Source organism: Xiphias gladius, chromosome 15, assembly GCF_016859285.1.
Source record: "Xiphias gladius isolate SHS-SW01 ecotype Sanya breed wild chromosome 15, ASM1685928v1, whole genome shotgun sequence".
Taxonomy (NCBI): domain Eukaryota; kingdom Metazoa; phylum Chordata; class Actinopteri; order Istiophoriformes; family Xiphiidae; genus Xiphias; species Xiphias gladius.
The window spans coordinates 7,413,433-7,474,380 of NC_053414.1; the positions used below are offsets into that span (position 1 = coordinate 7,413,433).

At 42.7% G+C, this 60,948-nt stretch overlaps 3 protein-coding genes across 8 annotated transcripts; all 3 read right to left on the bottom strand.

The window, feature by feature from the left end:
- Window positions 1-3,460: 3,460 nt before the first annotated feature.
- LOC120799838 (beta-1,3-galactosyltransferase 2-like) lies at window positions 3,461-10,136 on the bottom strand. 5 transcript variants are annotated; one of them, XM_040145256.1, is made up of 4 exons: window positions 10,073-10,136; window positions 10,001-10,036; window positions 5,900-6,703; window positions 3,461-4,120 (listed from the first exon to the last, which is right to left on the bottom strand). In XM_040145256.1, exons 3-4 carry the CDS (start codon window positions 6,696-6,698, stop codon window positions 3,927-3,929), a joined length of 993 nt encoding a protein of 330 aa, XP_040001190.1. In that variant the 5' UTR covers window positions 6,699-6,703; window positions 10,001-10,036; window positions 10,073-10,136; the 3' UTR covers window positions 3,461-3,926. The 5 variants fall into 5 exon arrangements, with proteins under 5 accessions (XP_040001190.1, XP_040001189.1, XP_040001186.1 ...); XM_040145255.1 differs by lacking the exons at window positions 10,001-10,036; window positions 10,073-10,136 and adding an exon at window positions 9,817-9,919; XM_040145252.1 differs by lacking the exons at window positions 10,001-10,036; window positions 10,073-10,136 and adding an exon at window positions 8,215-8,312.
- A 3,447-nt stretch (window positions 10,137-13,583) lies between these two features.
- On the bottom strand, window positions 13,584-22,934 carry LOC120799837 (beta-1,3-galactosyltransferase 2-like). Of its 2 annotated transcripts, none has more exons than XM_040145251.1 (2): window positions 22,635-22,934; window positions 13,584-14,969 (listed from the first exon to the last, which is right to left on the bottom strand). In XM_040145251.1, the coding sequence occupies exons 1-2, from the start codon at window positions 22,676-22,678 to the stop codon at window positions 13,838-13,840; spliced, it is 1,176 nt and encodes a 391-aa protein (XP_040001185.1). In that variant the 5' UTR covers window positions 22,679-22,934; the 3' UTR covers window positions 13,584-13,837. The 2 variants fall into 2 exon arrangements, with proteins under 2 accessions (XP_040001185.1, XP_040001184.1); XM_040145250.1 differs by lacking the exon at window positions 22,635-22,934 and adding an exon at window positions 18,446-18,671.
- A 5,923-nt stretch (window positions 22,935-28,857) lies between these two features.
- On the bottom strand, window positions 28,858-58,653 carry LOC120799835 (zinc finger protein GLIS2-like). The gene is made up of 7 exons (XM_040145249.1): window positions 58,160-58,653; window positions 40,714-40,902; window positions 39,862-40,052; window positions 36,446-36,631; window positions 35,611-35,744; window positions 33,864-33,982; window positions 28,858-31,995 (listed from the first exon to the last, which is right to left on the bottom strand). Exons 2-7 carry the CDS (start codon window positions 40,877-40,879, stop codon window positions 31,322-31,324), a joined length of 1,470 nt encoding a protein of 489 aa, XP_040001183.1. The 5' UTR covers window positions 40,880-40,902; window positions 58,160-58,653; the 3' UTR covers window positions 28,858-31,321.
- Between the last annotated feature and the right edge of the window lie 2,295 nt (window positions 58,654-60,948).

Below are 60,948 nucleotides of genomic sequence, written 5' to 3' on the forward strand. Positions count from 1 at the left end.
TTATAAACACAAGGAGCTATGAGCCAATTCCAACCTCCAAAGGCAGTTATTGTGGGATCGCCACAGGCTGCGATGCACGAGCATAAATCCACCTTTACCACTGCTGCCATTACTCTCACTGCTACTACCTCCCATTCCGGATCCTCCTGCTACTACTATTAGAGTTACTACTACCACTACAATGACTGTTAATACTGCTGTTAACACTGCCAGTGCTCGACACTCAACGCCAATTCTGATCACATGTGATGATTGCTATGATCGGCACAGAGCGCAGTCAGACTTGATGCTTACGCTTTCCTTTAGCATCTAAAGCGGAGGAGCCTGAGCAGCTGTGTTTGTTTTAAGAGAGAAAGGGAGGATACAGTGTGTTTGAGAGAGTGGCCATGCGTGCCATTATCTACGCTTGTTTGAACCAGTGCATATACAACATACGTCGACTTGTGACATGTTTGTGTGTGTGTTTTTGTGTGCGTCTGTGGGCTCGCGTCGAGGGAGCGGACCACGGCGCGGGGCCTCCGGCAGCCGGGGCCGCCGTTGGTTCTCACAGGCCACAGAGTGACTCTCTGACAGGGATCGTGAGAACCTGAGTGGCGGGGTTCCTTGTGGTTAAGAGGAATTCGACAAAATGTAAAGAGAAGAAAAACAGCAGTGTTCATAGATGTCAGCGTCATAACACTGTGGGAGAGAAGACATTTGACAAGGCAGAACTTCAACAACACTGATGCATATATAACCTACAAGTGGGTCAAGTATCCACTTTGATAGTGCTGAAATTCAGAGTTGATTGATTAATTCATTAGCTATTAAACAAAATAATAATATTTAGCATCAGTTTTTTAGATTATTTACATTATTTATCAAGCAAATATGCCAAATGTTTTCTAGTTCCAGCTTCTTAAATGCAATTAATTGCCGCCTTTCTCTGTTTTATATCACTGTTAATTGAATATCATTGGGTTTAGGACTGTCGGTCAGACAGGATTAGGATTTTAGCTCCAAGAAATAGCGGTGGGCATTTATTTTCACAGACAAAGGGATTCATTTATTAACAGAAACGTGGATGAATTGGTCGATAATGAAGTAAAATAATCAAAGCTTCTATACTTTTTAACTTTTGAGACCTGAAAGTAAAGGTGAATGGATTCTTTTGAGATTTTTGTCCACAACACGTAAAAGGTCTCATTGCCGTCAGTCGTTCTGTTTGTAGCGCAAATCGATCCAACTGTTTTCCAAAAGGAAAAGTGTTTGACCCAGAACTGGAACCAGCAGGATTTCTGTATTTCTCTCTTCCCCCACACCTGTCTTCTTTCTCTCATCTCTCTGCCTTCTTGCTCCTTCTCTCAGTTCATCGAAAGGCATCATCTCCTCTCCCCCTTTCTCCTTCCATCCTTCGTGCCAGACTGCAGCTTCCCTCACGTCACTCTGTGGCTGTGTGATTATTTATGGGCTGGTGAATGGAGAGAGATAGCATGAGACCCAGAGCTTGGCCTCTACCCTCTCACTGTCTGCTACCCTTAAATCACCACTGAGTCTGGCTCACTTTCACATTAATGGTTTGTTCATGGTGTGTGTGACAGAGAGAGATTTCAAAAAGACATAACGACACATGATAAAAGAGGACTTCACCGATTTAGCGCTGGATAGTTATTTTTTTTGTTTATGTGCTTGTGTTTAAAGGATCAAAGTTGATGCAGCAGAACCAGACAGTGTTTTTTTTTTTTTTTTGCCAACACATTTGCCTTCCTTGTTAAAACTACATTACCCACAATGCAACTCGACTGACAACAGTTCAGTCGGCGATTCAGGTGTGTTAAGCTAGTGGTGGCTAATGTAGTTTCAAGCTGGTGGCCTCAAGCAAAGATGAAGAACTAGGCCACAGAGGTCTGGTAAAACCCACTTCACACCCCCAGATATTTTTCATTTTTAAACTTGTAGTCTTGGTCTGTAGACCCTACTTGAAGTAACTTCTCAAACTTCACGCAGTTCCAATGCCTACAATCAGTGGAGATCCCCTTTAAGTCTTATGTTATGACTTCCAATCGGCTTTACTGCTGTTAAAATATTTGCTGTCAAAGTGATCGCACCAAATAACAGATTACAACCCAATGCAGCCACTAAAACGGAAAATGTTTTCATCCATTTCTAAATCAATACAGATTTTCTTTCAGTGTTACTATACATTTTATACACGTTTGTTTTAGGTCTGAGAGAAGTTTCATTGAACTTCAACCTTGTGTCATCAAGATCCAGGAGTCTGCTGGTCTAGACCATGGTGGTTGACTAATAGAGGGCACACATGTGGTACCCTACCCTACCGGGTCACAAGCTTTGTTCCAAGTCAACGAGTTTACTAACTGGAAGTGGAGCAAACTATAAACCCAACAGTGACATAATATCAATCTGAAACTTGTTGTGGTGATCATGCAAGCAAACAGCTGTCCATTTACACATCCAGCGGAGACAGGGCCACCTGACGAATGTAAGACCAATACTCACTTTCCTTTTAGTTCTGTTTTAGGTTTCAACAGACTCCCGAGGAACCCCTGCAGGAAATATCTCGCTCTTGCGCTACTAAAAGCTCTCTTGTGTTCTCTACCGGCTGACTTGCGTTGGCATTTATCTGAGCTTTTCCGCTAAAAAAAAAAAACGCTGCCAGCCGCATTCTGGAAACAAGGCTGATGAGAGCGGGGAGAGTGAAACCCAAACAATGAGATGAAGGGTGCCAAAAAGCTCCACCAAACTGCAGAGTCAGGCGATAATTCTCAGTGGGTCTGTCACAACGAGTGAATCCACATTACAGATGGTAGCTTCATAAAAAAAAAAATGTATTATTGATATTACACCTTCAAAAGGTACTTAGACAAACAAATGATTTCTACCTTCAAAGGAGCCAGTGTTCATATAGTAAATCTTATTTCGTTAATTATAAAGGTGCACTCATCAGTAAAATGAACTGTTGTAGTGTTTAGTTCACATAGAAACCTGCATCCTTTTAGGCACTGGTCTAGTTAAAGATCACTATTCCCGTCTTCAGGGTACGTACGGGGATGGATTTTCGAGGCGGTGGTGTGTGTGTCCCGTGCCCATGACCAAAACAGGACCAGCGTAAGTGCTCTGATTTCTCAGGGAGAGAGAGAGAGAGGATAGCAGGTTTGCAGGTGGGAAGAAATAGGGGTGAGCTGGGGGTCCAGGTCTGCCTTCTGATTTCTTGTCTTTCTGCAGAAATCTGTCTTTTGTACATTGGACTCGTTCTTATTAACATCCTACTCTGACTTCTAATACAGACTTCTGCTCCAAATCAGTATTAAAAGCCATTGTTTTAAGATAAGGAAAGGAACATAAGTGGCCCATCCTCAACCTGCCACACACACACACCCACCCACCCACCCACCCACACACACACACACACACACACACACAGATATTACTTACACTAAATAACAGAGGAATCCTTCGACTCAATCCTGTCTGAGAGCATCAAAAGAGGAGAAGATGAGCAATTTCCTCCACAGTTGTGTGTGTGTGTGTGTGTGTGTGTGTGTGTGCGTGCGCACAAATTTGAGCGTTTATGTAATCTCAGAGTTTTGTGTTTATACTTTAAACAGCGAGACAATGCATGGCTTTGTAACAGACGCAGCAGACACACACCCAAACAAATTGTCAAATGGGCGCAGACAGGAAGTAGAGGAAGAATGATATGTCTGAAAATTAAAGAAAAAGTCGAGGCGATGTGTAATCCTACTCTGACCTGGCGGTTCAGTGGCGGAAATAATTTTAAATCTTTAGAATTGTGGAATGAACAATCAGAAGTGCATAAAACAAGGCACTAAACTCTAAGCTGTGCATGAAATACACTCTGTACTGCATCATTAACAGGATTCACACAAATAGACATTTATTTCCCAGGTGCAACCTTGTACTTCTTACAGCGGGTAGAGACAGCAGTGATTTACGCCATACTGCCAGCCACTGAGCTGGATCTTTGATTTTAGAAGGCAGCAAAACAAGGAATGTGTGGATCCGGGGTTTGGGTTTTCAGCATCTGTGTGATTTATGCAGGCTGCGGTCGGCAGGAAAAGGGGGAGCAGGGCCTTTGACTCTAGGGATCCTCCCTTATCTGACAGAGGGAGAACAGATCATAGACAGCTGTAGATGAATGACAACAAATGGGAGAGAAAAAGACTGTTCATGCCAGAGAGCAAGAGACCAAGGTGAGGTCCTTGTGCTCTTTCTGCTTTGCTTTTCTTTAAGTTGAAACATAAATGTAAGAGGAGAATGATCCTATGTCTGACCATGGTTTAAGAACAGTCAGCTTCAGTCACTTGCTCACACTTATTCTCATTCTCTGCCGTGACCGGCAGGCCCAGTCCATGGCCAGGTCCCGTCTCAGTACAGTGTGCTCTCCTCATAATCACTGCCTAATTTTATCACACGTTTTCTATCTGCTTGGTGGCGCTTTGCCTGCTATGCAAAATCAGGCTATGATGGGAAATGGAAACTGTGGTGCAGATCGATGAGTAAAGATCACAGAAAACAGTCTTCGTTGTCTTAAGGAAAAGTCATAAAGGGCTTTTTTTTTCTAAAGCAGCTTTGACCGATTCTGAAGAATTATCAACTGAATGGAAGAAAAAACTGAAATGTACAGTAAAGTTGTTAATATAGCTATGCCAGTATGATCCACATAATCCAAACATGATCTAGTGCTGTTCATAAACATCATAGCAAAGTGTAAACATTTTTTAAAATCACGGTTATTTCCTGAGTCACCCAGAAAACTGGACTCACTGCAGGCACAGGCTGCAGTGGATTCTTGTAGTTTATCTGACGCTAGTCTGTCCCCTTGTGGACTAAGGACCAACTTCAACTGTGCAGAGGGTTTAAGAAGGCAACTGAATTACACTGGAGTGTTCTGTCTTCCAAAGTACAAAGTACAAAGTGTAATTTTACAAATCGAGGCAAATTTCTTTACATTGTAACATTGATTTTCGAAAACGTCATTTTTTTTAAACAATGCCCATAATGTTGGACCTTCAACTCTTTACGGTGAAATAGAAGGTACCATCATATGACGGCATGTTTTGTAATATTCTGTCCCTAAAACACTGTTTATTTTTCCCAAGGATAACATGATTGAAGCCTTGAGGGGTTTTTTTTTTTTTTAATACTGAGCTGTATAGAATTTGAAATATCAAAATTTTGTGCGAGATTTTTCACCACGTAGAGCCGTAGAATCAATTTTCAGCCACAAGCAAACTACAGAACTCATTACAGGAGCATGATACCTCTGAGGTGAAGCCAGTGTAATTTAAGACATATTTCTTGTCGTTGTTGGCAACAATACAACAGCACTGTGGAAAGAAAACTCCGAAAATGTCAGACTTTGAAAACCCCTGACGTAGCTGCATGTTTATAATCAAAATGTATCCGTCCGATGTATCTGTGACAGAGCTCATACAGCTTAGAAGGTCCTACTAGTTCAGCCGTTTGAGAACAACACTCGATAACAAAGAGGTTGTGGGTTCAAAGCCTTATATCTATGGTTTGTTTTTTGTACAAAGAGATTTTTTGTCAAACAATGTGCTTTCACATTGTCTGCAAACATTTAATAAATATGCTCCATTTTAATTTTTGGAAAATATTGAACTGAATAGAAGTGAAGGAGTCACGAATACGAAAAAGTCCCAACTCAGTCTGGGTAAAAATGATTAAGTTCAGCAATTAGCTTCTGACGACCTGATCTTCCTGTAGTAATACTTCATTTGTGAGATGCTTGTCGTTGTCATGGCGATCACTTTCGAAAGGCTGCAGCTGCTCAGAGGGTGCCTGGGGTTGACAATAAACATAGTCTTTTCAGCAGGGTCGGTGGGGGAAATGCCCAGGTGTTTCAGACACATACCCAGGTAGGCGTCTTCGATATAGATGGGTTCAATCTGAGGAGAGACACTCAGAATCTTCCCGGGCAGGTCCAGGGACATAATGTAGGCCATGCCCAGAGGATATGGGGGGTACTCTGGCTCAGCAAACACGTATCTCGGCATGTAGAACTTCCTGTATGGGTTTCTTAAAACCGGGCTGTGCCACCACACCAGACCTGTCATGTAGTTTTGTTTGGCTGTGCTGGGATTCAGCAAAAGTTTAATCAAATTCTGGACATTGAGTAACATATCTGAGTCAATCTTCATGGCATAAGAAGCACCGGTACAGTGCTCGGACAGCCACTCCAGCATGACCATAGTCTTGATGGTCAGATTGTGGTAGCTGTCCTGGAAGTTACTCTGGATCAAGTCGTGGTGCTGCCGATTCTCCTCTTTGAGCATCTCTTGCTCCTGCTCAGCGTTAGCGCCTCCGGGCATGCCCAGTATGAAGAGGGTCTCGACCAGCTGACCCAGAACCACTGTCTCGTTTCCCCATGTCGTTCGAATGACGTCCCGAGCTGCCACATTACTGGGTGCCACTGGAACCATCAGGACCAGAAAAGGAGTCCTGTTCTTACATGTCTCTGTGTCATCCATGATGAATTTGTAGTCTTCTGGATAGGCCACATGATAAGGTCTTGATGGAGATGGTATTCCTGAGTGAGTTACAGGATGCCAGCTATCCAATTTCCCATCAAGGCTGAGATAGATGAAGAAGACTGTCACCACTCCCAGGATGCTGATTAAATTGCATTTAGAAAATCTCTTCCTGGTCTCCATTAAACCTACAAAGAAAAGACACTCGTGTTGTTACAGGACAGCAGCACTTTCTCAGAAAATATGATTCAGATAAGACAGCAACACACACTGCAGAAATCTACAGTGTAGAAATCTACATTTAAGAAGGCGTGCGCTTACGGTAACGCTCCTGGAGAAAGCACTCAACCCAGGGTAACTGGTATCGCCAGCAAACATACAGGCTACTTCCAAAGCACACCAAGTGAGCTGGTCCGACAATCTGTTGTAGTTTGTTGTAGTTTATGACACACTATATGATGTCAATGAGCTTTCTAATCTTACAAAGAGTGTCAGGCCGTGCATCATGCCGTGAGCTCCTCCCGCCTGACGGCAATCACCGAATCCACTTGCTTTTATTCACAAGACCAAATGCCCCATACAGTACTGTGGAAAACATCAAATTTAAATAGGTAACGCTGACCTGCAGAGTGAGGTAAACAATATCCAGTCAGCTGCATTTTAGTGAAAAAACAAAACGAAATCAAATCTTCCTCACTAGCAAAAAGTCTGTGTATTCATATTACTGTCTATGTTTACTGTGGTTGATGCAGTAGACGAAATTCTCTGCGGCATTACACTTTCAATATTTGCGGCCGGTTGAATGTCGGTGTATATTTGAAATGTAGTTACTCAAATGTAAAACATTCAAGTTCTACCGAAGCAGAGCTGAAATAACTTCTGATCTGGCGACACCCGTTTTTTCCGGTGGTAACAGCCAATGCGGTTTAACACTACAGGTCACCGGGTCCCGGGAGCAGGAAAGGAAACCACTTTCTAAGTTAGGCAATAACTGGCCATTTTCCCAGCATTCCGTGAGCGACCGTGATCTCATTTCGCTCTGCAGAGTCTGCGAGCGGCAGAGTGAAATGAGTCGGTCACCTCCCCTGACAAGTCGGAGGTGTGACCTCCCTCTTGTTCCGTTACTTCCTGCTATGTCTCAACCCGATCCGCTGTTCCAGGAACGTCGAAAATCAGGGTCGTTCTCTTTTTTTTTTTTTTCCTTTTTTTTTGTAGACACCAGTTTTGATGAGCGACAAACATTTCCTATCACGACCTCATAATAAAAGTTCGCTCCTGATTCGCCCGTTGAATGCTTTTAATGTGCAGCCGCGGCAGTAGGAAATGTTCGGTTTGCATCAGCAGTAACTTAATAAAGCTTTTTTTTTTTTTTTTTCCCCTTACAGGCACGTTGCCAAAGAAGCCTAGTTAGTAATACTGCGGGTATATAAATATTGCGACACTTTCATCATTGGGCTACAAGGCTCATACACCATCGGGTCACCGCATTAGGGAATAGATAGTGACTTAAAATTACATAAATTAAATTACAAATTGACGTGTGGTGGACTGTGTATCTAGATACGTATCAAGTCACCCACGAGGGAGAGATACCCCATCCTAAACAACAAAAACAACAACAGCAGCAACCCATTTTTAACACATATCACCTTCATTGAACTTTCTGAGAGTAATTACATTTCAAAACAGCAACACTTACAGTAGGGAATGAAAAGGGTCGCCATACTGCGGACTTTATAGAAGCAGTGACAGTCGCTCCGCGTTGTTTTTTATTTTTTATTTTTTATTTCCAGTCTCTTATTTCATTCTTCCTACCCTTTTCTCAGGGCACAGACACACTGGGCAACTTTGATTCTGTCAGTGCTATAAGGCAGCCTCAGTTCCGCCTCGTTGTATAACGTTTCTCAGCTTCCGTGTAACGTTGTAATATCTTCCCAAAAAAAAAAAAAAAAAATGATAAACTAAAATAAACTAGCCACTATTTTAAACACCAACTCATCTTAATAATCTCTACAGGGTTGGAAAGAGTACTGCCGAAGTTGTACTCAAGTCAAGTTACTGTTGCTTAAAAGAAATTTTACCCGAGTAGAGGTAAAATTAAATGCATAACAATGTACTCGGATGAAAGTGCAAAGTAAGTCAATTAAAACGTACTCTGAGTAAAAATTAACAGCGTTACATTTTTAAAATTAGTTAAGGGTAAAAAAAAAAATAAATAAATAAAAAAGTTATATGGTGATAATAATGTATGATAAAACTATTATGCAGGCATATACGCAGCTCCCATGCGAGAACCGCACTGAAAGCAGCCAATTAATTCCGGTCAGGCACTTTGCAGTCTGTGAATACAACTGATAAGTTAGAAGTATGCTCTCGGTTGGCGGTTTACTGTGCACACCCCTGCAATACAGCCTCCCTTCACGAAGTTAATGATGAGTTAATGTTTCAGAGAGGTGTTGGTTCAACTGTACGATCGATTCGGAGGGTTATAGGGACGTGTTGGGTTATAGGGTGGGGATGTTTCTGTTAGTGAGCCTACTATCATTGGCATAAATGGGGTGGGAAAAAAAAAAAAAAAAAACACAGACACGCGAATGCCGCGGCGGGGGTCCGTAGACTTTATGCAGCGATATCAAGCTACAAAAATAAAAAATAAAATAGCCAGACGCTTCTCCTAGAATCAAAAGCAGGATAAAGCAGCAGCGGATAACGGACACCGACGCAGCGCCGGCACTGCTCCCAGATTTGCTACTCGAATTTGGGGGGGAAACTTCAAATGTAACCTACTCTTGCCAATTTTTCCTTTTACCTGTTATCCAGCAGTGGGACGCAGCTCCAAAGACATTTAACTCACCCCACAAATACCTACCCTAGAAAGACTGCGCCAGCTGGGTTTAAGTAGCGTTAAGCAATGGTGACCCGACGATAGGTTACGAACTAGCTACTAACCAAGTAGCTAGCTGACGAGATTAAGCGCAGTCTACGGAAGTAACTAATGTATTGAAATGTTGGGTACACGGTACTAGCATTCCGGGCAGACGGTACGTTTGGAGTCGTAAAACAACACACACACACACACACACACACACACACACACACACACACACACACACACACACTTGAACATTCAACCCTCTGTCGAAGTTAATCCGGTTTTGACTTTTCCCCCCCACGGTTTGCCTGCCTACCGTTAGTGGAAGGCTACCTTATCGAATCATGGAGAAACATACGGGGTGCGGAGGTCGCCTTTGGGCTACAAACACACGTAGCTCACAATGTTTTTCCCAATACGCTAACTTACCTTTGATTTGTTCGCGTACCTCTTCTTCTTCCCCTTTTTTTTTTTTTTTTTTTTAAAAAGCCCCTATTTTCTCCGTTGTCTTTTTCTCTCCTACAGGTAAACTCCCGGCGGGCCAGTGACTAGGTAATTGCAGCGAGCATGGGAGCCGGGACGCACGAAAGTCGGCAGACATTGTACAGCTCACCTGAGGCTGAGCGACGCCCACAATGGCCACCTGGTCTTCACTTCCCCGTTTCCGGCCAGGTAGAGCCTAAGCAAAACCCGCCTGTTGCTTTCCTCGGAGACAAGAACAATCATCACTCAATGGAAAGACGGTCAGTAGGCAGGTGTTTTGATAATGACGGGATATCAAAAAGTATATTTATATATATATATTAGTTATAGAAAATAGTAGTGATTTTGCAGATCTGAATTACTAATTTTCATCTATTCACACAAAATGGAGACAGTTTTTAGTTAGTTGTGTTGTTGTAAAGCACTTATGATAAATTAATTAAATTGGATTTTTTTAAAATCTGAAATACCAAGACATCTTTCTCCCAAATGCAAACAAAGTTAATTTTAGGCCTTAAACTACGCAGCTTAATTATGCAACTATTTTCTTAGATGGCTGTAAATATACACCAGAGGAATCTGTCAAAGAATATCATCTGCTAATGTACACAAATCCGATCTTTTACCATATAGTTATAGTATTCAGTAATGTTTTATTTTACACGTCCGTAATTTCCTGATAATTTCCTAGAAAGTTGCCAGGAAATAACTATTGAATGTGGCTCTAATTATAGGGAAGTTGAGACATAGTCCTGTTTTTTTTCTTTTGTTGTTTTTCAGTTTAAAGTAGTATATAGAAGAACATTAGAATATTTACTTTTAAACTCCATTTAAAGTAAATATTTAGTCCTTATGGACATTGTATTTGTTAGTATAGTTTGCCAATAAAGTCTATTCTAATTCTGATTCTGATTCTGCATTAATTATTAGGAACTTTATTTTTCATAGATATTGAATTGTATTCTTTCATGTAGACAAATTTCACATTTTTGCATGTACCTTGCACTGACTAAAATACTCTCCAAATTACACTGAAAATCACTTGGAAGTAAGAAATCGGAAGTGCACGAACTGAACGCAATCTATGTATAATTAGGGCAAAATTGCATAGTTTTTCGCAGGATACTTCAAAACAAAGCGTTACCACATGCCATAGCTTTAGGCATGGTTATATTTCATTCGTGGGTGACTCATCTGGGGCACTTCAGTTATGGGATTTGTCTGCCTTTTGATAGTGATTTACATTTGAGATTAGAGTTTACAAGTGCTTTTTGGCTGTCTGCCTCTTACACTGAGTTATAAAGAATTTTGGGACATGTTTTTACTGTAATCAGCTTTTTCCACCACTAGATGTCATACTGTGTTCAATGTTAACAAATTCCTTAATATTATCACATGATATTACAGTCCTATTTTCATGGTGTAGCCCACCTTTGTCCAACATTATACAACTCAGACTGTTTGTTTGTTTTGCATTTTTGCACCTAAACGAGTTTTGAAATTTAATTGAAACTATGACTAATCAGATCCACACACAAAAAACTTAAATTTGAGTTTCAGCTACTCATATTCTGAGTTCAAATTTAAATTCAAATTGCAAAACTAAATTGATACCCTTAAACGTAGTTTCTATACCAGTTATTGCCAAAAGTAACAGTCAGTTTTACTCTTCATATAATTTAATTAGGGATATCTTAAATTGGACTGTTGATTAGTTCCAACATAGTTAGAGGTACCGTAAGTTTTAACCTGTCATGAATAAATTGCGGATTTCATATGAATCCTATCAGGTCCATAAATCTTAAAACAATTTGCTGTACAAATCCTAATCGAAAACACATTAGTCCAAAGATTAGACTAAGGATCCTCCGGATACTAAATCCCTTTAAAAGAAAAAAAAAAAGAAAAAAAAACAGCAAAAACATTCCTATTACTAAAAACCAATCTTATTTTTTCCTAACCACATCATACTCAGCGGCCCGCAAACTTTGTAGTGTGATTCAAAGTACATGGTCCAATGAGATATAAAGACAACGTTATCTAGCAAGAGCTGTGATACCGTCTGAATGTCAACAATCAAGACACTTAAGATCTTGAATGAAACTTGATATCCTTTCCATGAACGTCACAAACAGCTGAGTTGAAACAGCATACGCTAATGACTATACAGTATAAACCTAATTAAAAAGTAATGGCAAAACATTGCAGCTATGCTTTATAAACACTTGTAGACTACCTCTATTGCCCAATCCAATTCAAGACCATAGACTTCCATAGAGGAACATTCTCTCCTTGAGGTCATTATTTGGGGCCTGTTATTTTCCTTCCTCTTTGGTAGGGGAGTTCAGAAAACTTTATCAAATTCTTGATTCTTCATGCAGCCAGAGAGGAGGGAGTGGATGGCCTAAACACAACAAATGCTACCTCTACAAAGATCAGGAACTTTTCTTCAGTGATTATGTGACGTCTTGTTCCACAATGATTTAAGTGCTCTCAAAAAAATAAATAAAGTAAATAAACTACAGGTTAGACCTACCACCCAAGTAATGTGGGTGTTGATTCTCAGGAAACATAATTTGTACAGTGTATATAAAAGTGTATATACAGTACATAATGCAGAAACACAAACAGTGTACATGCAGTCATACAGTATAGTGCCACCAGGGTCCATGAAACCAAAACAGTGAAAAGCTTCACTGCTAACCTCTATGGAGTAAAACTAGTGACACATTTTGACAAGTAGAATTCCCTAAGGATAGATTCGGATTTTTTCCTACTCCATACTCACTACACTTTCATCCCCTTAAAAGAGACACTCCTCGATGTAAGCATTCCTCCTCTCCATAGAGGCCATGAAAAAAATCCTTACCTATGAAATGGAGGACAAACTCCTCATCCTGTGCAAAAATTTATTTTTAAGTTCAGCTGAGGCTAATGTGAGGCTTTGGCGGTTGGAGTTAGAAAAAACAAAATGGATATCTTCAAAGTTACAGTCTTCTTAGTGCGAAAATTCCTCTTTATGTTTTCCTGATGAGCTGCATTGAAAGAATAGTAAAAAAAGAAAGGAAACTGCGTAACAAAACCTCTGGAGAATACCTACCTATTTTGGCTAAACTGAACTCAGCCTTTTTTTTGTACAGAACAAACACTGCTGAGCATACTTACATTTTGGACATATCCAGGTTTTGATCATATTTCAGATATGGCGTTTACATGGAACATGAGAAACCTAGTTATTCATTTCCCTGAATACCTTATTCTAACACTATTCAGGTTTCTGAAACCAGGATATGGTGTTTACATACGCAACACATAACTGGGATACTGCAAAAACCGGATCTTAACCTGGATACTAGTGTGCATCTGAACACTCTCAATGTAGTGATGTTAAGAAGTGATAACTTCCCTGCCACTATGTAGAAAAGAATAACTGCAACAAACAGTAACTCACCGTACATATATTGTTCTGAGTCATTTTATTAAGACTCAAAAAAATCTGAACATATCCCTTAAGGAACTCAAGGGGCTGCTGAAATCCAAAGACAATGTAGTACATTTACTAAAAGTGTTATTTTCCTGTTTATGCAAAATAAACAGGAAAATAGTAACTTTTACACCTTTCTGCCAGTGGGCAATGGCTCCCTGTACCTGGGGGAACCTTTAATTCCACTCATTCACATGTCCACTCTACCTGAGTCAGAACAAATAAACACTTCCTTTATGATTTTCTTTATTGGCAACCAATAATTAAATTTAAATACGTAAGATTCAAGTACACCAAATTCCAAAAGTGCTTTTTTTTTCAGAAACCATCGTAATCTTCCCAAATTGGTAATATTAATTCTCATTTCTGAAATGAAGATGTATGAGAATAATATGTCAGTATAGTAGCGATCTATAAATAAATAAACTTCACAGTACCCTGCCACCCCAGTGACTTCTTTGTGCATCTGTAGTAGTCATTGTCCTAACAAGTTGGTCCAGGCTTTTTCAAGTCTGTCCAGTATTTTGCCAACTCTTGCGAAGAGCCAAGAATGTAGGTGATGACCTCGGAGTATTCACAACGATCGTATCCTGTGCTGTAGGCCTTGAACTGGGAGGGATTTGGCGGTGAGCTGGGTGCGAGTCCTAGCTTTTTCATGCACATTCCAATATAAGCGTCCTCTATGTTAAAGGGCTTGATTGATTTTGAGGCTTCCACAAATTTCTCTGGCAGATCGTTGGAGAAGATATATCCCATGCCCAGAGTGTAGGTCGGGTACTGGGGATCTGGGTACAGTTCCTCAGGGACATACCACTTTGAGTTCTTTGAACGGATGACCGGCCTGTTCCACATAAGCATCCCTGTCAGGTAGTTCAGCTTTGGGATGCCCGGCTTCTGCAGCATAATCACCAGATTGTCAATGTTCAAGAACATGTCCGAGTCAATCTTCATGGCGTATGCTGCTGTGGGGCAGCGGGTGGCCAGCCACTCCATGATCACCATGGTTTTGATGGTTAGATTGAGGTAAGTGTCCATGAAGTCACTCTGGATCAGGTCGTGGTGCTGAAGATTCTCCTGTTTGAGTTTCTCCTGCTGTTGCCCATCATCAGCTCCTCCAGAGAGGCCCAGCAGGAACATGGTGAGCACCACATCGCCCCTTACCAGACTTTCATTGCCCCATGTCTTCCGGATGGCATCCCGAGCTGCCACGTTATTTGGTGCTACGGGAACCATCAGTACCAGAAATGGAGTCTTAGTTTTGCACACCTCTGTGTTATCCATAATGAAGCGGTAGTTGCGTGGGTAGGCTTGGTGGTATTGAGTACCTGTAGGTACCACAGTAGGTAGTATGGTGGGTGGTTGTTTGGTTTCATGGATTTCATTAAGTACAGCTTGGTGCTTTTGATGGATATAATAAGGAGGAGATAGATTAACACTATCTGTCCAGTTGAAAAGCCTGTGGTAATGCTCATTGAGTGCAAAGCTCCTCCACCATGATGCAGAGCTGCTAGAGAGAGTATAACACAAGGTGAAAAGAAATAGACAAAGCAGGAGCAGGAACTGGAAGCAGCAGGGAAACGAAGACTTCCTCTGATGGGACGAGCTCTCAAGTTGTCTAAAAAGACAAGAAATACAAAGTTAAAAGTTGAAAGTATACCACTCCAAAATAAGACAGGCTTGTCTATATTTGGTCATATTTGTGTCAACCAAGAAAACAGCTGTACAGTAACTGTATTAGAGCTGGGCAATATAGCTGCAATCAATATCACAATGTTAAATCAAATTTTTTCCAGTATCGACATATTTCATACAATGGACGTTCAGTGCAATAAACTGTGTTCCACTGTTAAACATCCCATCAAACGAAACTCCCCAAACATACGAAACAGAAACCTTAATAACTGACTTTAGTTTTTAAGTACAATTTGCTCGGAACAATGTGGACAACAGAATTTTGTAACAATTAGATGATATAATCATATCACCATGATGCAGGTAGTACTGGTATGGGTAGATATTTTACCTTTAAAAAAGATAAGAACAAAATCCTTAATAATATAGTGGCCAATATTTTTTTTTTCTATCCCAAATAACCACATTTTTGATAAGGGTCCCTTAATCTTGTTTATTTATCTCTTTCTTTCAGTTTTTTTTTAAGAATTATGGCTGAGATATGTGCCGAGGGGGACATTTTACAGTTGAAAAACAAACGTGTCAGTGCGCTCTACGATGATCAACTATGTAACGGTGACACCCTTTCAAAATAACCACAAATAAATCTTTGGCATTTCAACTGTGTCTATCATACTTTCATTTGGACATTACTGCTAAACTAAAATAAGTTAAGGTGGTGAAGGCACATGGCAGAGAGGACTTGGACTGTTAGTGTTGTGTCTAGATTCAAAAAAAAAAAAAAAAAATCATTGAGCAGCTTTTGGACCACCAGAGCAATCAGGTAAAGGCGCAGGAGTCAGACAACTGACAAAACTGGGCTTCTAGAGAGTGCACAATCAATTATTCTTTTAGCTGTTAATACCAAGCTGTGGTATAACAGCTGTCACCTCAACAGCAACACCTGCGCCTAACAAAAAAAAAAGGAGAATAACAGGAAACAAGAGCCTGAAACACTTTGTGTTTATTTATTCATTCAACTGTCAGCGCCATGATTCTGGGATGCAGTAGCTTAAACTGTAGAAGGCACACAGGTTATTCGGGTTGCTTTCATTTGTTTTGGCAAAATGATAAGTGCCTTTGGTGTTGAACTATGGTTTATAAGCCTGCTTAATGGGCTGTGGCTTAATTTGATTGTGTAATTACCAATATCAGTTCTGGTTTGGTTTCAATACACTGAATTGCCTGCCGATTGCTTAACGTAGCAGTAAAGTGATTATTCCTCCTTGCTCAGCAGTCTCTGAGCACATCTCTGAACACCGTTGCTTGTGTAGTGTCTTTTATGCACGCTCCAGATGGAGACCTGTTGCATTTGTTTTGGCACCAAAACTTTACTGACACTGAAACACCTTGGCACCCTTTGCAACAAATGCACCTCAAACCATTTAGGGGGACTTTATGGTCTCGTAAATGAAATATAAACCCAGCAGAACATCAACTGATTAATACAGGGCAGCTGATTATGGCTTATGCACATTAAAAGGATAAGTCTAGTGATATTCTATTTTTGTATTATCATCAACAAATGACATGTAAATTGATTTACAGAGACAGCTCAGGAACAAGAAGGGCACTCAAGAGAGTGCCGAACTTGGCCGAGGCCAATGTCAAACAACATACACCAGACTGCAAAGGAAAATATTCAAATTCATTGTAAATGATCTGAATCTTAATGGGCTCTTGGCTGGGCCATGCCCCATCCCTCCACCAAGTGCAATGCAAATTGGTTCCATAAATTTTGCATAATCCTGCTGACAAACAAACCAACAAAGAGACGCGGGGGAAAACATAACCTCCTCGGCGGAGGCAACTAAAACAGCATCCTACAATGGCAAAATAAGATTTGTCAAGTGACTCACTCTTACTCACATGGAGTTGTAGGAGTAACTATAAAGATCTCATGTGACAGCAAACCAAAAAAATAACAACCTGTGACGGAATTGGCTATTTTTCAGACACAAAATGACCTATGTCTATAATTTTCTTAAAATCATTTTTGTTTTTCAAAAATCTTTACATTTTCTCAGTGATATACTGTTCTGCAAAGCCTGTATGATTTTTTAAAAATCTTTTATATTTTCAGGAGCAACAAACAGGTAAAGTCCAACCTCTGACAATGTAAGATGGGATAGATTTATAGCAAGTAGAGCAAAGCATAAGGGAATTTAGTACGACATTGTCACCTGCAGACCAAAAAGTTGAAGCTAATCAATTAGTCAGTTTGACAGGGAAGTAAATTACTTTGATTTTTGATTAAATTGTTTATGTAATTTTTCTTTTAGCAAAAATGCTTGGCGCTTCTCGATTGTGAGGATATAATTTATATCATCGTTAACTGCTCATATTTGTTTTTTTGTTTTTCTTAAACTGTGGGTCAGACAAAGAACGCGACACGAAGACAAACCTTGGGCTTAAGGAAATGATGACAGACAATCGTTTCACTACTTCTGGACGTTGTATAGACCGAAGGATCAATCAAGAAAATAATCTGCGGATTAATCAAAACGGTTTTAGTGGGTCTCACTGAACGGTCTCAGTGGGCACAGACCGACGGTCCAAAGGGTCCCAAAGCCAGAGCCTCTATTTTGAAGTAACACATTTTAGCATTTATTGCTCAATACTTTTTGGAAAGTTATAAAGCTCATGGACGTCGCAGTCGTGTGGTTTCGCTTCTGTTCCTTTGATATATGTATCAAAACTGAGATCTAAAATTCATTTGTTATATTTTTGTTCATTTTCTCTACTTAGTACAGCTGCACAATTCATACTTTGGCTCCATTAAACCTTCATTAAAAGGAGTAAAGCTATTTAAATATTGCTCGATGGCCAAATAGCTCTGCATGAAGGTAATATTTGTAGAGCAGCAACGACTAGTCCATCTGCAAAAAAAATTCCCCCAGTGACTATTTTGATTGTCTGTTATCTGTAAGCGGTCATCTTGAACTCTGGGAAAGTAAGATAAACACGTTTTAACAGTTTTTTCATGTTCAATAAGCCTTATAATTAACCGAGAAAATAACTGGCCAAATAACCAGCAATTAGAATAATTGTCAGTTGTGTCCCTAAAGACAAACTCTGCTGATCCCACACGGGGAAATTGAAGAGCAAGAACAACAGCTTTGTTGAGATGGTTTCTCCTATAAAGCATTCTGTTGTCATTTTGCATGTTATCTGTTGGCAGGGGAGAAATAAATAGACCCATCAAAATGCACAAAACAGTGCACAAAATGATACAAGAAGGCGGCGGCAGCAGCAGCGTGATAAGACAGACCAGGACCAGGACCACAGTAGCTCGCAAGTCGGGTGCAGACAGGTTTATAAAAACCCCGGCGTCAAAATCGTGCCCGGGCACCTGCTGCCAACAGGGCACCCGCAGCAAACCTTAAACCGGAGGAACAGCCCGCACCCCTCGGAGCTTACTGATGTGAAGCGGCGATCCTCTGCGCCTGAGCGGAGCATAGCCGCCGCGACCCCGCCGGAGACGCGGACAGCACGGACAGAAGGAAGCCGACCTCCGCCTGCAGCGCGCGTCTGAGGCCGACGGCAGACAACGGGAACGGCCGACGAGCGAGGACCCTGACGCGGGCGGCAGCGGGGCGGAGGGCGCGCTCCTCGGAGGCCATGAGGGGAGCCGTCGGCCGTCGAGTCTGCTCGTCAAATTTAAAGTATATGCAGAGGCGAGTTTAAATAGACCGCCACGCGAGGAAGGGTGCGTTGGATGTAAGTCAGAGCGAGTGGCGCGTGACACGTGACACGTGTGAATCTAGCGGGCGGTGGTTCCTCCAAATGGCTAAAGAGGCTACTTCATTCAAGTAAAACAAACCTGACAGATTGCTAAATAGTGAGGAAACATTTGCCTAATATACACAAGGAAGACAATAGCCCATCTGTCCAAGATGTGATAAGAAAAGATAAGTGTAATTTTGAAATTGAGGAAACAGTTGCCTAATATACACAGTGGGCTAATAGCCAGTTAAAAAAAAGTATTCCCATAATCAACAGGAACTAGGCTTGACTTCCTGTTAGTGTTGGCGTGTCGCAGAAGAATGGTCGAGCGGGCCGAATTTGTGAAAACGTCAGTTCAACTATACAGGGCTGGTTCTCTCTGCGTAGGCCACATGCTCTTTTATAGCACATATTTACAACGAGCTCTTTCACAGTGAGCTAGAATGGCAGAAGAGACAGAGACAGCACCGGAACCCCAGAGGTCAAGGGTCACATACAGACTGTACAGGTCGGGAGTCAATAGCAATGTATTTTACAATGTATCTACTACTACTACTACTACTACATCGGCGACAAAAGTAAAATGCATCAGTATTAACAGTCTAATAATGCAATATGTAATAATATATCATTTTCTATGTAATGAGTACTTTTACTTTCAATACTTTAAGTCCAATTTGCTGATAATACTAATATACTTGTACTTAAAACGAGACTATGTAACTTTTACTGAGCAGCGGTAACAGCGGCCTCTGCAGCCCCATGTGGTAGGTGAAGGACGCCGGCGCAATGAACTCTGTCGGGCTCCGAGGTCCGAGCCGTCGGGGGGCACCGGAGGCAGCGCAGTCCTAGAAGCCAACAGCTCATCCACAGAAAACTAAGCCGATCCGTCGCTCGGCACCTCAGCACAAAACCACCAGCCATGCCCTGTTAGCATTCGGCTCATCCGTCGGACCCAAACACCTGAGACCCGCAGCGCTTTGCGCTAAAAATGCAGATGCTAGGAGCTAGCCGCTTCGCCTCTGCCATGACGTCCGTACCGAAAATACCAAGCTAGCTTCCTCTTGAAGCTAGCTTAAGACCCGTCCTGCTGTAAAGCGTTACGCACTTCCTCGGAGAAGATAGTACCTGATCAACCCAAGTTTGTTTTTTTTTTTGGTTTTTTTTGCATTTAAATTTTTTTATTGAGAACATGACAAGTACAAAAAACAAGGCATATTTTCAAGTTCTATTCATCAAAAAATCTTCTGCCTCCGCTTGAGCAAAGACAAAACCAAACACAAAAGAGACACAAAGATTTAAAAAAAAAAAAAAAAATTAACTTTCTATTAATGAAAACAATTTAAAAGCTGTCTGATCTTTAACAAGTTTAACAAGTTTCAGTGATTTGCTCAAGAAGTGTAACTCATTCTTCCAATTGTTCAAACTGGGTTTAGCCTTGTGGGAATCCACATTTATGTATAAACCAGAATTACCGCCTTGCGATTGTGAGCGTCCGCCATCTCCATCCACGTCTGCCCAGACTCCTATAATACGGTGCAGTTCCTTCGATGCAGAGCTGCCTCGGCCGCGGAGAGACCTGTGCGTACAGAATGTCCTCTTTGACCGTTGATCTTTCCTCCTTTACACTGTAGTTCTTAACTGTACGTCGGAGTCGGAATTTCTCACAGAACTCCTCGCGCTGACAAACAAGCTGCCGCCGCCGTCCATGAAATGAGCAGCAGCCCAAGTCCCCTTTGGCTCTTCCATTCCTCTGTGTACACGGACTTGGCGCCGAGCAATAGGGATCTGTTGTTCCACCCTGGCGTGCTCTTTTCATATATTCATTTCAAATAGCGAAGCACCTGCTGATGGAAAGCAGAAGATAACGGCATCTACCGTAATCTTAGCTCGTGCTCCGTAGAGTAATCTGAGGAGGCTCTTGTAATTTCACTTGTAACGCCATCAACCTATTTTTTTTTTTTTCCTTGATTGTTTAGATTTACTACAGCACTGACTGATTTCCCAGAGCAAATTACTCTCATACTTTCTTTTTTTTTTCCCTGTTAAGTTCCTTACAAAAGTTTTTGGTAAATTCTCTAATCTGGAATTTAATGAGTTATCATTTACCAGTTTTGCATTCAACTGATTCATTATGTCCAATATCCCTTTTTATATCTGTGATCGTAGTAATCTGATATAAAATTTTCAATACCCTTTATTTCCGGTTCCCGCCACTGTGGGTTCTAAAACTAGATCTATAAAGCAATGATTAGATAAAGGCGCTTTTTGAGATTTTATCAAAGCATATAAACCAACCAATGGTCGATTCTAGACTTGGACTTTGTGTGTCACGTTCCAGTCACCTCCTACTAAAATATATTCACTAGGGTACAACACTTTGAGATCTGAAATCACATTTTTTTTTAAAATTTTCCATTAGTTTTTTTGTTTTTTTTTTGTTCTGGCCATCGTAGTTGTGACAATGAATATTAGTTATCACAAGAAACAGACTTTCAGTTTTCAATACCGCCTTTAGCCAGTGACCATCCCAGTCAGCTCTAAGAGTCATAATGCCACCAGGGTATTTGTTCAAGCACAATCGCCAAACCTCCAGACCTCCAGACCGATTAGAACCATGACTGAATGAAATCCTGTCTCCCCACCGATTAGTCCAAAAAAGTCACATCCACTTTAGAACGGTGAGATTTTTGCCCCTTTACAAAATAAAAACACTGCTTCTCTTTTCACGGCGTCCTTCGGGCCCTTAACATTCGATGACAGAAAACACTTTTTTTTTTTTTTTTACATGCACCATTAACACTAGAGCAAAAAATATGAACTGCAAGTGTAACAGTTGTTTAATCATCCAACTCAGTGGCTGGATGAACCGCAGCCTTTAGAGAGAACTCCATTATGCCATTAATAATTTTTCTGACTATATTAGAGGCTTCTGGGGGGGGGTGTGAGGGGGTGTGAGAACCACTGTTTTAAGGTAGAATAGTTGCATAATGTTGCTTTAAGTAGGATTTTAAATGCAGGACCCTTACTTAATGAAGTGCCTTTGCATTAATGTATTGGTTCTTTTATTGAAGTACAGGTTCTGAAGACTTATTAACCCGTAAAATAATCATACATTTAACGTGTCAAATGGGACACATTCAAGCTGGAGGAAAGGGAAACTAACAACCTCCAGAACGGCCTCAGACAGTCGGAGAGAACCGTAACGGTACGTTTTCCTGGAAGCTTGAGCTTAAAATGACCAGGGTAAAGCCGCGTTATATCAAACAGCAGATAAAACACGTGTTGCCTTTTTCTCACTGAGGCAGGAGTCGACTGTACAGAACCTCGGCAGAGCCAGAGAGTGTCCGGGGGAAACACTGATGTCTGTGTCCGCCCAAAAATGCAAGGTTTTGCTGCGTGTGGCCCATAGGTTTGACATCATTTACAGAGAGGTGCACCTTATCTGATTACCTTTATCTAACGGGGGCGCATCCTTTTAAACGCGTCGCTGGTTGGATGTGGAGCTCCAACTGCAAACGCAGACGCAGCGTTTCAGCGTCTCTCGGGCGGCGAACCGTGCGTAAAGTGCGCGCCCGATGAGCTTTAGCTGTCATCTAAATTCTACGCGGAAATTGAAAATAACCGTTGCCCTGGTCAGACAGGCCGACAGGGCGATCCATTTCGTGTGTCCGATTCCGAGTGGAAACCATGAGCCACTGACACTAATATATGGCGTTCCTCCCAAGTTTCTATGAGAAATGTGTCCGTCACGGTTAATTGAAGGGGGAAAAAAAAAAAACACAAACAAACATGAACTCAATTCATCCTACCGGCCGATGGGTTATTCTAAAATAAAGCTCTGCTTTAGTTTGAAGAGAGTTAAAAGATTTTAAGTTCTTACCTTTTCAGCCCACAGACACCTGAGCCCATTTCTAGATCCCCCATGACCGCCGCGACCCCTCTGCCCTAATTTCCTCAATTTCTTTCTTATTTTATGTACTTTGCTTCGGCCATGGAAGCCCAATAATTAATTCACGGCGGATTTATTACAAACCAACCCCCAACTTCCATGCAGGTCCTGCCCGAGGGAATAAGACTGATAAGATAAGCGAGAATCATGAAGGGAGGGAGAGGGAAGGGGCAGGGAAGGGAGAGGGAGGAGGCCAGAGAGAGAGAGAGAGAGATGGGGGGAGGGTGCCTGTGTCGTTGAAAGCCTCGCTACTTTGGTCAACTTTACAAACTTGTAGGGCGAGAGCTTTCCAGTGATCACCTTGGTTCACACGCACCCGGACACGCAGGGGAACAATGACGGTGAGAAAAGCTCAGGAAAAAAAAAAAAAAAAAAGGAAAGGCTGTTTTGGATTGTTTTCCAAATTAAAACCAGCTCATCCTTCCACCACCACAACTAAACACTAGTCTGAAATTTTATTGCATGGGATCATGCAGGGGTTTTTTTTGCTGTTGTTGTTGTTTTTTTTGTTTTTCGTTTTTTTTTCAGTTTTGTGCTTGTGTCTGTGTATTTTTCTTAGTGTGTGTGAGAAAGGGAAGGATGAGGCTTTGCCACAGCAATTAAGCAAGAAAGGAAGGGACACATTCCTGGTGATATTGTAGCTGGAAATACCACATCAACTCAGGAAGATGCTGCCACGCCAAGTGGGGAAACTGTTGCTGCAAATCCTTGTGTCCTCTCTTTCACCTGTGTGCGGGCCACACACAATAGACCTGCGCCGTAGAAAAGTACCGTACATTTTTCCCCCCGAGCTCGGTGTAACGTCAAAATTTGTTTCTTGAGGCAGTATGTTGTCTGGTCATCCAGCCAAAAGAAATTGAGGCCCCTGCTTTCTCCCCCACTGACCGAGAAGACAGTCATTCCTAAGCAGGTGGTAGTTCTGCAGTGGGGGTGGGGGGGGGGGTACGTGGAAAGATTGTGGACTTGCTCACTTAACCTGACAAAACAGACTAGATACCATCTTGTGATTGGATCACACCATCCGCGTTGCCCGCCAACATGTTGGCGTTCTGAGCCATGAGTGCTCGGTAGTCATTTATACATTATTACACGAGTACTCCGCTCTCATGGGTTGGACCGCACCAAGCTTTGAACTCGGCCTGCACTTTGATTTCAGCTGCACACCTGTAAGTATTCGTGACTGTATGTTGCACAGTTGTGACGCTGTTGCAGTGCGAAAATCCGACTACAGACAGAGACAGAGACAGACAGACACCTGCCAAATTTGGTCGTTCCCCCTACAGTAGGTTTCTCCAGAAGAACATTGTGTCCATGATGACACACACACACACACACATGGACCCACGAGGCGAAAACGAATACCAGCCCAGCTGTTGCTGCTGGTAAAAATACAATTTGATTTTTAAAAAATCGGCATATTGGGTCAGCTGTAACACCTGAACACCACCTGTTGCAGCCAAGAGTGTGAAAACGAGCAAACAAGGTTTAAAACAGTTGAAGTAATAAGCATAAAGTAAGTGGACAAAAGGTTACAGGTAGCCAACAGTAAGGGATAAATAGTTGAAACAGACGAAATTGCTTCAAATGAACGCGTTCATGACAGGGGGTGTCGAACCTAGACGACTATATAAGCCATTTGTCCCTTCCCTCGGATGTAACCCACAGGAGCGTATGGACAGCAGATGTAAAGCAGTTTGCTGCGTGAAAAACCTGTGTTTTGTCAACACAACACATCTCTCTTCCCAATGTGGACTTTGTCGCTCTGTATACTACCTCACCTAACTACCCCCTTCGCTCTCCACGTATATAGAGACCATATAGCGCAGCTGTGTGCCTTTTATTAGGTCTCCAGATCATCTCAAAAGACACGAGACGGGTGATCGGGAGCCGGGCTGAATGGAATCAGCTCAGATTTATGTCGCTTTAGTAGACACATCTCTCTTCCCAATGTGGACTTTGTCGCTCCATATACTTCCCCCTTTGCGCTCTATGTAATTACTACAGTGGCTAAAGGACACCCGACGATAAAACAGAACTATGGGCTGCAATAGGCCGCTCGCACAGATGACCTATGGGATCGTGTTTTTTTTGGGGAGGACAGTCTCATTGAAGGGATACTTGAGTTAATCCGAAGGGGGTCGTGTGGGTAAGTCGGACATAAAAAAGTTGGAAACCACTGATCTAGCAGTGTCATGGACTGTGATCTCGCAGAATCCTCCTGCTAGGCCATTTGTTTATTTTCTCGCAAAGGAGAATTTGACCATGTAGCGCAGCTGTGCGCCTTTTATTAGGTCTCCAGATCATCTCGAAAGACACGAGACAGGTGATCGGGAGCCGGGCTGAATGGAATCAGCTCAGATTTATGGCACTTTCATCTTACTCTATGGCACTTTTATCCAGTTACACACTGTCAATAGAAAGTTAAATAGCGCCTTTTATATACCACAGTCACGGGTTTAGTGTCTTACGCAAGGACACTGACAAGCTCTCTGGAGGAGCCATGGATTAAATCAGGAACCTTACTAGATGGACACGCTACCTCTGAAGTCGTGCCACCGTGTTGTCACTATCAGATTAATAATGTTATTTATGAGGTATTTTGTCCTAGGGCAACTTGTTGCAACATACAGTCCATAAATGATGGCCCCACGCCTAAGTCCTGGCAAAGAAGGAAATAAGTTCATGGTTCTAGCCTCTAGCTCCACTGGCAGGTTCAAATTTGTGCTTTTAAGTGAAATGTCCCGACAATGATTGGATTGACTGACGTGAAATTTGATATACACATTCACATTCCCCTCATTTTCATCTAGCGCCTTCATCAGGTCAAAATTTCAATTTGATGTTATCTTTACGGCTGAAGTAGGGAAGTTCGCTTGTAAACACAGAAATATTCCCAGTACAGACAAAAGACAACAACTACAAAGTTAAAACTGGTCTCTGCTATTACATCTAATCAGCTGATCAAAAATGATAAAACATTATTAGACGTCTTGAATAGACTCTCTATTAACATGAAAACAAACTCATCCAACAACACTATGTGTAACTCGCTAGAATTAACCTTCCCGAGTTTTACACATGAAAAATTTTACGTAAATTAGGAAAAGATTTCAACCTGTTCATTGTAACAAATGGGTGACAGGTGCCAACGTAGTCCTCGGCGTCTATGTAACGTCGGAGTCAGCTGGCGTGAGTTCTTGTAAACTACAACTACCATATCATGCAGGTGTCCTTTGTGAGAATGGCCCGACGGCAGTCTGTTTTTCTTTTTTTAACCTGTGGCACTTTTGTCGGAGCGGTCCACTGGAAAACCACCGCCTTTTAGCTGATGCTGTCCCTCCTTATTTACACAGTAATCGTAGACTGCAGGCGTCTTCTGCAAAAAGTTGCAGACTACCGCGTTAGTTGTCCCTGTGAACTTGTGCAGTACTAGCAACCTAGGGAGTCATTGGACGACATTTAAAAAAAAAAAAAAAAATCCTATCACTACATATCATCGTGACCAAACAACTAACTAACTCAATTTTCAGATGGGAAGTGGTGATCGAAGGCACCGGGGCTAAAGAAAACAAAGACAGTGTCTGGCCATAACCACGCCGTTCACGTGTCCATTCTGGTGTCACGATTTAAAATTGCCAGTCTTGTAATATAGAGTGGACGATGAAACACAGCTTCTTTTTTTAGTAACATATTAGTAACCTTTGATGTGTCTGAGTCTGTCTCTGATCATTTATTTTGTGGTCGTAAGAAACCACATCAGCGTGATTGTCTGACCAACTGGCATTCACTGTGTGTGTGTGTGTGTGTGTGTGTGTGTGTGTGTCGACCAAACGGAGCCACAAAAATATAGTTTCCCGCAGTCGAAGCTTGAAGTACTGGGAAGCTGCTGCTACAGAAGTAGGTTACAGGTTAGTAGGTTAACCGCAGCTGGTCGTTCATGAAAGAGTCTATGCACTATTCCACACTCAGGTTTCTATTGCTAGCACTGAACTAGCAAAAGAGGAAGAGGTTTTCTGTTTGGTGTGGCACTGTGGCAAACTTTGAGAAACAGGTCAGAGCCTCTGACAGCTATGTACAAATTTTTTTTTTTTTTTTTTTTCAAATGTACGCCATTGAGATTAGCGTGACCGCATCCGCAAGGTGGAAGATTCAAATCCTTAAAACCTACGCTGTGTAATGTTTAACGTGACACCTTGTCTTCCTCAAATGATGTGTCACCACGCTCCTCAGCCTCGTTTTCGCCTGACGTGAGAAAAAAATCTGAATGGACAGGAAATAGCATGGGTAGGGTCCCCGGGCATGAATTGTGCTACCGGACACTTTTGTGATTTACCTCCGTCAATGCCCTTACAACTCGCTGTGGTCAAACCGGTTCCGAGAAATCCAATACAGGGTTTTTTCGAATGTAAGGAAGGACATGCATTTAAAATGTTCGTTAGACCACAACTACAACCACCAGCCCTTCCACTCCGCCTAAACTGCAAAACCAAAGAAGCCGTTTAAGGTAACTTTAAATAGGTTTATCGAGCGGAGTAGAAGAAACCTAACACACCATCAGGGTTGATGTAATATTTGAGATTGGAAACTTCTTGCTCAAATAAACCTGTTTAACCTGTTTCTATTGAACCTTGGGTAACTCTACTCGGTATACCTAACATCTACTTCTCTTTGGAACTACTGTCAACAGTTAAGTGGAAGCTACAGCCAGCCGATGGTTAGCTTAGCTTATTTCAAACGCGGAGTCTGCCGGCAGGTAGATTTTGTTACCTTTCGACAGAGCCAGTCTAGCTTTCCCCGTTTCCAGTCTTTGTGCTAAGCTGAATGAATCTCTGGCTGAAAGGGAAACAAGTGGAAAGGAAATACTGAAATAACAGACAAAAACGTTAGAAAAATTGGTGTATTCACGAATGTTTGTTAGGCCTATTAAATGAAAAAACTAGTACTATATATTAAGTCTTAATACAGCTGTAACCAATTGTGAATCCATCTACTTTTAATCATTTTTTCACTTTTTTTTTAAGATGAATTTATTTTTTACTTTTTCTCAGTTTTAATTTCTGATTTATCCTCATTTTTGTTTTTGGTTTATCTTTGCAACTTTGTCTAATTTTTCCAAACTTCTACAGCCAATTAAAATTAATTAAAAAAAAAAAAAAAAGTCTGAATGGACAGGAAATAGCATGGGTAGGGTCCCCGGGCATGAATTGTGCTACCGGACACTTTTGTGATTTACCTCCGTCAATGCCCTTACAACTCGCTGTGGTCAAACCGGTTCCGAGAAATCCAATACAGGGTTTTTTCGAATGTAAGGAAGGACATGCATTTAAAATGTTCGTTAGACCACAACTACAACCACCAGCCCTTCCACTCCGCCTAAACTGCAAAACCAAAGAAGCCGTTTAAGGTAACTTTAAATAGGTTTATCGAGCGGAGTAGAAGAAACCTAACACACCATCAGGGTTGATGTAATATTTGAGATTGGAAACTTCTTGCTCAAATAAACCTGTTTAACCTGTTTCTATTGAACCTTAGGTAACTCTACTCGGTATACCTAACATCTACTTCTCTTTGGAACTACTGTCAACAGTTAAGTGGAAGCTACAGCCAGCCGATGGTTAGCTTAGCTTATTTCAAACGCGGAGTCTGCCGGCAGGTAGATTTTGTTACCTTTCGACAGAGCCAGTCTAGCTTTCCCCGTTTCCAGTCTTTGTGCTAAGCTGAATGAATCTCTGGCTGAAAGGGAAACAAGTGGAAAGGAAATACTGAAATAACAGACAAAAACGTTAGAAAAATTGGTGTATTCACGAATGTTTGTTAGGCCTATTAAATGAAAAAACTAGTACTATATATTAAGTCTTAATACAGCTGTAACCAATTGTGAATCCATCTACTTTTAATCATTTTTTCACTTTTTTTTTAAGATGAATTTATTTTTTACTTTTTCTCAGTTTTAATTTCTGATTTATCCTCATTTTTGTTTTTGGTTTATCTTTGCAACTTTGTCTAATTTTTCCAAACTTCTACAGCCAATTAAAATTAATTAAAAAAAAAAAAAAAAAGTCATAAGTGATCAAACTTTACCCACACACTGACACAAAGACACACACGCGTATGTCAAACTCAACCAGAGATAGAGAAGTTGTATTTGCTTTCATCCATTGGTGTTTATTGACATAGTCATTGTCATAGTCATCCACACTGGTGACATCTTTAGAAAGTGTTGCAGTGGCCCTGATGTACAAATAACATCTGTTGTCAAGTAGTTAAAATTCAGTTTTCTAAAATGTAATGAAAAGTACATTTATACACTTTACATTTGCGTAAATATTTTTCATATATTGTGTGATATATTTCGGTTGAAACACAAGGCACTTGGACACCTTTGAAATACTGATTAGGATAAATCAATGTGCAAACAAGAGTACAAGATTAAACAACACAGATACAGGCCACACATGACCATTGTCAAACATTTCCCCTTCAAAAATTCTTGAGAGACTGTTTTCAAATCATCGTTTGGCTTCTTCTTTTGTACCTTTTTGTGTTTTAACATTCATGTAAAGCAAATGTGTACCCATCATTACTTAATACACACCCTTGTCTTTTCTGTTCCTAATTGAATGTGTTCCTCAGTTGGTCTTGCCTAAAAGGGCGGCTGATCCCGTCGAGATCATTGTCTTGGAATGATAAGAAGAGCAAGCATTTAGCATAGGAGCTAACCTCAAACCTACATTCAGTTACGTCGACACAGTTTTTTTTTTTCTTTCTTCTTGCGACATGTCAAATCACATGGTCAAACAGATAGCTCCGTGTGGATTATAATCTTTCGTTCACACATCGTAGTGTCGTGAATGTCCCAAACCAATTTTTATTAAACAAACAGAGCAGCTGAGAGCCACACTGAGATCACTTTATTATCAATAAATCAACCGGATAACTGCGTCCGGAAAAAGTGTATGTGGCATCAGGCCTCGGGTGGTTTGGATTTCCTCGATGTGCGTAATTATTTAGTTTGCTGTGGGTGGACAAGGAAATTAAAACAAAACGTCATATAAGGTCAAATATTGCACATATCAGATGTTGCAACAGATCGAATTCACGATAAAAGTCTGAGTCTTAACTCGAAAGGTTTGATTCCAAATAGCCTTAGATCTACTTTATAAGTAGACAACTGTGTCAAAAACACACAATTATCTTCTCACACACGTGAATATCTTGTAAACAGTGGAATTAAAATAAACTAAATTTTCAAATGGTTGACATCTTATTTTGAAATTTAACCCCTTAATTGCACAAACTCTTTACTTCACCTGAAGGAAATATATAAATGGGATTAACATAGGTAGATGGTAATGAAGTCTACGACACATACTCATTAATGTTACGTTAAGTTATTGCGTATGGACTGTATTTCCCATTGCGCCCCACAATCCTGCTTTTCCATTTTTCTTTAGGAGTAAACAATATGGGTCCGTGGAAGCAGTCGGTGAGGGTTGTCAAACATAAAAACTACAAAATCATTAGTTCACCTGCTCTCTTGTCATTACCTGGTTTAGCAGAATTTAACCCAGATAATTGTCTGCTGTAAAAGGCGTATCAACCATGAAGTCAAGCTGTAGATGAATGGGTAGATGAGTGGGTGAATGAAAGGATATTAAAGGATCAGTTAAACCAAACCACAAATATTTTCTCACTTATTTGGTATCAAGCCATGCGGACAGAGGTTGTTTTCCGTCCGGATTTTTTGAGATATCTGCCTCTAAAACATCTGCCACCACCTTGGCCTATTGGATTTTTTTTTACTTTTAAGGCTCATAACACCGCAACACGACTAAGCACCTGCAGCCGCTCTAGCAGCCCTAGCTGTAGGCACTGCGGCACTTGAGCTAAATACTAACATCGGTGTGCTTGCACGCTCACTGTGACAATGCTAAGATGATGACGGTTACAGGTGTAACGTTTACCTTGTTAAATGTCTTGGTTTAGTGTTTTAGCATGCTAACAGGGGAAATAAAAATGTTGACCTGATGACGGCACGAGATAAAAAGTCAGGGAACACCAAAGTCAGGCGGATTCATCCCCTGGGGACCATGAATGACTGTTCAAAATCTCACAGAAATTCACCTAAAAGTTACTGATATATCCAAATGTTCTTTTTTTTTTAAGTGTTGTTTTCGGCAGACATCTGTGAGAGATATCTCAAAATCTCAACAGTTAAAAATGGCTCTACTGTACATGGCTAGGTGCTTCTAGATTATACATATTTATAGTAGTTTGGGTTGAGTTACCCCTCACAACGTGAGCCAGCTGAGGCATGCAAGGTGAAAAAAAGGTTGTGCAACCAGACTCAAAGGTCTTGCGTAGGTTTTGTACACTCAACATAAAGACGTGTTTACTTTTCAGTCTTTCATTCTGTCTTCAGTTGTTTCTGGGTTGGAATGACTGATGTGGTTTTTATGGCTCTGCAGGTGACAGCTACCTTTTGTTCCTCACATGCGCACCCACACTCTCCACACTCATGTAGGCCTGACAGACCTGACATACATGCACGCAAACACAGGCACAGAAATCCACAAACACACACAGCCTGGTTCTTTAGGACTTGCCGAGTGTACACCCTAGCTGACAACAGCCGGTTTGAGGAGGAGTGCCCTCGGGGGAACAACCACCCAGGACAAAGGGTCACTACGTCTGGGCCCCATCCCGGCAGACAGGTTGAGCACCTCCCCCTCCTCTCCTTCCTCCTCTTCCTCTTCGCCTTCCATCTCCTTCCCTACGATCCGGCCCAGACCTCCCAGAGCTCCCAGCCCTAACATCGAAGCAGCTGAAAGTCCAAAGTGTAACAGAGGGGAGTCCGAGAGGCCGAGCGGCCCTATGCTGCTGCCTCCTCCAACAGAGAAGAGTGGCGCCCCGTGGTGGCCCAGGGCTCTGGCGTGGCAGAAAGCAGAGAGAGGCAAAGAGGTCCCGAGACCCCCGAGAATAGCTGTAGCAGCCCCGGGTATGATGATGTGGGCTCCGCCTACGGAGGGCAGTTCAGCAGCGCTCTGGTGCCCGGGGAGGCCCAGCCCTGACCCCAGCCTGCTCGGAGCACCTTGCTCCTGGGCAACAAAGTGCCCGTGGGCCTTGATGTGCTTGCGTAGCGAGCTGGGATCCGTGTAGCGCTTCAGGCAGCCTGCCATCTTGCAGTAGTACGGCTTGTCAACGTAGTGGGTGCGGGTGTGTTTGAAGCGGTCGCTAGAGTTGGAGTATCGTTTGCTGCAGCCTTCATATGGGCAGATGTAGGGTTTTTCTCCTGGAGAAGGAAAAACGGACGGATGAGAAATAGATGGAGGGAGAATGGATACGTTACTTGATGACAGTGTAAGTACAAACAAAGCCAAAGGAAGTCGGTCTGGAAAGGTTTCACTGCAGGTGTTAAGAGGCACAGTGAGAACAGCAATATTCAGTTACATGTTGTGATAAAACATTTCTGAAATTCTGCAGCACCATGTGAACTTAATATGTTTGTGAATTTATGATGCCCTGTTACTCAGTTGGAAATTGTCAGTGCAGCAAGAGAGCTTTTTTTTTTTTTTTTTTTTTTCCAATCGGGACAAAATGATGAATCTTGCTAACTTGTAACTTTTCAGTTTTTCTAAGTTAAACCTTTAAAATACTGAGTTAGGTATTAACTCCTTAAGATTTATCCCGTGTCACTGCTCAACTAGTTTAAACTAGTGCTTCAGCAGTTTGGTATCACGATTCCATCCTAAAGATAAAAAAAAAACTGAGACGAGATGCCCGAGGGAGGGACAGGCTTGTGAACCACGACAATTGCACAATGGAGAGATCTTCCCTTTAAAATAACACGGAATTTGTCAGTTTCTGTGCGCCACAAAATGGCGCCCTATTCACACCAACAGGAAAGACAGGTAGCATATGACAGATTTCCCATCAACTCATTGGCAAACACAGCGAAGTGACAGAGCAAACAATAAAGCGTAATTGTAAAATATGAGTTTAGTCATTGCGGTCGAACACACCTCTGGCCATTGATATTGCACAATTCCAGAAGGGTCCCTGTTTTGTCATAAAGTTACCCAACCCGATGATGTATGTATTTGCACTATCTGTGTGTAAACTGTAAACCTATTTCAGTTGGGGTTGGGCCTAATTGCTAGATAAGCTTTCAGTGCTTTCATAACTTAAGTAGAACATCAAGGCTGAATATGAGACGACTTGTGATCAATTTTCCTGACCGCGAGGAGAAGCACTCAGCCTGTGAAAACATTTGCATAGTGATGCCTTTGGCTCCGGGGGGATGCTTTCTAACGTCTGGGGACTGAAATAACCCCCGATGATGTCGTAGCGATGTTAGCAGGGTTAGGCTAGGCTACTGTAATTTGTCAGGGAAGCAGCTGACCTGCTTTGGAAACTGGGGGTGTGGAGTTTATAGGCTGAAAAATGCAGGCTTTTACCTTGCGTGGAGGGTATAGTGAAAAGACACTACGGAGTTGCATCAAGGGAAACGTAGGAACCAGTGTGCAAAGAGCTGAAAGTCAGGATTTCTAGGCCTCTGCTGCTTCAATTTTGTCGGTTAAAAAAAAAGGGTAACTACAGCCTAAAATTCAGCTAGACGCTTCTCCCTTCCAAAACATTTAAAAAATGCAAGAGGAGAGCGAGGGCGGCAACGACTGTAGGTGGCGTGGCCTTGTGGCTACGACGTAATAGGCAAGACACGAGAGGGGCTGGCTGACCCCCGCTCGGTGTGGCTGGGACAGGAGGACACCGAGCCGGTGGTCAGAGCTGACCAGCTGTGGTGGGACAGGGAGTCTGGTGGAGCTTTGGCAGTCCTTTATGGCCCCCTTAAGAGGGTCCACTGGCTTAAGAGGCTCTTATATGGCTCGCTAACGTGAAACCGGACCTAGACTGTTGTAACCCCACTGTGTTCACAGTGTGCTGCTGCGTTGATAAGGCTGGTTATATTTTATAGTTTTGTATATGTCTCTCAATATTTTCTGATAGCAATGTCCTTTAGCAGCTGGACACTGTCGCTCTTAGCAAATGTTCCTCAAACAGGAGGAGATTTGTTGAGATTTGAGATTTGAGATGGCAACAACAGAAACATAGAATATCACTCCTCCTCTCAAGCTGTCCCATTTTTTTTCATCGTGAACTCACCTGTGTGTGAGCGGGTGTGTATCTTCAGGTTCTCCAGACGAGAGAAGCTCTTGTTACAGGTGGGACAATGGTGCGGCTTCTCATTGGTGTGTGTGCGGATGTGAATCAGCATTTTATATCTGGAAAACATAACACAACCAAACAAATTCTTTTTACAAAATGCCCACACACACACACACAATATGTTGCTTTTGAAATGTTCAGTTCAGTAGGAATGTTTTCTGCAAGTGTGGCTGCTGATATTTGAATTAGTATCAGTCGTGTTACCAGACAAATCTGCCAGGACTCCTAACTATGCAGTCTAAAAACCGGCCTACCTCGAAGCCTTAACCTTACTTAACTTTCACCTCGTTACCCTGTGGAGTGCTTTCAACTTGGCACAGTTTGCAGAACTAATAAACAAACCTCTTTTCTTTGAGTCACCGTTCTCCTTGACTGATGGAATGGTAGAAACATCAGTGGGTCAGTGGCGGGTCAGTCTGTACAAACACATGCTGCGCGGCCAAACGGCGCTCAGACCCACTGACCTTTATCTTAAATGTTAGTGAAGATCCCAAAGTTTCCAAAGCAACCAAATATGCCGGGCAAAGTTTGAGGGAGAGTGTATAAAATGATACACAAGATATTTTTTTTCCGTTTGATGTAATGAAGCAGTAAACGTGAAGAAAAAAGCCGATACGGAAAATGCAGTATTAGACACTGTCACACGGATTGAAATAAGATGATTTTATCAACCTTAAAGCTACTTAAGGGGAAATATAAGAGGAAACGTAGCTGTTAAGGGGTTACTATGACACACCTACAGTGCTGACATTAGTCAGTTAATTCACAAGTTAATTTACCAAACGTTAATGGAAGACAATTTTGGTATTAATTCATTTTTAATTACGTATCAAGTAATAAAAAGCATGGTTAGAGCTTCTCAAATATGAGGATGTGCTTGATGCTCTATATTTCATATGAATGTAAATGTAATTAAATGTTTGTGTTTTTTGACTGTTTGTTAGACAACACTACTTCATGGCCTGGCCCCAGATTGTATCCCTGCCTCAAGAGGGACCATTAAGGCCCCCTACCTAATCTCTGCCAGACAAACTCAGATTTGCAAAGTCACTATTGGTCTGAAAATGTAATGTTATCACTTTTCTTGTAACCCAATTTAATTTTGATCACTTTGTCTGCATGTGTCTATGTATGCATCTATGCAGGTTGGTACGTACATGTACGTACTGTATGTTCAACAGGTGATATCTCTGGTAAATTCTAAATAATCAGACATTTATTATTATTATCATTATTATTATTATGATTACTATGGAAGTAATTTCCAACATTATGATTGCTGGTGACATTTTCCCCTTGTTCATGACATGAAATATACACCAGGTAACCAAAAAACTAATCAGCAATAATTAATAAACAGCCGCAGCCTTACTCACTCATGTAGCTGCTTTTGTAATTCTTATTTACAGCCGTGAGTATCTCTGCTGGATATCTTTTAACAATACTATAATTTAAAGCTTAAAAATGTATTTCAAATTAAATACACCGCTTGAGAACCATGTTTTGTTTTGTTTGTAGCCAGTTGTTACGCAACCATCTATTAAAATTTCAAAGGCAGCACAGGACCGTCAGTACATTTATAATTTCCCCCTTGTAAACAGGAAGCGAGAGTTGCATCGCACCCGTTCCGAGCAGAACACTTTTGAAATGTCTTGACTTTTCAGTTAAAACGGTGTGAACGTACCTGGCGTTGAAGCCCCTCCCGTTTCGAGCACAGCCCTCCCACTGGCAGCAGTACCCAGAATCCTTTTCAGGTTTGACGTGGAAGTCGTTGATGTGATCCACCAGCTCCTGCAGGGAGTCGAACAGCAGGTGGCACTGCAGGATAGTAGAGGGGGGACACATTATCCAGTATATACTGACTATTCTCACCTGATGGAATCACTTATATTTTCCTTAAGACCTTGTGTTTCTTTATTTTATGGTACCTTACTTTAGTTTTTTATACGGTTAAACACTTTGTACTGGTTAATCATTTAATCTATAAAACTTTTCTAAAATGATCTTAAAAGTTCCAAGATGCCAAGGTGACATTTTTTGACAATCCAAGACCCCAAATACTCCAATTTCCAAATTTTCCCTGTTTGAGAAAAGAAGAAAATTCTTACATTTCATGTGAAAGAACACATGAATGTTTGGCTTTTTTGGCTTGAAAAAGGACTTCAATGATTAATCGAGCGTCATAATCACTTTCAAATAACCACGCCAGCACCAGTTTCTAGTACTGTAACCTTCGGTCGTGTTCATCCTCTATCACTCTTGTTTTCTGAGACTGTCAGCCATGGTTCCACTGAGCTCTCGCCACCACCACCTAGCAGTCAGAGTAACAGCTGCAGTCTTTTTCACCAAAACCCTCTATGATATTCTTACGGCGGAAATTGAAACAGGCCCGTTATTAACTGATGTGGGCTGGATGATTAACTGAGACTATCCTGTTTCTTCTGTGTGGGATCATTGTAAAGCGAATTCTATGAGGCCTCTGGCAAAAATTTTTTTTAAAAAAAAATTTTTACATTTACCTTCATCCATCGGCAGGCCAGCTGACCGTCCAGTGAGGGCTCTGGTGAAACTTGCCTCTCTCTGTTCTGACCGATGAACATGGAGGAGGGAAAGCTGTAGCCCCTCGGTGGGCTTCCAATCGGCAGATAGAATGGATAACCCTGCGGTGAGGCTCCGCCCTCCAAGCCTTGTTTAGGAGCTGCGTCCTGCAGGAGAGGAGGAAGACAAAGGTTTTTTACGAGTTCACAGCAGCCGAGAACAATCTAGATCCCGTCACATCATTCAGACGGTACCAGATGCCAGGTGGGAAAACCGTTCATGTACCAGCCTCCAATTTCCGATTCCCACTTGAAGATGTTTGGGATTTCTGACAACATGGCAACATGGCTGCAGAGCCACCACTTCTGGCATCTAAATAAAATCCAATTTTAACACTGACACAATCGATTCAGCTAATTTAAAAGAAGCTTCACAATGTTTCTTTTTATCTGATTTTACTTGTTATTTAACCAGTGCAAATACGTAACAATGAGTACCAGGCTAATCGCTGGAGTAACAGTCTTGGAATAATGCCTGAACAGTTCCAAGTTGGAATAACGGGTTAAGTCTTTTCTTTCTTCCTGGTCTGCTAGTATTGCACGAATGCAGCATAAGTACAGACACATGGAAGGAGAGATACATCTGCATAAAATATGTTAAGATTACTTAAATATTTGGGGGATATATTTGTCCAGAGCACCCTACGGTACCTCAAAGCACATCTAGTAGCACTGCCATACTTCGCCACTGGAGACGGACCTGAAATGGATCTCTTGTCTTGTCTCTGAAAACTTGCCATGATTTGAAAGACACATGGGCACCATGTGTCATGGCTTATACCTTTTAAGCAATTTGCTTGACTGTCTTCTGTGTCTGGCCGTCTATTGGCTATTATCTACTGCCCGTCCATATGAATAACAGTAATCAAAAGTAATTTAAACAGTAAAATGTTTAAACAAACTGATTTTAAACGATATAAATCTTTGTTATCAAAGATTATTTAACTTTAGTAAACACTTGACTTTTAACTGTGAAAGATATCCAGTAGAAAACATCCTAACAAAACCAACTAAAAGTGGCTGATTCTGGATGAGAATAAAAAACACAAAACTCTGATTTATGTTACATCATTAACAGAGAGACACTACATTGTTGTAACTTCTTTTTGTGTCTCAAAGGTAAGATGGTATTCAGAGATCACACCTGGCTACATATATAATACTGGAAAAAAAAAAAAAGAAAGCTCCGGAGGTTCCGGCACTGGCAGAGGAGAACAAATATCTAAGGGGACAAAGCTGTTAAGTTCATTAGCTCTGAGCAAGAAAATGGCAGGATAACAGTGGAACAGCAGTGAGAATAAATATCAATTTAAAAGTCCAAGGCTTCAACCATGACCAGTGAGAAAAGGACCGGGCCTAGTACTGAACCCTGTGGTACTGACGATGATGACGGCTGGCTGCTGCTGTTAAATCTGCCGTCTCTGCTCTTATCGCTCATTTGGCTCGTTTACCTTGAGGACTATCGCTCGTTGCTCGACTTTGCTTTACGATCTGATTAACATTGTTAAAGCCGTTGGGCTAAATGCTACCGTCTTCTGCGTGTCTAAAATTGGAAGGGAAATCCACACTGGTCAGCTAAGTGAGTTATTGTGGACAAAGAGCTGCTGCTGCTGCTGCAGTATCAAAGACATCTTTGAGGAACCCAATAAGTACATTTAAGGGAAATAATGATCGCTTCTCACAGTCCACTTTTAATGGATAAGACAATTTTAAAAAGGTACTTTCTGAGCTCAAAGATGAACCTCAGCCAAGAGGAGAGATTTAATGCTCTAATAAAGAAGCCTGTGTGTTTGATGTTATACCATTCAGTCATGGCTAGAATTTGATTTAGAGTCACTGGGCTGGCTGTGTGCTGTGTGCAGATGTTGCACCATCAAATTAGATTCACTCCCAGGATCCCAATTCAATTCAGCTCTGCTGGAAACAGACTGAACACGGTCAGTCACAATCAGTCCCCTGGCTGGATTATTCTGAGAAGACTGCCATCATACACAAGATTAACTGAGTCTATGAAGACACACGCCTATAAAGAATGGTTTCCCTTTGGTGTGTAACTTGATGAAAGAGCAGCTTTTGATTCTTATGCCCACTTTTAACTTAAGTGAAAACACACACTGGCCGTGTCTTTATCATGAAAACACAAGGACGGGTCAGGGTACAGCTCCCGTGATGTACCTGGTAGAAATGTGATTAGATTGCTGCTGTTCCGGAGAGTTGATGCGTGTTGGAGCTGGGAACAGGACAGTGGCAGATCCGAACGAAAATGGACATTTTGAGAAAATACGCTCATTCGTGTTCTTGCTGAGAGTTACATGAGAAGATCAAAAGCGCTCACGTGTCTGTACCGTAAATAAGAAGCTACTACCAGCAGCCGGTTGATTTATGTAATATTTATTTGTGAGCTTTAGAGGGCTGTTAAGCAGATCTTGTTACCTTTGGAAAAGGCCAGGCTAGCTGCCCCCCCCCCCCTCGTTTCCAGTCTTTGAGCTAAGCTACGCTAACTGGCTCATCTAACTCTCAGCAAGGAAGCAAATAAGCATATTTACCACACTGTCAAACTGTTTCTTTAACCTGCAATTACACTTGTCACACACCTTTAGAGTGTGTGGCCCTATAGTGTGTAGCGGTAGCTTTTTTCCAGAAACTAGTGTAAAAACTCCCAAAATGCAAGGCAAGGCCCACATACATGTTTTTATTTATTATTCTTTATATTTTATTCATATCCATATGAGGGATCATTGGCTGAAACTGCAGGTGTTGTGTTTGATGCAGTTTTTATTGTCTGTTCATTCCCAGACACATTAACTGACGGGTCTGGACCAAAATCCGATTCGGGGGCTTGTTTCACCAAGTCAGCATCATGTAAACTGCGATTTTCAACATGAGAGCATCTCCTCTCCTCTCCGTTTTGACATATTTCGCTAATCTAAAGCACAACAACAAACCTTTGACCCATGCGGGAGCCCCGTGGGACTCTCAAATTTATATGCACAGCGAGCAACAATCATATGTAACAGTTTTGTGAAATGGGTCACAGGTCTGCTTGTTATCAGATCTTCAAGCCAAGAGCTGGTCTGGCTCTTTGTGTGCTCCGTATCCTTCGTGGCCCGACACCACTCTGCCGCACTGTGCAGCGTGAATCCAATCTTTAAAATCAAATCTCGAAATCCACTTTAAAATTGGCAAAAGGACAAACTGTGGCTATTATTATCAGATCTGATGGTAGCGTACATGAGCAGAATAAAAGTTTGCACAAAATACCTATGATTGGATGATAAATATCACATTGGAGCAGCGAGTGCTAGTGTAGTGTCACCATGCGAAAAACTTGGACTCACCCGAGAGAACAGATGTGGCTGTGGGCTGCCGCTGTGAGGGGACTCCAGGGGTGAGGAAGGGGTGGGGGAGGATGGGGAGGAGGGAGAGGGGGAGAGGGAGGAGGTGTGACGGGAGGAGGGGGACAAGCTGAGGTCCATGGCCGGAGGAGTGAAGCAGGACCCGGGTCGTTCTTGAGAGGAAGACTGGGAATCTAGGGTAAAGATCAGAATAGTTATAACGGGATCACTCTGGGGTAAAAGCTTTCTGTCCGTGACCTGTAGTTTCCGCGTAATGGCTTTTGATTCGATGTTAAAATAGAGAGTACTGATTAATATCGCTTCAAGTGCACGGTTAAAAATACTTTAACAACCCGCGGCGTGCCTGAGCCTCCATCCGGGAACATTAGCGGAGCTAAATTTCGATACACGGAGCCAGAGAACCACACGGGATGCGCATGAATGAGAGGGTAACGTGGCAATAATCTGACAACAAGAAAACACATGGAGTACAAAGCCACGTACGAATATTACATATTCTGCACATTATTAGGCACTTTAAGTATGATGTTGTAAGGCCCATTCAGACCGTCACAGAGGCCACGTTGTGGTTTGCTTTGAGGTCACTCCATGTCGGTGTCATGCTCCTCTTGTTATGAGCCACACTGACAATTCCGGGGACAATGTATGTCTATTTGAGGACAAGAGGGCTTCCATTCATTGGATTTACAATATTAAGTTACTGGGAAAGTGAAAACAGCACTGCAGTATGGCATAAGCAAAGGCATGTGCCCGTCTATACATAGGGGGGAGATGCAGAGTTGGCCGAGAACATGTTCTTAGACATAAGAGTTAAAGTGCCCGGTTCACTCTTACCTGGGGAGGAGGGTGGTGAGGGAAAGGTTGCGCATAGCAGGCGTGGTCGTGTGGTGCTGAGGGGGGCGCAGATGGAGGAAGGACAAGCCCTCTTCCCTAATCTCACCGGACCATTTGTCCTTCCTGAGGGAAGCTTCAAGTCCAGCGGCTCGTCCAACGACAACATGGCTGCTGGTTACCGCTGCCCACCTGGGGAGAGAGAACCGGGTTGATAAACCAACTAAAGGGCTTTCAGCATCCATTTCTGACTCCATGTTCAGAGCGTCAGAAAATAACACAGTAGTCGAAATGACACGGGCTCTTATATTATCTTTGGACCTTTGCTTCAGTTATGCACAAAATGATTTCTGCTAGTGTGTTTTTGAAGGTGTCATTGAGTTTTGTTTTGTTTTTCTATTTCTGTTCTAACTACAATACATTTTTGTTTGTGTGTCGTTTGATTCATGCTCAAACCAGCATTCATTTATTTTCTCTGCCCGCTTGACGGCAGCGCTACAAGCCATAAACACAACATTGACATATTGTCACCTTATAAAGTGGATATGGTGACCTCGGTGGCAAACCACTGCCCATTCACACATCCACCAGACACGGAGTTACACTAGCATTTCATTTTTATAATCACCATTCCCTCTCTATTTGCTCTGTTACTGGTCTTTCTGGTCAACTCACGAGGGAAAGATGTGGCTCCCTGGCTGTTAGTCGCTAACTTTGTCTGTTTGGTGCTGGGCAGGTGGCTTACAGTGGGTTTATCAGAGCGTATTCACTGAAAACAGCCGTCCGCTGCATCTGAAAAAGAGAGCAGCGGGAGTCAAAACGGTGAAGCCGCGAGCCATAAAGCCAAAACAATGTGCTGAAAGACGCAGAAGCGTTCCATAAAGCTGAGGGGAACTGCAGAGTCGGGCGATTATGTTTGGGTTCATCAGGATGAGTGTCCCCTTTCACATTAAACACAATCCTTCACTCCATTGTTAAAATGACAAAATTGATTAGAGCAGCTTTAGAATAAGCTTTGCGGTCAAAATATCTTGTCATACATTTTGGACACTAGCCAATGCTAAGCTAATGGCTGGTGCTAAGCTTATCTATGGAGAACACGAACCTCAGCCGAGGTCGCTTTGCTCCAACAACAGCACTCCTGCTTCCGTAAAGCCTCCGTTAGCTGTGAGTTAATTACAGATATCTAGAGTGGAATGTAATAAAATATTGTTATAAAAATATCAACACGACTAAATTTCACTTGGGGACACTTGGGGTTTTTCTTTTTTTCTTTTTTTTAGCAGTTTACTAATAGAGTGCAAAAAATCTCCAAAAATCACAAACAGGATAGTTAACCATTCCATGATTCACCTTATCTCACAGAGTGAAATGTGTGAAATCAGTTTTTTGGAAGGTATCTGATCCAAAGTTTGCTGTTTAGGAGTTTGCATACAAAGTACACTTTTGTTTTTTTTGTTTTTTGTTTTGGCTCTATGTCTCCAGGAACCTTCACATGCTCTCTCGCCCTCTCTCTCTGACAGAGATCGACAGGTCTCTTGTGGGTGTTAGCCGCTGCAGGATGTCCCCTCCTGCACTCACACTGGAGCGAGACAAGTCTGATCCGTCGGACAAAACACACGTCTGCTACCTGAACAACCACATCAACCAAGCGGGTAAATAAAATGCTTTTGCATCAGTCTGCCACTGACATCAGCGCAACACAGGGGAAGATGTGAAGTGATGGCAAAGCAGTGTGACTGAGCGAGGAAACACCATATTCAAATGTTCTCTATAAAGATGTCTACTTTACACCTTACTATAATTGCAGATCTTTCAAAGCCCTATTAAAGCATCCGCACATTGTGGCTTACAGGGAAACAGCCAGTGTAGTCTCTGCGGTGAATAAAAACATAAATCCAGCGGGGTGGCTGCTTAACGTCACATCAAAGTACGCGGAATCCGATTTCCTTGAACCAGGAAGTTCAACACATTGACACAGATAAGGCTCGCTGGAGTTTAGATCAAAATATTTTTGATTATCTATGTTTAACTGATTGAATTTAACTCTGACCATATCCAACCGTACATATTTTCCCTTTTACACTTCACATATTCAATAACTTCTTAGTGTTTTTCTAATGTACATAACGTAACCCCTCAACTATCCATTAGTTCTGCTCATACTGGACGTATCACACATACGCTTTACATTCTGTATTTTGTTTTGTTTATTTTCTGTATGTCACAGTTACATACACGTGCACTGTACCTTCTCTTTAACACCAGTGAATTATTCATTCTGTACATTAGTTTATCTTAAATATCTCTCTATGCACTATTGCTGATTAAATCCCAAAAAGCATTTTGTTTTAGCGATATTTACTGTGCGCAATGTCAATAAAGTTTTACCTAATCTAATCTAATATAGTGAAACAAAGCCAAATAAAATATATATCATTTTCCACTATTTCCATTGTGATATATTATTCGGTATATCAGACATAAATGAGTATGGTAGTGTCATTTAAGTAGTCAAAGTAACCCAAGATATAATATGTACACTAACGAAATATAAAGAATGCACGCCAGAGAAGTAAATATCAGAGCTATAAATAATAAAATTAATGACGGCCGAACTTCCTTTTGGTTGCTTCAGTTCCGGGTCCTGGCAGGGATCACGCTGGCTCACAGGAGCATGGTGACACATGTGCCTTTCCTACTATGAGGAGTAAATAAAAAAACGTCCGCTGTGACAAAGGCCTATCACGATGTATCAAATCACTGATAAAATACTTGAGTGAGCCGGAAACGGGAAGGTGAAAGAGTTTTCCTCGCGCCACATCTATTTTTCCTTTTTGTTTCAGCTGATCATAGACCAGGTTCACTCCTATTTAGATCTAGCTGTAGTCCAGTATTATTCCAGTGTTCAACGACCGTTCAGTCCATTTGAGAATGACGGGAGGGTCAAATGCTGCGTCGTCAATTTTAGTCGTTGCTCTGTTCCTGAGGGGGAAAAAGAACCTCCGAGAAGCATTAAAATGTGGGTTTGTCATTGTGATTCTCTACATTTCTGTGGTCTGCCTCTGCTGAGGGGCTAAACCAAGTTTTGCAGTAGTTTTCCACCCATAGTGGCATGATACTCTGGATGAAGCATGAGACAAAAAGCTACTCTGGTCCATGACTCAACTCGTAAGTTCTTGTTAGGCCGAATGACTCAAGATCCAGATATCTGCTTCAAAGAGGGGGGGGGGGGGATCTCACAGGAGGAAACCAAAGGTGGAAAAATCTGCAATGAAATGAACCAACCCTGCAGGGAAACGCTTGACAGCTGCTGGGAAAGTTGACACAGCACACACACACACACACGTGTTTTTCAGTAACACTGCTTCTCAATCACACTGTTACACACTGTTGTCACTGTTGACGCTCTTTTTTTTTTTTTTCTTTTCCAGAGCACCTCCACTAGTCTAATAACCACTCAAATTTACCGTCACTCACTGTCCTTTTGTAAATCTTGATTCCTGACATAGCAGGAGCTACCACTGGTAAAGACGGGAGCCCCGACTGATGCACTGACATAGCCGGTATTTTCCACCAATTTGTCAGATCTGCCGGTGAGTGATTACAAACTGAGGTAAAGAAAAGTCACAGACACGTCAGGTCATTTAGAATCGGGGGCTGGTACTAAATAGTTTTTCTGCCAGAAGCCACCGACCAGCTTATTTTTCAACGGTACATTTTTTTGTGTGCATATCCTGGTCACAATTCTTTAACAACCTAATCAAAGCTATCATTTAGGCCCACCTTTCTTGTCACGGACTGAGAACTTGCTCCAAAGCTCACCCCGTACTCTACGCTTGGGTGGACAAGCTTCGAGGCCAACACGACCATTAAAGAAATGGTTTCGACATTTTGGTATGATCGCGTGAAGAGGGATAAATGAGAAGGGTGATAACGTGAGGTTGCGCGGAAATCAACACCTGGCTGTTATTTGCCCAGAAATCGTTTCGAAACATAACTGCCCATAAACCCCAACTCCTCATTTGTGTGTTAATTTGTGAGTTTTAGAGGCGCTGGGAGGTGTATTTTTAAACTTTGGCGAGCTGGCCGCTTTCCCCTGCTTCAAGTCTTTATGCTAAGCGAAGCTAATCGCCTCCTGGGTCCAGCCAACAAAACCCGACGCACAAACACAAGAGTGGCATCGACCTTCTCATCTGACTCTCAGCAAGAAAGCAAACACACGTATTTTCCCAAAATCTCCAACTACTCGTTTAACCTAAGCCTGGAAACAAATCTTATCTCGGGGACTTTTCACTTTCCCTGGAAGCCTTACGCACACAGCACAAACACGTTTTCAGGTATCGGTGTTTCTAGACACTAGGCGTTTGCCTCCAGTGCATCTCCCAAATGGCACCAGACGTGGGCTGCAAGCAGATGTGCGACACAACTGCACAAACCCCTATTGGGTTTTCTCGCTGTATGGCTCTTTAATGATAGCTGGCAGCCAGAGCATTCCTAATTTACTTTCGCCGACTGGATTCAAACCGGCAACTTCCCGGCAACATGTAAACCTCTTTAACTTCTAAACTTGCTGTCACAACAAATTCTTCCACAATCGCCGACAAGGATCCCCCGACATAATATGAGGCAGAGGCTAAACCACAATGAAGTCAGTGTTTAGGTCCTTCTGCCGGCCTGCCAGCTACCTCACCACACTGGTTTCACATTCCGCAGCAACCTCGCTGACTTTTCTCTCTCTCGCTCTTACACACACACACACACACACACACACACACACACACACACACACACACTCTGCTATTTGGAGGTATTGTGAAGGCACGCACACACAGGACCATATGTATCCAGGCACGCATGCAGACCGAAGTCACACCAGACATGCGCAAGGCTCATACCCACACGTGAGCCCCCCCCCCCCGCCTCCCACCCACCCACCCCCGCCTCCAGCAGCTCCTCCCCCTCTTTTCCCTCAGTGACCTGCGTTTGGGCAGCATGCCCAGACCCTCTTATGGATCCCCTACCGCCTCGCAAAACACATACTCTGGCTGTTCACACACTTGCGCACAAACATATGTACACACACGGTCAGATACAGTGACACACACACACATCTTTGTCTGTGTGTACTTGTGAGGACCCTGTAGGCCATAACGCATTCCCTAGCCCCCAACCCCTAAGCGCCTAGCCCCAACAGTTAGCCTTACCCCAACCCTAACCTAAACCTTAACTCTAACCTTCAACACAGGCAGCAAAGAGCATGTGCGTGTGCATACTGCCACACACATATATACGCACTTGATCACACCCATATTCTGAGGACTGCATCTTCTTGTGCACTTACAAAACAGAATAAACACGCATACACACTTGAAAACGCAAATGAGGATCAATTTACTCTTTGAGACATTTGAACGCAGAGCAGACTTAAACTTTGCACGCGGCCGTGTGTAAAACAGCTCACAAATGTTGCACAAACACAGTGTTTCCGATGCCCCCCGCGGTGTCAGAAACGCATGCCCGTATACATTCAGTCACATCCCCATTCCGCGCACTGGAGCTCTGCAGTGCGCACGGAATACACATGGATTTACACATGCAAGGGGGCAAACACACACCAAAGCTCACTTAGAAAAAGAAAAGATAGAAACGCACAAGAAACTGACCAATGTTTCACACAGTTATGTGTAAAACCGTACAGAAACACACACAGAGTGGCTGCCCCTCGGGTGTAACGCAAGTACACTAACACACACACAAGAGTCTTTGCCTCTCTCACAGGAAACCTTTGCTTCCACGGCGCCCTGATGTGGCCTCTCCCTCTCCGTTTTTTTTTTTTTTTTACTCCTGTCTCTCGGCCTCCCTCCCGCTCACTCCTTCCTGTGGTTTTCCTCTCCCAGTCCTCCAGCAGAGCATACCTCTCCTTTTCTCCTCCCCTCTCCACTGCCCTCTGTACCTCCCACTCCTTTTTCTTCTCTCTCATTTTTTTTTTTTTTTTTTTTTTTTTATTCTTCAGTGCATTTTTGAACTCCCTTTTCCATTTTGTTGTTTATTTCTTGCCATTCTGTCATAGGAGATTTTGTTAAAAAAAAAAAAAAAAGACATTCTTGACTTCAGGGTATGGTGCTCTATCGTGGACGTATGCGTCATGACGCATAATTTTCAGTTTCTCCTCATTCCCCTGTTTGTCTCCTTCTTCTAGACATGGCACACATCTGATAACTTAAAGAAAAAAATAAAGTTTAAAGTTTAGGAGGCAGAATCTCGAGCTTCTCCAATCCGGAGTAGGACTGGAGAACGAACTCGGTTTTTAAAAGATGGTATTTTAGGGGTTTTTGAAGAAAAGAAATGGATTTCAGTGTCTGATGTGCAAGCAGGGACTTCTAGAGAGAGGGAGGAGAGACAGAGGACAGTCCATCAGTCCAAGAACGATGTCAGTCCCTGTTTTTTTAGGGGTTACATCCTTTGATCTTTCCGTCCCACGTCCTTATAAGGCATTATGCAATGCCGCCGCAACAGCAACGATGGCAGCAGACTTTGTTTTTGTGACTCGGAGGCTTGCAGAGACAGGAGGAGAGAGGCCGACCGTATGGAGGTGATGTGCGTCCATGGGAAATGTCTGGAATCTGCTGAAGGCGGAGACCTTCTCGCGCAGCAGCGGACACAAAAAAAAAAAAAAAAAGAGAGCGGTTTGCACTGAGAAGCAAAAAGGGACGCAGACATAATATGAGCACCAGCCACGCAGATTTACCAGACAGACTGCAGTGAGCTGGACACAACAAGAAAAACCAAAGCTCTTGGCGGCCGAAAAGTTTTTTGAAGTGGGAGACAAACAAGAAGAGAGAGTGTTTTTCTTCTCTTATTGACATCCAAGTATTTTTTTTTTTTTTTTTTTGTCAAATTACACAATATGTTTTCGACTGTTTTCAAGAAGCCAAGCCTGTGAACATCATCCAAAACACTAATGACCATATAACGTTTCAGACTCAAGTCTCGAAAACAAAACCACTGCCACTGCACTTAGGGGGTTTCTGCCGCCACGGCAGCGAAAAGGAAATTTACCGTCAGTGTTCAAAACTTGTGAATGTGTTGAGCCACTGTTTTACGTAACGTCAGCTGTGATTCGAAGCGCGTTCCCTTATACCAGCATTCAGGAGAGCGAATTTTCCTCGGGACAAGAAAAACGGCATCAAGTGGGGAGACGGAGAGTGCGTGGGCGGTGAAAAAACAGCAACAACAGGGAGGGAAACTGTGGGATTCAGATGTGGGCTCCCACCCTTTCCTCTCCTCACACTTTTCCCATTATTTTTCTCGGTATTATCCTCCCTCTCTCTCCCTTTCGCAGCAGCGCTAAGTGATGCAACTCTGCAGAGCAAGTCTGCAATCGCTACCAGCAGAGCCTGCAGTGTCTCTCGCAATGACACTGGCGTCTTCACCACTTAGGAGGAGAGTGGTAGCGGCTGTCAAGGGGGGGGGGAGTAATCTCTCAAAACAAGGAATATTAGTTCTCCTCCAGACTCTCTGTGCATCGCTAAACTAATTCTAAATCACCCAGAGACTCAGTTCAACAAAGTGAGTTGATTTTTTTTTAAAATAGGATAGAGACGCAATTGGCTGCTCATTTTATCAAACTGAACATGCTATTTTATTAACATTTAAAACTAGGAAGGAATGTGACAGGGGGGGGAAATGAAAAAGGTCTGAAAATCAACAGCGGACATGTGGGGATGTTTCTGTGGAGGCCTGGAATGGTGCACGAACTGTAGCCGTGTAGTCACATAAATAAGGATATAAACAATTCCTCAACTAGAGTTCAAACCCAGCCCCCACCCCTCTCTCAAACCAAAGCCTTACGACCCCGTGTGTCAACATTCGCTTGGTTTGAACTCTGCACCGAATGAAAGAGGCAGGTCAGCTTGTGGCCAGGAGCGAACTATGCAATCTCACCCGCCGCCTACCTCACGTAAAAGAACGGGGAGCAAAAATCCAGTGTGACGGCACCTGAAGACTACGATCACTGGCCAGATTTTGTAGCCCAGTCCAAACCTTCCGAAGCAGCCAGTCGTCTCCTGAGCCGAGCATACGTGACAACTTTCCGGCCACAGTCTAAAAAAAGTCTGAACAACAGGATTTCTTAGTCTCACAGAACTTTCAACAGGTCCTGAATTATTGACAACGATGTTCCTGGACATTTATTTCTTTGTAGTGTCACACACCCGAAATTAACTGAAAAGGGACAATTTTATCATAACATCTTCAAAATGTCCTTAAGGCTGCATTCAAGTACATTACAGTGTGTTATAAACTATTTATTAAATGCCTGTCCACTATTTACAGATGCTAAATAGGGGGACTTGAAGTAAAGCCTTACCAATAAATCAAGTACATAAAAAAAAGTACTACTTCTTTAAAAGCATAACATTCTTCTACAGAATGTGTTAACACTAAACAATTTTGGGTTTAGTTTTTCTATTACTTCTTCCTCTGGTTTTTTTCTTTTTTTTTTAAATCGACTACAGACAGACGCTCCAATAGACCAAAACGCAATGCAGCCTTGACACACGTTACATTCGCAGTAAGAGGCAGAGCTCCACTCTTCGTGACTGCTGACACTGTTTTATTTCCTTTCCACAGTTGCAGAGTGGAACGAGTTCAGACGCCATCTCTGGGTTGGTGAACGCCATGTTGGAAAATGTTTGGAAAATCGAGCAGTGCACGAGGCAGGTTGACAGAAATTGGTGGATTATACGTTTTTATTGCAGAATGCTGGTAACTCCTGTGATTACAGGAGTAAATGGAGATGAAGATAACCTTTAAAAATGTCGGAAGCAGAGAGTAAGGATAATAGGAAGGGGTTCCTTCTTAGACAAACAGGGGACAGAAGACAAATATTTGGAGTCAGATGGAGGGGAGACCACCTCTTCCCAGTCTATCCCTTTGTAGCTCAGTGATGAACTTAACCATGTATAGTCATAGTATACAAACTTCAAGATGACACCGGTTCGGCGACAGTTTCTTTTATGGACCAGCTTACTCTCCGGCTAAAGTGGTGGCTGCTTCCTTCGTGGAGGACGACGGATCGTTTTCTCATAGAGGAAAGCTGACGTGAGCGCTTCTTCTCTTTCAGAATGGCGGCAAATCGCGCTTCATAACGCATTTTAAAGCCGCACTCATCAGTAGTTTTACATTAGCACTGGATCAAAAACAGCTCTGTGGAGCATTGTTTCGGCTATGAGCCCAACACCGGACAGCTGAGATGTCAGGTCGGCGACGATAGCTGACTAATGCTAGCAAATTTAGCAGCCAAAGAGCCTGAGTAGGCGCAGACCAAAAACAGAACTAAAATCAAGAGTGAATGTCAGACTTAAATTCATCGGGTGACCAGACACACAACTCCAAGTGAATGCTAATGAGGTGATAATATCGCATAGTTGTCTTCCTAGAGTTACTCCTGCTACCTCCCAGGTGGCCACAGAACAATTATTTCTGCTTTTCAGTTACTCTATGGTCAATTCAACACACGGTTAAGTTACTGTTTAGTCATTTGGTAGCATCAAGCAGAGCCACTGGTGTTTTGGTTGACTGCAGTATAATATACTTTAACCGGTGACCACATCTTTGGTCACTGTGTCCTTTCCTATGATTTTATGGGACACCTGCCAACCAATCAGAAACCGCGATTTTCCATGGCAATGGATCGAAAGTCTGTGTTATAAAGGTGTGTACGGATGTAAAATATCTACAGCTCTGAAACTGTATTTAGAGTTGAACTCTAAATGTAGTTTATATTTAGAGTTTAACTGTAAAGATAGTTATATGGTTATAGAAGGACACAAACCTAAACACTCATGGTTGTGGGTTGTAGCGAAGGACAAGACGATGCTAAAACACTAAACAGATTTCAGCAATTGCACCTCGGGGGGTGGCGCAGTGTAAGATGGCAGGTCTGTGTTTATTTCTGTTCTTGTACACTCATCTTGCACCTGGGATCCTTGTTTTTAAGCAGTTTACAGTAATTGCGCCAGATTTTTGTTTGAGCTTCTGAATCAAGACTGTCTCGTCCTCCCACCGTGACTTTCTCTCTCCGAATTCTTTTTCCTGCATAGTAGTAGATCTCCCAGTCTCCTCTTTCTCTCTCTCCATTTCTCTCTCCCCCTTTCCCTTCTCCTCACTCTTAACCCCCCTCCCATAATACCTTGTGCCACCACCACCACCTCCTCCATCCCACCGTCTGGCAGCGGGACAAGGTCAACACAGAAACCTCTTCACTTCTCCTCTCTGCTTTCCCTCCCTGTAATTCCTCACCATCAGCGGAGCAACAGATCCCTCCCCCTCCCACATCCTTTCATCCACCGCCGCCCTCTGAGCACTGAGGAAAAGAGAAAGGACTAAAGATGGAGAAGAGGATGAAGGAGAGGCCCGGGGATGTCGAAAAAGAATGAGTGCAGCTATACTGGGTTGTGCCGAGAGTAGGAAGACGGAGAAACAAAGAGGGACGAACCACGAGGAAATGAAAGACAGAGAAAGGAAGGAGGGGAGTTGGTGAAGAGAGACAGAAAGGCTGAGGGAGAAAAGTGTTTTTAACCTCTGTTGTCACGTTGACAGACAAGGCCACGATCCATCTGTAAATCACTTAGAAATCAAACTCTTTTTCTCTCCATATCACTCATTTTCCTTTTTCTGTCCAGTTTTGTCCGTCTCCTTCTTTATGGTTTTCTTTTTCCTTTCTTTTCTTTCTCTACATCCCTCTTTCATTCCTTCAGCTCTGTCATCCAGACCTAAAACACACAAACACATGCGCCTCGCATTCCTACGTGCAGAGCAGATTCACCCAATTTGTTTCCACTGTGTGTGTGTGTGTGTGTGTGTGTGTGTGTGTGTGTGTGTGTGTGTGTGTGTGTGTGTGTGTGTGTGTGTGTGTGCCAAGTCAGTAAATAATAACCAATCCCAGCTGTACTGTAGGCCGTTCCTCTCATTCTCAGCGGGGAAACAAAGAGGGAGAGAAAAGAAAAAGGCCCCGTCAAATAACAGAGTAATGAGCTGGAAAACAGTCAGCAGAGTTAAGTAGGAAGAATCAATAACATTTTAATGCTAACAGGCATTTTGAGTCCTGTAGAACTGGTAGTCAGTAGACTCTGTGTATAGGAATTTGTACTTATTTCAACAGCGGTTTCAGGGTCAAACCACCTTAGAGCTTTTCCATCCTGCCAGCAGGCACTTGTGAGGTGGGAAGAGCTGCTACACAGGTAAATAAACGCTGCAGTTTCCTCCGGGGTTTTTTTTTTTAAAAACCATTAATCACTGAGCTGGCCTCCTCACACTGGGGAAATTAACCTGCCAATTTCATCCTGTGGACTTGTGTGAAGTAACTCGGCCTATGCGGGGCAGAATCTTAACAAGACAGAGTGGAGGGTTTCCGTCTTAAGGGGGAGGAAAGCGTTGATGAAAGCAAAGGGATTAGGAGAGAACAACAGAAGCCGTGAAAACCGAACAACGCAGTGGAAGCGAGAGAGACAGATGGACAGAAAGGGAAGAGAAGCAGAGAAAAGAAGTTTGAACTGCTGAAAATTCAGAGCTGACTTGAATGCATCAGTCAATGTAATATCCAGTACATCTGAATACTAAAGATTCTCTTTGTGGCGAGGATGTTGTTAATGTCGCTATTTTTGCTTGCGGAGATCAAAGCGAGACCAGTGGTGCCTGCAGTTTTTCCAAACGTTCGAATCAATGCAGTCGTCGCTTCTGCCCGTCATGTCACCCGGTAGTGCTGAGAAAATCCAATGATGGGTCCACTGATAGAAAATTAATCGACGACAGTTTCGGTGATTGACCGTGTGAGTCATTAATCGGGCACAACTGATTCCAGTTTCTCAAATGTGAGGATTCTCTGCTCTGCTCTTTACATCACTGTAATTATAAGCTGGTCGGGCTTTGGACAGTTGGTCTGACAAAACAAGCAATTTAGGGACGTCACATTCGGATCTGGTAAATTGTTAGTTTTCCTGATATTTTATAGACTAGATGATTAATTGATTATTTGAATCGGTAACCATCAGATTACAGATGATGGTCCGTTGGTCACCGTGTCGGATCAGGCGATCACAGTGCCGTAAATTCTTGCCGCATCTTGGTTGGGAGACTGGCAACACTACAAGTTTGACCCCATCCAATCATCGTTCACGTCCTCTCGTGTCGTCAGGCACTGTCACGATCAACAGGCGGCGATATAACCCTACGAGAGCGCTCTGTCATCCTATTGGTCACCATGAAGAAACATGCCGTAGGAGATGTCACACTAGGCAGGAAACTACGAAACAATCTGGCATGCGAGACTTTTTGCGGGGCAGTCGCGAGCTGCCCCGGACGCCACATCGCTGCTCTTCGACTGTGTCATTCCCGGCGTTCATATTCGGGCCCGACGCGGGAAGTTTTGGTCGGCCACGACGACGTCGTGTCCCAGCCCGGGCTGAATTCGCGTGGTCTGAGCCCAGCCTGAGCTGCAGCCCCTAGTGGAGCTAAAAACTCGTTGAGACAGGAAGCACAGCAATGGGTCAACATGACTTAGGGCGGCCACAGTGGCCACAGACAGACTACAGTCTGTCCACTGTAGTCCACATCTATGGACCACTAGAGCACAGAAAGTCCATTTCTGATCCTACACCCATCTGCCATGCCACTTGATCCCTCTTTACAATCATTATTCCCAACTTTGCCAAGACATTTTTTTTCTTAATCCATTTTTCCTCTCTTTCTTTGCCCCTGATTCTCTCACTCTCTGTGTCAGGCCTTTTTCATTTGCCTCCTTCCTCAAACACAGACCTAAGAGGGAGAGAAGAAAGAGAGAGGGAGGCAGCGAGTGGAAGGGAGGGGAGAGGAGAATAAGAAGGGGGAGGGAGAGAGGGTGAAGGGGGGGGGGGGGGGGTGATGGAGGGGGGTGTTGGGGTGGGGTTTGCGGAATTTGGTCTATGTTTGGTTTGGAAGTGAAGGCCCCTGCGCTGGGCTCTCAGGAGGATAACGGAAAAGAGAGGGAGAAGAAAGGGAGGTTTATGGATGTGTGTGTACCCTCACAGGTGGTCGGCACATACTGATGGGGGGGGGGCGTTTTTGTGTGTCAAAATGTGTGTGTGTGTGTGTGTGTGCATATCTGTGTGTTGGCACTTTGGCAAAGTCAATGCTATCTGTGCTCGCAGCATGCATGTGCATTTTGTCTGCTCATTTGCAGATGTTGGCACAGATGCATGTGAGCTTTTAGCATGTTAGAATCAGAGAAGGAAGTCAGAGAGGAGGTGAATAAGACATTCCTAAGATGGAGGAGGAGGAGGAGGAGGAGGAGGGGAGATGCAGGGAGCCAGTGGTTAGTTAGTGGTTAGAAACTAAGAGGAGAAAAATGAATGTCTGGTCCAGGGCTGGGCCCAAAAACGATACCACAACCAGCCAACGAGCCAGGGGAGGAGAGGAGAGGAGAGGAGAAAATAAAGTCGAAATGAGTTATGTAGAAGAGGAGAACCAGGGGAGGCCTCCTCCTCCACTACCACGTCCCACCCTCCACCCATATGCGGCCTGCTAACTCCTGCCGCTGCCACAGGGGAGTAGGAGGGGGAGTGGACCTTTCATAGCTGGGCTGAACCCGTTGAACCCATCCTGTAAAAACAGCAGGGAAAGTAGGGAGACAACACGCGGGCCGAGGCCAGCAGCCACACAGGGGGCTCCAGTGGGGGGCTTTCAGGTTGGGAGCACAGGATGGCTGGAGGTACGAGGGGGAGGAGGAGGAGTAGCTGGAGCAGAGGGATGGAGGAAGAGGAGGAGGGTCATCACAGGTCTCCCTGTACTCCCTTTTCAGCTGAACACTATCAGTTTGGGTTGGCTATCTTTCTATCTTTCTTTCTTTCACCTATCACTTATTTCATTTGCCTCTCTAGTTGATTCACCCTCTTCCTATTCTACTTCCTTACTTCTTGTCTTCACTTTCTTTCTTTAGGTACCCTTTTTTCACCTTCTTTCACGTCTTTCCTTTCTTCTTTTTTCTTTCCTTTGCCTCCCTTTTTTCTTCCTGGCTTCTGTCATTCCTTTTTTTCTGCTAAATGTTCTGCCCTTCATTCCTTCTTGCTGCCATTGTTTCCATCACTTTTTTTTCTTTCTTCCTTTCTTTTTCTTTCCTTTCGCCTTTCCTTCTTTCTAGCATTGTTTGCTTCCTTAACTCCACTTTATTTCCTTAATTTTCTTTTTTCCTCGTTGCTTCTTTCACTTCTCTCATATCTTATTTCGTCCTATCTTCAGTCATTCTTTTTTCCACCTCCTTCATTTTTTTGGCCTTTTTTCTTACTTTACTTACTTTTTTTTCCACATTCTTCCTTCCCGCTTATATTAAACTTTCTTTCTCCCAATCTTTGCTTTCTTTCTTAATACTTCCTCTACCTATTTCTTTCTTTGCTTTACATTTTTCTTTTCTTCTTTTGTTCTTTTTCCCTGTCCATCATCTTTGCTTCTCACCTTCCTTTCATCATTCCTTCTTTCTCCTACTGTTTACTTCCTTTGCTTTTTTCTTTACTTACTCCGCTCTGTTTACTTTTTCCCCTTTTTATCTTCTTTCATTCTTTCTTTTGTCATTCTTTGCTTCCCTCATTCTTTTTAAAGTACTTTTTTAGGCATTTTATGTCTTTGCTCTAGAATTGAAAGTAGATACGTGACTCAAACTGGGGGAAAAGCAGTTGGTTGTCACCATAAACCCCTAGGCCCCTTACATCTCTTTCTTCCTCCCTTAACTTTCTTCTTACTTTCTTTTGCTTCCTTTGTTTCTTTTGCCGCCTCCTCTTGCTTCCTCTACCCATTTCTTTCTTTCCTTAACATGTTTCTTTCTTTCGCCTATTTTCATTCCTTTACTTTCTTCCTACCTTCACTTTATTCAAATTGTCCTTCTACCATTCTTATTTCCCCTCCTCTTCTATCAATCTTTGCTAGCTTCCTTCCTTCCATACACACATACAGTATGCCATATGTATGAGCAGCACCCCCACCCTGCAGCAGACAGTGTGGGTGGAAGGGGACTGTAAAGCAGACGCACCCAACAACAACAGGAAAGGAGTTTTCTTGGCTCTGGGCCTTTTCTAAAATCCATCCATGAGAGTCTGTCCAACCTTTAGAGAGCAGCATGATGCAACATGCCTGCAACCTGCACATCACCGCCATCGCATGAAAACCTCACATTCTCAAAAACACTTTGCCCCGACTACCATGATGCATCATAGAAAAATCAGTAAAGAGCTTGAGTGGTGCTAGTACACTCATGGGTAACTCCTCAAAACCTGCCCCGTCTCTTGGGGCCCCGTTGAGCTTCATATTGAGCGAAAGCAAGAAAATCAGTGCAGCTGGCGTTAGGAAGTTTTTCTAATGCAGAGGCGTATCATCCTTTAGGGAGGATGGGGAGTCATGATTGGTGTCATGGGGGTGGAGGACTTGTGAGATTTGATGATTCAAACTGCTGGAAGGAAAACAAGCAAAGGTCTTATCTCCACCCAGCTCCACTGCGTTCACATGGTCAGAAGGGCATACTCAAAGGTCTCACTTTGGATCAGAGCAAGATTAAATGCAAACTGAAATACCGTCCATTAAATCCACAGACAGATCCTAAGACCTGAACAACAAAATAGGTTGCTTGTAAGTGAAAAATGTCCCATCTGGCACCTACATCGGCAGAATGAAAACACACTAGCAGTACATTTTTCATACTGAGGTAACTAAAAGCGATTCGTTGAGGTCGGGGTAAGACTGTTGTGTCAGTTAAAAGAAACTAACGTTGCCTTTTGAAGTGAACCTGTCAAACTCAAACGTTTTGTACACCCGTCCATCCTGCCTACCTCCTCCACAAGTCTCTTTCAGGCTATATAAAGGCATCTGTGTGCTTCAAACAATGTGCCTGACAGATGACTGAATCGCATCTGAAACTCCATCTCCACACACGTTTATCATTTTGGGGCTGCATCTGACAATTTTTTAAACCAGCAGGCCAACAAGCACAATAACCTCTCTCAGCGATTGCCCAGTTGTGCCGAGGTGAGAAAGTAGGCAAGATTTTCACCTCTCTCTCACGCTCACTTTTTATTTAGTTCTTCACACAACTACTTCTCTCACTTGTCTTGTGTACAACTGTCTACAACAGTAAAATGCCTTTGAATGTGCCATTATCCCCATTTGTATGTTTCGTTGCATCTTGCCTTTGTCTTTAAAAACTGGTTTCTCCGCCTTCGTACAACTAGTTTATTTGCAGGGTAACTGAACCCTATTTTCTGCTTTGTTATTGAACAACAATAACTTGTTTTAAGCCATATGAACAAATTTATAATGCAGTAATTTGGCTGGGGAGGACTACATACATGCTGTATGTAGTCCTGTGCCAATATTTCATCACGTCTTCAGATATCTGGTCTTAATGTTTATGTTTTTGTTGAATGTATATCAGTAAAAAATTAATACTGTGTTTTCATCAAGCAGAAATAGCAAATGTAGGGAGAATAACAGAGGGCCCAGGATAGAGCCCTGAGGAGCCCCATATCTGAGAATGGAACTAGGGTTGAAACTAACAATTATTTTCATTGTCATTTAAGCTTATTTTCTTAATTGATTGTTTTGACCATAAAATGTCAGAGAGTAAATTTCCTGACACCTTCAAATGTTTTAGTCCAAAACTATTGATACTGATAAAAGATTTTTGGTCTACTATTATATAAGACAAACAAAAGCAGCAAATGCTCACATTTTAAAAGCCGGAACCACCAAAAACTTTTGTTTTGACCAGTTACTCAGACAATTAATCAATTATCTAATTAGTTGCAGATTAACTTTATTTTAATCAACTGATCAATTAATTGACTTATGTTAGTTTAAATGCATCACAACAGATTCCCATGAGAAAAGTGTAACTACGTGCACCTCTCTTCCAGACACATACGGTGGCAACGCCAAACAGACGTTGTCTGTTATCTGAGGTTATCTAAAGTTACCTCTTTGTATTTTCTAATAGGTTTTTTTAAGTAGAACAACAGGGGGCCGAGGGAAGACCCCTTGAGGGACTCTTTTGATAGTTTTAATTTTGTCGACAAATAATTCTCCTGTCAACTTGTTCCTGCCTGCCAAATAACTGTCATTGACACTAGGATATGTTCAAACCTAATTATACATGTATATAAATATATATATACGTGTGAGAGAGAGAGAGAGAGAGAATGGAAATTAATACATCATATGTAATAGGATTTTATACAAAAGGTTAAAACGATCAAGTCCCCATAGAAATGTCTGATATGGTCTGGTGATGTCATGCAGAAAGACCACCGAGCAGCACAGACACATTATAAACCGACAGGATAATGGAAGAACATTAGGGATGGTCAGCTCGGTCTTTTTGTTAGGACCGAGAGGACAAGCCAGCGGCTGAGTCTCGTTGGGGCTTTACCTTATAACAGCCTGTAGACGGTCAAACAGCCTCCTCTGCTCCCTGTAGTCTGCCCGAAGATGCTTGCGAGCCTCCAATAGACACAAACTGAGGACACAATTTACGAAAATCAAGCGAGAGTGTCCGGTGTTTCCCGTAACATCTTCGATTAAGTTATCAGTTGACACTGGCTGGTTTCAAAATAAAGGAAAAATCGGTATTTTGAAAGAAAATCCTCCCACAGGGGATCGTTCAAGGTGGAAAATTAAAAAATAAAAAATAAAAACGTCTGTTGCGAGAGGTCAGTTTTCAGATATGCATCAAAAAACCTCGTCCTGTGAATAGTTTTCTCTCAAAAATCAGACTGACGTGAGCTAAAGAAATTACTCGTGGGGGGGGAGGGGAGAGGGGGGAGGGGAGGCTAAATGTCAGTCAGATGTGAGGATGTAGGCTGCGATGTGAACGTCGAAACCCGCCGCGCAAAGGTAGAGGCTCTCCTGGAGGCGCATCGCTCGGTTGCGACGCTGGTCAACTGAGCTCCCAGCGTCGGAGAGGAGGGAAGAGGAGGCTGTCCGGGTGGGGGTGGGGGGGCGGAGAGACGCCGGGAGAGAGGGAGCGAGAGAGGGAAAGGCGGAGAGACCCGGCGAGAGAGAGAGAGAGAGAGAGAGAGAGATCCAAAGCTCCTCCGCCAGCTGTTCACTCTCACGATAGACGATTATCCTTCCAATTTTGGTGACTCGCCTTAAACTGTGACACACGTTGTCGGAGGGAAAAAAAAAAATGAAAGACGGCTTCAGTTTGCTTTATGGTAAAACGGTCGTGAAAAAAAAAAGGGGAGGGGGGGTGCGAACCTCTCCCCCGGCACACCCACCACGGGGGTTTTTCGCTCGCCCGGGCTCATCAGCCAACAGGTGGAGGTTTTGGTGGAGCTATGCCGGGATCAGTGTGAGCTGGTCGGTGGCGGAGCAAGTACTCTGGCCCTCCTTCTTAGGTTAAAGTAGCAGCACAGCAATGTAAAAATATCCCTTTCGCGAGGGAAAGCCCCGCACTCAAAAGTCCAGATGCCTTATCGGCTAGACGACCGAGTTCTTGAAAGCCGGGCCCCCTGTGCCTGAGGGGTTGTTGACTGTTGCCGCCCAAAGGCAAAGGCATTTTATTGGTGCAGCGAGTTCATCGACTGTATCCTCTGTTGGCAGTTAGTTTTGCCCCGTGGCTTCCAGGGTCCGGTCCCCCCAAAGGGTCGTAAGAGAAATCTGAGGGTGCCTCGGATGATTGATGGGGGAGGGAAGCAGAAGAAAGACAACACAAATTTGCATCCATTTTTTTTTAGACTTTTCTACTAATTTAATTTTTTTGTTTTTGTGACTTATTGGATCTCTCCGGGCCTCGACTTGTTATTTAAATGGGGCCGTGGAAGGAGCTTAGAGGGGAAATCTCTCCTTGGTGGAACTGCTAACGGCTCGTTGACCGCAGTGTGGTTCTCCATCACTGGATGGACCTCAAAGTTCTGAGTTTCCCACTGTGAAAACCACTAGAGGGAGACAATGAAGACTGATAGACCGCGGCAGGGCCAAATGCATGGGGATCGGAACCATCACGGGTGCACACTATTAGGTATACACTGCATTTTTTTGTTTGTTCTGTTTGTTTTGTTTGTTTTTCGCAGCGTTGGTTGTTCAATACCTGAAGTATGTCAACAACCATTTAATAGATTGCCAATAAATTTTGAACAGACATTCGTGTTCCCTGGAGAATAAATCCTACTTAATGTGGCGGTCCCCTGACTTTCCTTCCAACGCCTTGGGCAGATTGACATGTTTGGCTGTGAAAGGTCTCGGGAGGGGGGGGGGGCCCTGCGCTCCCTCTCTCGAAGCGTGTGAGCGTGAACCAACTTAAGATCCATGTTATTTTGTGGAATTCGTGAAGCCTGATTCACTGGTCTGCAAAGGGCCACGAAAAATAATCATCACAGTGGATGGAAGAAAAAAAAAACAAAAGAAAACAAGGACAAGGTTAGATTTTTGTTGAGTGTGTGTATCTTGTGTGGCCTGTAGTCGCACCGAAGGTGCTCTAGCAATCTGTTTAAATACACTCTTGCTGCTTTCAGATGAACTGTATGGACTCTAATGAAAAGGTTTGCGGACAGACAGCATTAAGCTGAGTAGCTACTAAAGAGGGGAACAGAGCAGATTCTACACATCAGTAGTTTGTTCACTACCACATTTGAGAAAAGATAGAGAAAAGGTGCAAAACAAAAAAACAAAACAAAAAAAACAACTGCTTTTTGGCAACACTGCATGAAATCTGATAAATGAGTCAGCGGTGGTTTGGGCTGTAGACTACTAAGTCTGAACATGAAAACATCTGGGTTGCGGGGATAGAAAAAAAAAAACAGTTTACCAAACCTCTGTAGTCTGTAACACACGCAAATCTCAGACCGTTGGATTTAAGGTAATGTAGGCATCAGGTTTTTATGACAAAGAGAAAGAATGCATGGAATAAGAAATGGCAATATTTCTGGTTTTGTTTGATTTTTTTGATTTTTTATTGGGAGTCCAACAATGTCACAGGATTTCAAAGCCGAATCAAGTCAGTACTCCTTTAAAGTGAGACCACTTTAGTCTAGCCTATATCTGTGCTTTTCGAAGGTTCTTCAGTCAGCAGTCCAAGCGAGTACTCTTATCCCGAAAATCAGCAGCCCAAGTCTAAAACTTTTCCAATGGAACAAGGAGAGGTGGTGGTGAGGAGGTTGCTGGAGAGCTGCTCGAGGTCGTGGGTCATGTAGAGAATCACGACCCGAAGATAATGAC

What these genes read in the sequence shown, in the direction of transcription:
- LOC120799838 (XM_040145252.1), bottom strand. Translation starts at nt 8,239, where the DNA reads ATGGCGACCCTTTTCATTCCCTACT. An exon ending in GACCCTTTTCATTCCCTACT is followed by an intron (nt 6,704 to 8,214) that starts GTAAGTGTTGCT and finishes TTTTCTTTGTAG; the next exon opens with GTTTAATGGAGACCAGGAAG. An exon ending in TATCGAAGACGCCTACCTGG is followed by an intron (nt 4,121 to 5,899) that starts GTATGTGTCTGA and finishes TCCCTCTGTCAG; the next exon opens with ATAAGGGAGGATCCCTAGAG.
- LOC120799837 (XM_040145250.1), bottom strand. Translation starts at nt 18,648, where the DNA reads ATGGCCTCCGAGGAGCGCGCCCTCCGCCCCGCTGCCGCCCGCGTCAGG. An exon ending in AGGATCGCCGCTTCACATCA is followed by an intron (nt 14,970 to 18,445) that starts GTAAGCTCCGAG and finishes TTGTCTTTTTAG; the next exon opens with ACAACTTGAGAGCTCGTCCC.
- LOC120799835 (XM_040145249.1), bottom strand. Translation starts at nt 40,879, where the DNA reads ATGTTGTCGTTGGACGAGCCGCTGGACTTGAAGCTTCCCTCAGGAAGG. An exon ending in CTCACCACCCTCCTCCCCAG is followed by an intron (nt 40,053 to 40,713) that starts GTAAGAGTGAAC and finishes TCTTTACCCTAG; the next exon opens with ATTCCCAGTCTTCCTCTCAA. An exon ending in AGCCACATCTGTTCTCTCGG is followed by an intron (nt 36,632 to 39,861) that starts GTGAGTCCAAGT and finishes CCTCTCCTGCAG; the next exon opens with GACGCAGCTCCTAAACAAGG.